Raw genomic sequence first — 72,089 nt, 5'->3', positions numbered from 1 at the left:
GAAAGGGGTGTAGTCAGGCCTAGATCTGAGTGCCAGCTCTGACAGTGACCAGCCATGTGACCTTGGGCCAAGTATACCTTACCAAGCTTCACTGGCCTAACCTGTAAAATGGGAATAATATAATTTACATACCTCAGAAGTAACATGAAGATTAAATTAAATAAAGCCTCTGAAGCATTTGACACAGTAAGTTCTTAATACAATTTAGATATTTTTGTTATCCCGTAAAATTGCTTTGGTCTATTTAGATAAACATAAAATTAGACCTTTGTTCCACATTCTTTGCCAAAATATATTAACATCAATCTCTACCAGGTTATATTTTTCTCCATGGTTTCTATTTCACTACCTCATCCCCACCAGGTATATATTAATAATATGGTAATACAAAGGGGGGTAAAAATGTGTACACATTTTAAGAAAACTGTATTAAAATTATGGTATTCAATATATACCGATAGCAAAATATGAATACAAGTTACATTTGACTTCTGCAATTACAAGAGGAGCTCAAAGTGGTTACCATCAGCGACCAGATACTTTTGATTATGGTGAACTACTGCTTGAGCAATGCTGACCAAACTGTCCACTTGTATACATTTTTTGGCACCTCTGGTATTGCAATGTTGCTATACTCTCATGAACAAATAATGCTTTGCTTTTAAAATATATTTCTGGAGCTGTAAACTTTTGTTGGAAGCTTGGCAGGGACTCAGGTCTCATGAATGAAGTCAGACAAGACTCTGTAATATCCACTCATTTACCTCCTTCAAAAATAGGTTAACAAGAGTTTCAGTGTCACCAAGCAAATTTCCCCTTAAACCAGAGAGGAAGGCTCACTGCTTTCAAGTGTTTCTATTTAACACATCGATGCTCTTTGATGGTTTAGCCTTAAATCATTTCAACTATAAGCAAAGATAAAATGATAGGTGAATATATAAACACTAAATGGGAACTAGCACTTTGCTATGAGTAGGGGCTCATTTCTGACGCTGAGGGACTCATGGTCCACAGGGGAGTTTATATGTGAGTAAACAGATAGCTCTCTTACAGAATGGGCATTGCTGAAATAAAAGCGCTGTATACAAAACAATGATGAAGAAAGACCCAGGAGAGTTAGAGTAGAGTTGGCATTTACTATGGGTCTTGATGGATGGGTTGATGGTTTCATGCAGTGAAAATGTCCAAGGTCACTACAGACGGAGGGCCATCCTGCAAGCAAAACAATGTGAGATAGGCTGGTGCAATGGCAGTGGTGAGGGTCGATATTCAGCAAGATACACCTTTGTGGGATTGAGTTAACACTCAGAAGGCAGATGAGAAAGGAATACTAGGAAGGGAGTGGAGTCGGGAAAGAAGGTTTGGCTTCAAGTGGCCTAGAGCACCCATATATACTCATTTTGCTGCTCAGAACGTGAGTTCGGAGCTCAGGGGCTGTGTCTACTCCACAGATGATGGCCATGCCTCTTGTCTCTGCACATGTGCAGTCTAAGTCTTGTTTAACTGAAGAAATCAATGAAACAGATCAGATCAAGGACAAGAAATGGAAATGGAAAGAATACACTTTAATGTAAATGAAAACAGCATACCCCTCTAACTTCATGATCGAAATACTGTGAATTATCTAATTGAAAGTAATGTGATTTAAAATAAGGATGCATTAATATATGATTTATTCATTAGCAAATCTCTATTGAGCGCTGACTGTATTTTGGACACCTGGCTGGATGCTGGAGACAGAAGAGTGAATAAAAGATATAGTTCCTGCCTTCACAGAGCTTAGATAAGTTTCTGAAAGGTAAGGATAGGCTCCTTTGGGAATGTATTAGTTCTATATTGCTGCATAATACCACAAACTCAGCAGCTTAAAACAACCACCATTTATTAGGTCATAGTTCTTTAGGTCAGAAATCCAGACATAGCAGGACTAGGTTTTCTGCTCAGGCTCTCATAAGGCTAAATCAAGTCTTTGCTACGCTGCGTTCTCATCTGGAGTCAGGATTCTCTTCCAGGCTCAAGGGGTTGATTCAGTGCCTCACAGCTGGAGGGCAGAAGTCCTCATTTTTTTGCTGGCGGTAAACTGGGGCCACTGTCAGCCCACATTCCATGCCACTTAGACTCCTCCAACTTCAAAGCCAGCAGTGGATGATCTCTCATGCTGAGCATCTCACATGCTCCGAAGCTCTTTCTTCAGGAAAAGCCCAGTCCCTTTTAAGAGCTCTCCTGGTTAGGTTAGGTCCACTCCAGATAATCTGCCTTTCTTAAAGTGAAGTGTGCTGTAGAACAGATACTCATTCCAGAAGAGACTACATCATATTCCAAGGTCCTCAAGACTATATATGACATGTACAACAGGGTGAGAATCTTGGGGACATCTTAAAATTTACCTTCCGCAGAGAATAGTATAGCGACATAAGGTCTAACTTTAATTGGAGGGCAGGCTTAAAGGAGCATGATAGAGCTTAGCCAGGTGAAGGGTCGGTGATTCAGGCAGAGGCAGGGGCAGGAGGCACTGCCTTCACATTTGCAAATGAGGGAAGCAGAATTTGCCAAATCCTGCTCTCTGCCATGGCTGGCTAATACCTACACCTCTGGATAAAACTATCCCATCCCTTTACTGCTTAAGGCACCTGAAAACATCAAGGGAAGGCAGGGATTGAGAAAGCCCTGACGGAGGCTGTGAAGACTGGGGGGTCTCCTTCAAATCCCACAATGGATTTCCGATTTGGAATCTTGCTTGATCAGTAACAGTGGAAATCTTTTCCCTGGACCGATGTTTGGCCTGTGAGGAAAGGCCTGGCTGGGTTTCCTCAGCAGAGATAGTGTCCAAATGACAGAGATGACTCAGCATTACTCATTAGCTATCAGATCAGAAAAATTAAAGCCTCACAGTGCACCCAGGTCAGAAGTCCCCTTCCTAACATTGTCTGGGTCAGTCTGGTTTGAGACACACTGATTTTCAGAGCTATTAGTAAAATGCCGTTTCGTTTGGTGCTATATTTCATAGCTAGTAAAAGGTATACCTGGTTCTAACTAATGTCACCATTTTAAGGAATATAGTATGAGGGGGTAAGCAGAGATGGCAGACTCCTTTCCATTCTCTTTCCACGAGGCACAGACAATTAATTCACTTACATTTGACTACATTTTGTCAACTCTAAATTCACCTAGCCAAGAAAATGAGATGAGCACATGTGGCCCCTTTCCTTTGGTATTATTGGCTGAAAGCCGAAATATTTGACAAACCAGTACGTATCACTCACTGGGAGGCCTTTGGAAGCACTGCCTTGTGCTTTTACCTTCATGTGAAAGAAAAAAAAAAAAAGAGAAGCGTGAATAAAATTTCCTTGGACAATTCCAATAAACATAGGGGCAAAAATGCAGAACATAATTAAAGGGCCTGCAGTTGGGGTGTCTGTCCCTTCCTGTGGGAACTCACACATAACCTGACTCCTTAGTTACAAACTCAGCCCTCATAATCCCATTTGATCCTCTTAGCAACCTGTATAGAGACTGGAATCACTCTTATTTAAAGATGAGAAGACAGGGGCTCAGAGAGGTTGCCTAACATGCCCACAGTCACACGGGATTAAGGGCAGGCCTGGGATTGTCACTCTGTCCCTACTCAGTCCTCTGCTGTCTGACAGCTTCCCGTGCAATGAACAGATCTGTTGAGTCCTTACTGTGTGTCAGTTACCATTCCAGAGCTTTACATATATTGGCTCGTGTAATCCCTGCAATATCTCTTGAAATATTGATCTTATTATTCCCATTTTACTCATAAGGTAACTGAGTCACGAAAAGGATAAATAACTTATTTAAAGTCATACAGCTAATAAGTGGTGGAGCCAGGTCTTGAACATCGGGAGTCTAGCTCCAGAAGCTTCTGTGCCTTCAATGATTGTGCAGCGCTTTCATGGAACGTACCTTTGCCTTGATCATTCTGACGAGGTAGGTTAAAATCTGTTTCGGAGCTCGTAAAATCAGTGTGTTGCAAGACTTTCAGGGAATTTAGAAACCCCCTTCTCCAGCCCTGCCTACCCCAACCCCGTTTGCACTTCTTGGCGCCTCTTCATTCTCACGCTGGCTTTATCACTATGGTCATTTCTACCTTCCATTAAGAAGAAAACAAAGGCACATGCACAATCACTTTAATTCAGCACTTTACTCAGATAACCTCCCAACAGGTGATCTCTGAGTGTATTTCCAGAGTAGTTTAACAGCAGAGATGATGAGATTTTTAAAAACTGTGATAAAACCAGATCCTCTTCGAGCTGTTAATGTGTTTCAGAGGATTACAGTTATTATTTGATTATACTTATTTGAACACTGATTTAATTTTTAATTAGAATGCTCCTGTCTCTAATTGCTGAGGAAATCCACCTTTAAGTATTAAATGATGTTTGGGAACATTATTGATAATAAGCCAAATATGGTATCATAACAGCCTTTTATATTATGTAAATTTAAATGCTGTGTGTCATTAAATAGAATTAAAAAAAAAAAAAAACTTTCTTTAAAATTACATAAATTCTCTTAGACTTGAACAAAAGAGATAATATTTACTTTAATAAGCATCTGGGACGTTTATGAACAGTGTTTTACTCCTCTTGATGTGGCATACTGCTCTAGGCATTTCTTTCATATTCCTGAAGAAGTTTTTCTGAGGCACAGCAAGTGATTTTTTCCTTTGAATAACATATGAGCTTAGCTTTTTCCCTGAAAGTCTCATTTCTTAGTTCTCCTAATTTCTGTTATTTTTTTATCTTTTTCTTTCTTTTTTCAATTCTGTATACCCTGTTTAGATACTGCTTACTTTGCAGTTATTTTTATTCGGAGAGATAAAACTCGCAAGCATAAATCCCTCTGGAACTAGGTTGAAAGAAAGACCTTAAGGTTGGGAAGCTTTTATAGAAGTTACTTTGAATATTTTTGAGGCTGGCTAGTCTTCTGATCTGGTAACCTGGGGGAAAGGTTTAGCCAATGTATTTGGTGTCAAATGTCAGTTTTGGTTTCAATTCTGCTGCCAAGTATAAAACACTTCCTTTCATTTGAGCTCTACTTGAAGTCTATTTGCTGAAGTCCTAATACTGTGCATAGCTCATAATATGTGCTCAATTAATATCAGTTAAACAACACATAACAGTTTAAAAATTACTTTTTCTTTTCTTAAGTTATCTTCACATATTTAAAATTGTTAATCTGCATATCAAACTTGCCAAACATGAGATTTCTCAATGTCCAGTTAGGTATTTCATAACAGATGCTTATTTCGTGACCTTTTATTTCACGACATCAGAAGTGTAACTATTGTAGACTGGGAGATGGACATTACCAAGTGTCACACATATCCCTTACGTTTTCAGATAGTATTAGATTTCTGTATATCTGTATGCCTCTAGCAAGGGTGGTATGCAGATTTGTAGGTAAGGTTAATACAACTTTAGAGGCCCTCTTTATGAAAAATCATACAAAATGTTGAAAGTAATTACCGAGCCTTGGGAGAGATCTAGGTGGGGTGGCAGTGAGAAGCCCTAAAGCTTAAACTTCATACACTTTCTGGTCCGTGTGCTACTGGCCTTTCATTAACCTGAGCCCTGTGTTATTAGTTTAGCCTTAAATCCTTTATTCACTTGAGCACTGACTGGTGCACCAATTTTGCTAAGATTTAAAAATATATACACAGGGTGCCCCCCAAAATGTGTACACATTTTAAGAAATGAAAACTATTAAAATTGTAATACTCAATATATAGTCACATTCAACTTCTGCAATTACAAGAGGTGCTCAAAGTGGTTACCACCAGCATCCAGACATTTCTGATTTTGGCAAACTGCTGCTACATAGATAACGTCTCTTAAAATGTGTATATATATATATATTTTTGGCACCCTCTGTATATATATTTTCCACAGTGTGTTAGCTAATACTTAGCCTCCACCTTTAATATATTTTTACATTCTGTTTGTTTTTTAAACATCAATTTCCTCATTTAAGCTACTTCTAAAATGTAGATCTGCTGTTATTCTTGAAATATAAGCCCCGATACATTACATTATGTCTGACCTGAAGGTGAATGGAGGGAGAAGACTCATTTTTTGAAGGTCAATAGACTTCTAAAAGCCTCTGTGTTGTCTTTTAGAAAATTATTATTTCAGTGCAACTAATGGAGCCCATGGAGCCTGCGAGTGGACCCGAAGCCACTGTTTTAAGTGCCTTCACTTGGCACATTATGTCTTTATGGACATAGAGTTAATAGTTTATATGGAAGAAGTATTTTCTGGAGGAATTTGGCCTATGTTTATAACTTCAAATGTTTCCATGATTATTAAAGCCAGATGGTTTATCACAGTAAGGTAACTGGGGTCCTCTGTCTATAGTTCTCTGGTATAAGTCTCAAGTCCTTTTGGCTGGTTAATTATTACCCCTCTTAAACTTTCCCCTGCTCTTCTCTCCATCCATCAGATTTGATATTTGAAAGTACACGTCTGATTCTTTTCTGATTTTTGAGTACAATTTCTTTTGAGTGAGATCTCTACACAATAATGTAGGGCTACACCCCCTCTATGAGGTCCTCACATGGTCCTCAGCAATTGCACACATTTGTACCACTCTGGTGGAAATACATAGCTCACTCCCCACAAAGCCCTAGTTAGTTTTCCTATAAGAAATTACTTCAAAACTAAAAGGAGAATAGGAGGCAGAAATGAACATTTAAATTTAAACTCAGTGACATCTGTAACCATGAACATCAATATAGAGAGGTCAAGCAAATTCAAAAAAGATGAAACAGGCGTAGCAAGAACGCCCAGTGGAGTAGATGCTGTGATATGCTGCAGAGGTTCCCCTTCAGGACCAAAGGGCCTGCCCCAACTTCTGAGAAACTGCCCTCTACCATCAGTCCTCCATGGTCTGTTCTTGACCAGGGTTGGTTGCCTCACCCAACATATTACCCCTTCCTGGATTCTCTGGCATTCAGTGACTGGTAGAGGAGGAAGTATAAAGGTCTGGCTCCCATACTGCCATGTGGGGCATCTTTGATGCTTCTGAATTTCAGAGCTCTCTGCATGGTTGGTTGAGTCCTTGTTGTACCTTCACCATAACCTAACTTCTCCCTCTGCCTTCCCTGCATGTATTGATCATGAGTTCAAACTTCCTACACACTAATCTCAGGTTCACAGTCTTTAATCTGGGGAACAACACATGGTCCAAGTATGCAATATGAAAAACAAGAAAATGGCTGATCTCAACTGAGGGGTGTAACAGTCCCGACACCAAGAATGTCTTGGGAAGTTAATTCACTTTTTGTTTTTTTATACACTTTTTATTTTACTTCAGCATTTTAAAAGTCTATTTCTCTATTGCCTTTTCAAAGTTATTTTCTCTTGATCTCACTTCCTCCTTCTGCGTCTACTCTATTTTCTCATTCCTTCAGAGTCAAGCATCTTGAAATGATTTTTATGTGCTTCTAGCATTGCTTCTTATTTTGTACTGCAATCTTACTTTCACTCCTCCATTACTTTGGAACAACTTCTTGCAAAGTTAGCAAGGCCTGAAAAAATAGAGGATGTTTATCAGTCTGTATCTTCCTTTTATTTTGACTGAATTTGTCATGGTTGAATATGCCCAATCTTTTAAAATAAACTTTTATTTAGAACAATTTTAGATTCACAGTAAAGAGTACACAGTTCACACCAACTTTCCTGTTATTTTTCTACAGTAGTAGGACATATTTATTATAATTAATGGGCTAATACTGATGTAATATTATTAACTAAAGTCCATACTTTATTCATATTTTTTCAGTTGTTCTTAATGTCTTTTTCTGTTTGAGGATTGCACCCAGGATATAACATTTTATTTAGTCATCCTGACTCCTTAGACTCCTCTTGGCCATATCAGTTTCTTAGACTTTCCTTGGTTTTGAGGACTTTGACAATTTTGAAGACTTTAGTTCAGGTATTTTATAGAATGTGTATCAGTTGGGATTTCTCACAATTGGAGTGGGGTTATGGTTCTTTGGAAGGAAGATCCCAGAGGTAAAGTGCTATTTCATCCTATCACATCAACATACTATCAATCTGACTTATCAGTTCATGTTGATCATAATCACCTGGCTGGGACACTGTTTGTACGGTTTCTCTACTGTATATCAACTCAACTTTCTCCCTTCACATGTACATTTTGGAAGGAAGTCACCATATGCAGCTCACACCTAAAGAGTAGGAAGTTACGCTTTGCCTCGTTGAGGGTGGAGTTTCTACATAAATTAGTTGCAAATTTTTCTACTTTTTGCCACTTATTTAGGGTTTTTTCTACTTTTTGCCACTTATTTAACTATTAAATCATTTATTTATATCAATATGAACTCATGGATATTTGCTTTATACTTTGGGTTATAATCCCAAACTACTTTATTTATTTTCTTACTTTAATTTTTTCCAGCTTGGCCATCGGGACATCTTTCAGTTTCCTCCTGTATGCATTTTACATATTATCATCAATGTGCTTTGTTTTGTTCGCTTGTTTTTAGACAAGATCTGGGCCTTAGGTTGCTCTGAGCTTCTTTGTATAAAACACAATTCTCTTAGTTTCTGTGACAATATACAGAAACTCTTTTCTCCTGCCTTTCTGATTGCTTCCTTCTAAATCGTTTTTGAATCCTTAGTTTCCTCTTCCCATCTTTAATTACTAGTATTATATGTTTGATGGTTCTTCCCAAGATACTCTTCTGTTGTCAACCTGCATACACTTCTTGAATTATTTCTTTTTACCTTCTTCCAGTTGTTCCTTATTCCTCTTTAGTGCATTTTCCATAAAATGGCTAGAAAGGTAGTTTTACATTTCCCTTAAAATAAAGTTAAAAATCCTTAAGAGCACATAAGGTCTTCAGTTACCTGACACTAAGGACCTGTCCAAGAATTGTCTCTTACCATTTAACTTCTTGCACTTTTTATGTGAACAATGGTGAACTTCTTTCAGTTCCCTGTACAGAGTTGCTGAATTCTCTTTCATCTCAATACATTATGCTTTTTGACAAGTTCTTTGAACACTTTTCCCACCTCATCTCTTCCTGTTTGCTGGGAAAAATCTAAAATTTCCACCAGGAAGCTTTCCTTTTTACCCAGTGTTAATTATTAGGTTGGTGCAAAAGTAACTGCAATTACTTTTGCACTGACCTAATAGATACTCCAGAAATGTTTCCCAATGATACTCCCACTGTTATGGAGGCGAGTCTCTTGTATGAGACTATACGACCCAAGTTCCCTTATTGAACTGTGACCCCAGTTCCCCTGTTTCCTGACATTTCCTGGTGCCGTGGACACCGAGACATAGTTGTCAGTTGATAATAATTGAAACGTTGAATGAGAACAGATGAATAGGAAAGGCGATATAGCTAAAGGCTATCACATGACCAAAAACAGTCTGTTAGGCAACATGGGATTCAGGGAAATACAAACAATGTTTGCCTTTGAGAAGCTTACAAAGCAAGATCTACACAAAGAAACCCAAGTTCTTTTCCATCTGCACAGAACTCTGGGCTCCAATGAGCGGGGTTAGAGAGGACAGAGATCTCTATGGGTTATAGTAGGGAAGGGATTCAGGGGAGAGATGAGTCTTAACCTTTTTCTTCAAAGATGTCTTAGATTTGAATAGGTGAAGCAGAGTAAATGAAGGGAATGTGGACCAAGTTTTCATTGCACCAGTGAGCCTTAGCAAGAGGATGGGGCTGGTGGCAGGAAAGGGCCTGAGTCTGGGAAGCGTTTCAGTTTAACTATTTCTCTTAACCTCATGAAACTTGTTCTTGTCCCCTTAAGAAATGCCACAAAATCTCAATTTGAACATTACTTCCACATTTATAAATAATGCCTCTAATAACTTATTTTTCTTTATTTTCTTTCTTCATTAGTTGTGAAACTTAGAGCTATTGTCCTTTGGCATGGCTATTTATCTTTGACATCAAAAAAGCTGATATATGCAACCCAGACCTTCCTTTTAATGCTCTTTATTAAAATGCAACAGTAGATTTCTCTTGAATTGCGTTTTACAGATTGCTTATCCTTTACATTTAGGTGATAAAATATTTTGTGACAATAATAATTCAAATTTGTGTCTCTACAAAGTAAGAAGGTATGAGCAGATTTCATTTGAGTGTGTGTCCTTAAGCTGCTTTGACCTACTTCGGGAATTGTATTTTTCTTAGGAGCATTGATTGGTTACCTTAATTGTCTGTGATGGATTTGATTTCAGTTCTCCTGGGAGGGATGATTGCTTAGTCCACTTAAAATTATAAATCACAATATGGGATGCCTTGCTTTAGTCTTGAGGATAGCCAATAATTCAGGACTTTGTTGTGGAACATCAGTTAATGACATTGCCACATCTCAAAAGGCTGTGTAGTTAAGATCGTTCTTAGGATGTGTGTGTGTGTGTGTGTTTTGTTTTTTGGTTTTGTTTTTTTTGGTCTGGTTTAAAAGGCTGAAACATCATACTGATTTGAATGTATCTATTTTGGCAGCTTCATGATATTCATAAAAGTTAGGATTTTATACACCTGACATTTTGGCAGAGAAGAAAGTCAAGTCTGAGTATATTTATTCTTCTGTGAATGTTGATAAGAAGGAAAAAGGAATGTTCTAAGAGAAATCATAAGAATGACTGTTGTAAGTTATAAAGCTCTATATGTCTGGATCATTCTAGAGAATGTACTCTATTTCTGTTAATAATAAAATAAATTTTATTTCATGTTTTTATAATAAAGTGTTTCAGGACTTATTCAAAAATATATGTCCATTTACATTTTGCATTTATTTATATATTATATCTATTTACATATTATTTCTATCTAGATATCATACATGATTTTATATTGTAGAAATAATAATGACAATAGAACATATGGAACTATTAAAATGCAAAGAACAAGAATTAAAAATAATTGTTAATTTTGTCACTAAAACATAAACACAGATTATGTTGAAATGAGTTATTTTTAGTCTGTTTTCTACACTTACCTATGTATATATATTCTACCCATTTTTATCTCAAAACCCAGTACTTTGTTTATTTAGTTTTGTATCCTGCTTTGACTAGTTTTGGTTGAGCATATGTTCTACTGTACATATCTAGACCACCTACGAAACAAATGGGTAGAATAAAACTTTCAAGGATTTGAGAAATCACTGGGAATGTTGAAAGGAGATTTATACTTGTCATAGCAATTATTATATCATGTGTAAAATCAATAAGCATGGTGTATCTGAAAGAATGGGAGCACAAATGTGGAGAAGGAAAAAATCAACATCAGCAATGTCATAATTTAGTAGAAATAATGACACAACAAAGCAAATAATGTTCATTTAGCATAAAATGTTAAAAATTTCAAATTTCCTAGAGAAAAGGTAAGTGAATGTAAAGTTAGTAGGTTGGCCTAACACAGGGTAAAATAGGTGATTATGGGAATCACATAAGCTTTAGGCTAGTAAGATAGCTTGAAGCTGGGTTAAAGAAAAAACTGATAAAACCACTGGCCACTCTTGACTACAGGCTTCCAGGACAATCAAACTATAATGAACTGCAAAGTGTCTGGCACAGTTAAATATTTCTAAACAAGGACAGAAAATGAAAAAAAAAAAAAATGTTTACTATAGATGAGAAAAGCAAGTTGAAAGTTTATAGCATTGGGATATGGAACTTCAGACCTTATGTGCCTGTATTGTTCACAGACTCAGCACGTAGGAGTTAGGCACACGGAAGGTCCCCTTTACCAGGCTGGCTTCCGCATGGGAATGAAGAATGTGCTTATGTGGAAATGGAGGTCTTCCATTCCTGCAGGTCACCCAAACGCCAACCACCATCACCAAGAGGAGAGTCAGTAAGATCAGATTTGCTGTTTGTTTTCTTGAATTTGCTACACAGCAAATATTTTGTTTGCCTTTATAAATTTTAGAAAGTTATATATGTTATTTTGAATTTAAATTATAGTTGTATTTAAGTGAACAAATTAAATTATTTTTTGAACACTATCGAATGTAAGAATTCAATAGTATCTTTTGACTTCCCTCTGTTTAAACGAGGACGTTAGCACTCTTCTATTTCGTTAACCTCCTTTCTTGATTCCAGATATCTGTTCAGCTGGGCATTTCAGTATTAGATCAGTGTTCTTAAAAGATTAGTTTTCACATTGCATACATTGTCTTTTATGGGTATTCTTTAACATTTGCATTCACTTTTGAAAGCGCACCTTTATATTTTTTGGTTTCTTAACATGAACATCAACCAGAAAATTTGGGTGTGCTGTAGGGCTGAGAGAGCCAATTAGTGACCTGTGGGATAGTCTATGGAAAGAGTCTGTAACAAGGGACTGGAAGATACATCTCTGCTGGCAGTCTTCTAGAATTCCCCTAATAACTTTTATTCCTAACTGTAGAGAAATGACTAGAGTAGATGCTTTTAGTTCAGTATTTCAGCTTCCCTAATTGTGGTGTCAGAAAGTATCTTGGAAACAGAGAGATAAATGGGATACTAATGTGAAGAGAGGCTGATTTATTTTTGAATGTTCAGTGAATTGAGTTTGAACTAGTTTCTTATTTGCTACAAAAGTACAAAGTGGCAAGCTGATTTTCATGGGCAAATGCTTACCTCTATCTAAACTCAAGGAGCTTTAGCTGCCATGAGGAATATGGTGCCACCCTCATTACCCAGAATTTCCCTTTTGGTGTTTTGCTATGTAAGATAAATTTCTCAGGGCGAATTGGTATGCCCTTTGCCCTTCTATTAGGGTATATTTTTACATGTGACTGAATTTGAGGAAACTCCAGGGTGCCAGTTCTCAGGGAAGAGAGGAACAAAGAGAACTTTAATTAAAGGTGAAGGTCCTGGCTGTGATACTTTAACAGATCACAATTATTTTCTACCATGTCAATTATATTCCTCTGTTGTGGAAACCTCAATCACATAGTCTCACGCGTCTGTAAGAGGACTTCAGTTAGAACAATGCTTTGAGTCTTTTTCTTTATTTCTAACTCATCTTTTACCAAGGAAGTAGAATTGATTTATTTGATTGCTGAGACTGACAAAGGGAACTGACAGGCTTAATTTAAATATTTCTGGATTTTTCCTTTTGGAACTGTTGCCTTGAGAGACTGTGCCTTTTACTCTATTTTACTTCCCCTGCTTCTTTGTTGTAAACTAATATTTTGATGTCTCTCACTCCTGTGAATTTCTCAATTACTTAAGAACCCATAGTGAAAGGTGTGCAACTTATTTGGCCTCCATTAAACCTTAACATTCGTCTCAGAAACCTGGATCAGAGATGCAACAGTTGCCATTTGTAGAAAGATCAACCAAGTGAATTGTTTTCATCATCTTTGTTTTGTAAAGAACAAGTACTTACTGAGCTTACTTGAAATAAAGAGAAAATGGAATGAGATCTGGAAAGTCATTAAAGATGGAGAAAAGCCCTAAAAACTTGTGTCCCTCTCACTCCCCTCTTACTCTTCTTCATTTTTAGCTTCTATGTCCTCTATGCTCCTCTTTTCATTGAATAGCTTTATATGTTTACAGATAGTTTCTACTCAATTATAATTTACACTTGTGCATAGCAAAAGTAAATCTCAGCTAGTCTGATTGATTACATGCTTCTCTCCAGAGCTGTGATCCTTGGCCAACATTATGGAATGGTTTAATTAAAATTATATGATGTTCTGTGGTCATGTAGCCATGAAAAGGGTTTACCAGCTGGTCAGCATTGTTTAGTACTAATAATTGGATTTACGATTTGGATCAGGGGCATTTCAATAGTTAAGTGTGGTCAGATAGCTCATTCTAAGAGATTTCATCTGTGTGTTGACTTTCTTTGGGCTTCTTGGTGCTGAGGTACTTCACATACATACCAGTGATGATTTGGGACCCAGAGATAGAGTGAGTTCTGTGTGGCCCAATATAAATAAGGGAGGACAAAGCAGCTTATGTCTGAGCTCTGTCGGCCTCTCTCAATGTATATTCTTCATTCACTGTTGATCTGTATTTTTTGCCTGTAATAAAGCTGTTGGATGAATATAAGCCCTTCGAGTCCAGCAAGTCCTTTCAGCAATCAAACACTTAAGGTGATTAATGGGTCATTAACACAGCTTGCTATAGCACAAAACTCTCTTTCACAGCATCCTTCACGTTACCTCCTATTACTAATGGACCGAAGTTGTCTTGGTTCAGATTTACAAGAGAGCCCGATTGGCCCAAATCATTTCTTTTTTGTTGTATTACATAGATCATCTTTTTTCTTTCTTTTCTTTTCTTTTTTTTTTTTAATTGGACTGTGCATTGGCTGCCCTTGGGCTAAATCTAGTCTCTGGGCAATCTTTTGTCCCCAGTGATTCAAAGCCAGGCTATGCAAAGCATGACCTCCTAAGAAGCAAGAGTTAAAAACCAAGCAGTTTCACTCTACATAGACTTGTTACTCTGGAAGGGTTCTGAGGCTGAGCTACTCGATTCAAATACCCATCCACATAGAATCCTAATGTCAGCTGCCTACTTTCTTAGTCAGGACCTGGAGGCTGATTCTTCTCTGACTTCCCAGCATTGAGTCTGGTTCCTTGTTCAATAAATGCTTATGACATAAGTGAATATGTTCAGGTAGTACTGAGCAGAGGCTAGCTACAGGTTGGTCAAAGGGCCCATTGAGAAGGTTAGGTAGTCCAAGATGAGAGATAAAGGTTTGAGCTCATCAACAGGATATTAGTTGATTGGCTAATTCCAGCTCTGAGAATTTGAAAACAAGTCTGAGTGGACAGGACATAAGCCAAAGTGTCATCATGGATGAAGTCAAGAACTTCTTGTCTGAAAATTATTGAAGGCTTTGGAGGAAAGCCTGAATTGTTCACTGTCAGGTAACAAGGGAGTGGAAGTGGTGTGACCAGGGGGTTGTGGTTGCTTAGTCGCCAGGAAAGCCATATAGATGTCGAGACAAGCCACCAATATAAGAAAGAAAAAACAAAAGGTGAAAATAGCTAAACCATAAAAAAATCATGTACTGTGTGTCAAGTACTGTTCTCACAGCTCTCCTCATATTAACTCTTTCATTACATAAAACATCCACTTGGGATTGGTGTTTCTGCTTTCATATTCCTCATTTTTAAAAATCGGGAAACCAAGACAGAGAGCATAGGAAGCCTGTCCAAAGTCATGTAGCCGGTAAGTGGCAGAGTGAGGACTAGAACTAAACAAGTTTGGTATCAAGGCCTGTGCGCTTAACTGCTGTCCAGGATTCTCTCTTAATTAAAACTTCCGAGGTGAGTCCCACTAACACATGTTTTAATGAAAGAATGGCTCAAGACTTTTTGGTTTTAAAGGGGTCCTAATCTTTGTGTGGAGGTTTGGCAACAGAAACTTTTGAGACTGTAGCAGACCTGACTTTCACAGGCAACTTACCTGTTACAAAATCCAGCCATGCTATTCTGTTCAGTCACCTATTGTATTTTCAATCTGTCCTCTAAAATGTCATTAGACTCATGTTACCAAGGTAGAGAAAACATTATATAAATTGAATATTATTGATTTAATGTTTTCCTCTTGTAACTCATATGTTTGTTCCAGCTATTTTTTTCAACAACTCTGTCATAAGGTTTCACATTACCTTGAAGTGAGAATATTTTTTCAAGATCAGTCATGTGTTCTCATTAGTATCAGATTAGACTTATTTATTCCTTAATTTCCTCAATGACAGGGTTGATTTCAGGAGTAACTTGAACTCTTGAGCCCATTCTACTTCATTTAGCAGAAGCAAAGCTCTAAATAGCTTTCCTGTGAAGTTCAGTATTTTTACTAATAAGATAATGGCCTGCCTTAGTTTTCAATCCTGTGTTTCTCTTTTGATGGGATGACAACTTGAGATCAACTTTACTTGATCAGCACCATAAGAACTGCCAATTGTATAATTATTAAGACCTATACTATACTAGGCGTTCCCCCCAGTTCCCTGAATAATATTCTGAGGTAGGTTTTCTGAGGTAGGTTTTAATAGCTATCTTTTGTGAGTGATAAAATAGCCTTAGAGTGTAACCTACCCAAGGTCATACAAGGATTAAATGATGAAGCTGGGATGTGTTCTCAGGTCCTATGACTTCATATTTCATCATTTAAATTATGATATTAAACTGCTTTATCCCCGACTTATTTATTGATGCTGCTATAGCTTATAAAAACAAGATATAAAAAAATACTAAAAATATTGTTTTAGTCTGTAAAAGAGTTTCAGCAATAGATGGGGTTTATTATATAACTAGAAAGTTCTTGCTCCACTGCCCTTGGTACTGTGGGTTTAGCACTTGTGTTATAGTACAGTCATTATGTGAGGAAGCTTGCCAAAGCCATTTGCTGAAACTGCAGAGATACTATGGGTGTGAAACACCCAAATATTTACAATTTATTTTCTTCTTTTCCTTGGATAGAATGTTGTCATAAAACATCAAAATGCCTTTCTAAAGATAGAAAATAACCCCAAAGAGGGATAATTGAATGTATTATAGCCATAAACACCTCAAGTCTAATCCAGAAGATGAGTGATAAATAACATTGTCCTCTCCTTTGAGGTCTGAAAGAGTTAATTGCTTTTCAAACAGGGAACAGTTTACTCCTGTAGAGCAGAGCGATTAGATGACAGTGGATTTCAGAGGGTTTTATGCTTGAAATACTTGCACACAATGGAATTTTATCATCCTCTTACAAAATGTAGTTTCATTTTTTTCTCTTCTTTCTCTCCTTAAACATGAATGATAGGCTATTAACAGTTTTCTTTGGGGTGAAATATTTTTGACTTGCATTGCTGTGGAAACTTGATTTAATCAATGAAACGCCAAGCTAATAACCTCTCTCATTTCCTTGACATATAAAATAAGAAGAATAAATTCAAAAGAAGGGAGTATTATAGGAAAACGTTTCCAGACCTTTTTCAGTAATGTAGACATCTTTAATAATATGTAATACTATCTCCAATTGGTGGGGAGTGATCGAGCTCATGGCTGTGTACATAATGTTTTCTAGGTAGGTATTTTATGCAAACTGCCTCTCAAATATTCCCCCACCATTTGACTTATTTAATTACCCAGCTGGATTGTCATTTCTCTAGATTAATAATTTATTACTTTAGAATTTGAAATCAGGATCTTGAAGTGATATGTGCACTCACAAGCTCATTGTAGCATTAGTCACAATAGCCAAGATACCAAAACAACCTAAGTGACCATCTCACTGAGGGATGAATGGAGAAAGAAAATGTGATATATTCGAGTATAATGGGATATTATTCAGCCTTAAAAAAAGAAGGATATCTTGCCCTTTGTAACACTATGGATGAATCTGGAGGGCATTATGCTAAGTGAAATAAATCTGACACAAAAAGACAAATACCGTATGATCTCATGTACGTGTGGAATCTAAAGTAGTCAAACTCAAAAGCAGAAAGTATAATGGTGGTTGCCAGGGACTGGAGGGAAGGGAAATGAAAAGATGATGGTCAAAAGGGATAAAGTTTCAGTTATGTAAAACAAATAAGTTCTGGTGATCTACTGTACATCATACTGTCTATAGCTAACGATACTGTGTTATATACTTAAAATTTGTTAAGAAGGTATATTTTATGTTAATTCCTCTAAACACATACACAGAAACAAATGAGAATAATAATAAAGAGGATGGGAGAAAAGCTTTTGGGATGATGGGGATGTTTATGGCCTTAATGGTGGTGATGGTTTCATGGGTATATACATATTCTCAAACTTATTGAGTGATATCCATGAAATACATATGCTGTTTTCAAGTCAATCATACGTCAATAAAGCTATTTTAAAAAGTGATTACTTTTATAAAAACATATATTTCTTGGAGAGTTTATGGAATATCTTAATCCTGAAAAGTGTGCAACTCAGTTATGAATTTATTTAGGGTTTGGTAGACAATACTTGAGGCTTCTCATAGCACACAGCATAAAACGAGTGCTCAATAAATATTTGCTGAAGAAATGAACGTGAGGGGGCTGATAGCCAGGCAGACAACCTGGAAAAAGGCAAAACAGAAGAAAGACCTGAGGGCTCTGCCTGGTTGAAATGTTGCCTGAGTCTAATTCTATTTCTTATAATCATTCTAAAGATGCAGCTCTCTTAGCATTTAAGACAAACAGATAGGATTAAACCCGGGCAACATTTCAATTAGAGAAATTCAGGCTCAATACAGGGAACTAAGGACACAGTCATAGATACGGAAAGTGTGACCCCAGACCTCCGAATTATAAATTAGAATATTTCCTTCTTTTGCACCAGAATAGTTAAAAAACAAAGACTTTATTCAAGACTAATAGCAGTCAAGACTATTTCAATATAAGAGAAAGATGTGACTCAACACTGCTGAAATAAAACGTGGGAGGATTTTTAAATGCTGGGATAAGCTAAATGGAGAAGTACTGGAGGACATTAACAAGGAGGTTGGTAGATATTAGTAGGTCATCTGTATTTGTTAATTGTCCCTCATCAAAACTCAGCTCCCACCCTCCCTCAGGAACTGGGAGATGGGGTCCCTGTTCTTCCTGATGATTATACGTCAAAGGAAAGGCTATCAGGGCCTTGAAAAAGACATTACTTGGATTATAGAAGATTTATATCTCAAAGAGGTAAGATAAAGCAATACAAGTTTTCTAAATTAAATGCTCTAAGAAAAGGAGGTCATAAGCCTATAGTCAGAATAGCCTGCCTAAAGTTTACTGGAGCTGTGAGGAACTTTAAGGCCATCTTGGTTTCTTTCCCTCCTTCTTTCTTGCCTACTTTCCTTTCTTTTTCTTTCTAATTGAAAAACTACTTTAAGTACCCATGATACAGGAAAATAACATTTTACTAACAAACCAGAGAGGAATGGGCACCATGTTGGGTCCTCAGACAGTGTTAGCTCTTGTATTTCTCTTATCCTACCATTACCTGGTAAGATATGTCTTTGCTTCCAGTAGACGTAGCCTTAGAGCCCCATGTTGTGCTCCTGCTGGACCTGTCACTGAATAAGGGTATCGACTCGCTATTACTAACCATAATAAATTTGTTTTACATATGGAAAAATATGAACTAATCTTTTCCCACCCTTCTTTACTCACCACCACCACTAGTCTTCAGCAATACACACCTACTCATTGCCATTCTCTCCCTCTCTCTTGAAATGTACAGTGTCTCTAAGTGAGTCTGGACAAATTCCCCTGCCTTTGTAGCCATAATCTTTATCTTTTCCTACCCAGGAAGTAGACAGAGCAGTTCTTTCCCTTGGTAATCACAGCTCATTCTTATACTGCTGCTGCTATTTGTAAGCAGTCCTCCCTGAAATAGTGAGCAAGTGTGAATGGCAAAAATTCAACAAGCCAAATAAAAGTGTATGTCTACGCATGTGTACCAGAAAGATTCCGGTGGGGGAAGGGAGAGAAAAAGGGGCGGGGAGAAAAAGGGAGAGAGGGGAAGAAAAAGAGAGGGAGAGAGAGAGAGAGAGATTAAGAGAGAGAGAGAGAGAGAGAGAAAGAGAGAGAGCTGGGGTGGGAGAGGGAGAGGGAGAGTAGAGGCAGCAGGCTTGGGTTTCTTTTATGCATATGTAAAGGTAAATTAGAAATAGGACAAAAACACACATCAGTAACTTTCTCTTGGTCTTTGGAAGTAGAGATCAAGCCACAGGGTATTTTTTCTGGTTCTTTTCCCCATCACATACTGCTAAAACCTTCAAAATTCTTCCCCAGTCCTCTCAGAGAGAACTTGACTTTGTTGCCTTAACTGTCTTGTCTTGGATCCTACTGGTGTCAGATCTGTGTGCACTGGGCATCCCAGTGTGGCCTCCACCCCTCTTCTCCCAGAAGCTGGGTTCCATCCTGGCTGGAGCTGAGGCGCTTCAGCCACCAACCAGCCTGTCAAAGCTGAGAACTACAGGTTTCTCTTCTGAAGACTGAATCCCTAGTGTCAGTGCCAGTGTTCTAGTGTATATTATACTTTCTCAAGTTTATTTCCTTTGAACACACTCCACGTCATTTCACTCTTTTTGGAGTTGTAGCTTCTTCCTCTACAGAACTAGATCCTAGCCAATGGGGCTGGACCAGAGCACAGATCCAAGCCACACATCCCATGCTGTCATCAGAACTGCCTCTGTCCTCAGGCAACTCCTACGGAGCTTTTCCCCGAGGATGACTTTTTTATTAAGAGTCTTCTGCATCCTTCGTGCAGATATATTCCTAGCCCAGATTCCAGCAACAATCCTTCAGTTATTACCAGCATGGATTTGGTTAACACTCAAGATGAGAGTCCAAGTATAAACATACACTGACTTTTTCTTCTGTAGCCAAGTTAACAGAGATAGGGCTCTACAGTTCCCAGTTCTCAGGTTGATGCAAAAAACACATAAAACAATTCTTGCTAATGATGAGATTCACAATGGGACAGGAAGGGAGCAGGCCCACGTGCTTAAATTTTGCTGTTTCTGGTGTGTGCTTTTTCTTTCAGGAGCGCAGGGAGCAGAAGGAAGGTTGAGAATACCTGTTCTAATGAGTCTGTGCCTGAAACTTTAGAATCTCTCAAAGTAACTTCACTAGATATTACAGCTTGTTCTAAGAGTACAGACAGTAAATTCTTCCCAGTAGAAAAAAGCTTGAGCATTGGCAAAATTATAATCAAATGCTAATAGTGAAATGGCAATAAATGATATCCACTTTCCTGGAAATTTATTTTTGAAAGAAGTACACAGAAGATGAAAAGTGCATTTATGTTTGTGTTGCTGACAGAGAGTTCTGAGTTGTGTTTCTTTTATATTTAAATAAATCATGATCTCCTTCCCTGTATGCTGGTATAAATATGTCTCAGGATTCTTTCTGCAAGAGATGTTGCATTAGTTTGCTATTGTTGCTGAAAAAAATTACCATAAACTTAGTGGCTTAAAAGAACAGAAATGTATTATTTTAGAGTATTGGAGTTCAGACGTCTGAAATGGATCAGCAGGGTTCCTTCTGGAGGCATTAGGGGAAAATCCATTTCCTTACTTCTTCCAGCTTCTGGAGGATGCTGGAGTTCTTTGGCTCATGGCCCCCATCACTGATTCAGTCTTCACATCTTCCCTGAGTCTGTCTCTCCTGCCTCCCTCTTATAAAGGTCCTTATGATTGCAGTGGGCCCACCAGATAATTCAGGATAATCTGATTTTAAGATTCTTACCTTAATCACTTCTGCAAAGTCCCTTTGCCATGAAAAATAATATTTCCACAGGTTCTGGGGATTAGGATCTGAACATTTTTCATAAAGAACTGGAGCTTTATGTCAGCCTACAACAGACCTACCTTTCACGTGAAGCTAGAATCAACCACAGGTGGAATTTATGGGGTAATGTAACTGAGAAATCCAAAGGCGGGTGTATCTTGAGCAGGAATTCAAAATATTTCACAGGTACAGTTTCTGCATCCTTTTGGTTCTGTCTCCTATTTCACTGCTTTTAGACTCAGTGTCACAGGGAAGCATGAGAACAGCAGCAGCTCCAGACCTCCTATCCTCCAACGTTCAAGTCAATGAGTAAACCGAGTCTTCTTCCCAGATTCCCAACCAAGTCTCATACTATTTCTTTGTCTCTGATTGCATCCTGTGCCCCTCTCTGAAACAGCTATTGTGTCCATATGAATGCTTTGCCTTCCTTGTCCTCAGTTGCTTCATCTTTAAAAGGAGGATAATATTCAGGGTTGGCTCCCAATGTACGATGAGAGAGTGTGGCATTAAATAGCAAATAAGAAACTCCATGACAGATCAAGAGAGAGACTGCTAAAGAAAGAAAACACATTTTTGCATGCTTCTGGGAACAAAGGGTCTGCATTTCCATTTTGCTCTGGGCCCCTCAAATTATGTAGCCAGCTCTGATAGTATTTATAGGGTCTTTGTGAAGATTGAATGAGGTAATAGAAATAAAACATTGAGAACAGTGTTTGGCACTTGGTAAGCACTCGGTAAATACTAACTACTATAATAATTATTATTATTACCATAAAACATCCACAGCTTTTTAAAAGCAAACATCTGATTGGAATTTTTCTCAGACCTCAATTGTCAGCATTAATTAGGTTGGTTTGTTTTCCTCGGGTCACTTTAAATAAAGGAACTCATTATAAATCTGAGAGAAGGGTTTGGTTGCAGAAGAAATTTCATTTTTTCTTCACTCTCCGACCGTCAGGCCAGCTGTTTTAGTTCAGGATACCAAAGGGAAGCTACTTAATGAAGTTGCTTATGGTTTAATGATTTGTATGGCATAAATTATTTGTCTTAATGTCATTCCTGGGGCATTCCAAATTGTTTCAGAGAATAAGCAGAAAAAAGAAAAAACTGCAGTGTGCTTCCATATTTCCACAACACCTGGTGAGAAATAATCTACTTCCTCAATTGTAGTTTCATCATTTATTTCATTTTGAAACCCTTCACAGCAAGGCTTTTCAGTGCTTATTTACTTACTGCATATATGCTAAAGATCCCAATAATTGCACATCCAGCACACAATTGATTTTACTCCAAATCCTCATTACACCTCTCAAAGTTCTAGTAATGAAAAACTTGGAATGAGCTTTAATGAACTCTAGGGAGTCAAGCTTTCTCAGGGAAATAAATTAACCATTTATGGAAACATTTTGAATGGAACGATACACAAATACAGTATGCTTATGAAAAGAATTGGAGGTCAGATGAGATGAGTGCTTTACAGGGACATGGTGAAGTAAACAATTAAGCTTTAACATGACAAAATAAAATTGATTTTCTGTTTAGGACATAAATCACCAGTTTTCCTTGTATCTGTTGAGGTCTAGGATTTGTCATGCTTGAACCAAAACATAAATTAGTCAGTTTTCTTCTCCATTCATTTGGAGAAGGTCATTGACTAGGTGACCAGTGGAATATCACACTTGCAGTATTTCACATTATACTTGTAATTATGCTATGATTATTTTTAAAGATAATTTTTTTCAATTAGTATATTGATTATATTGTGTGTTCTTACTGTCTTATTTTGCACATGTTGTTGATTTAAAATTGCTCTTCAGGTTTTGCTCAAGTATGCTTTATTCCTGGCTAGGTTCTGAGGTTTTTTCCCCAGCAAAAACAAATGTCATGTATTCATCCACTGTGTAAACATAGCACTGAAGATTATAGGTCAAAAAGTGCTTCCTTGAAAACATAAACAGATCTTTGTATAACACTGGACAGAGCTTTATATAATATATGCCTGACATATCCTATTGAATTAGAACTCATTATTTTCCTAAATGCCTCTAATTTTTTTGCACAGTTTTTCGTATTCTCTGATAGGTAATGTGCTCTAGCTCTCACAAAATAAAAGCATTCAAACTCTCTTATTTTATCCTTTAGAAAATAAGTTACTAAGTACCATTAATACTTCAAAAAGAAGTCTAAGCGCCTCAGAGAGATGTTCTTGCGTCCTTTTTTTTTCTTAATACTCATTGTAGTATCCGAAAAACCCTGTTTTCAAAGCAAAAGTGTCTTTTTTGTTGTTTCTTTTAACAGTACAACAGAGTAATTAAGGTCACATAATTTTGGATCCAGGCAGAGTTGATTCATATTCTGATTATAGTAGCTGTGAAAGAGGGCAAGTTATTGAATCTCTGTCTCAGTCTCTTTCTCTGTCAAGTGCAAATAATCATAATAATTGCATTTTCGTGTGTGTGTGTGTGTGTGTGTGTGTGTGTGTGTGTGTGTGTTTCTCCAAGACTGGACGGAAGAAGTGGAAATGTTCTCACTGGTGCTTGGAAAGCCCCTGCTGAACATGTTTTCTGGTTTAATCACCAGTTCTCCCTGTCAATCGTCTTACGTTTCTTGTCCAGATTACGTGGACAGGAAATGCTCCTGGGACCTTTCGCCTTCTACCTTTGTACAGAAGAGAGGGTTTTTGATCGCATGTTTGGGCATTAGGTAACGGGCTGCACGGGTTACGTGCTCTCTGTTAATGAGCAGATGATATGCTCAGTGTGTCTCTTTGCTAAGAGTAAATATGGCTATTTGTAGTTTCCTATCCTTTCTCAGTTTCTCCAATAGGGCCAGACTACCAAAGGTTTGCCCAGGAAGGAGGGGCGTTTAGGAGATCCTCAGTGCTAAAACTAAGGAAGTTCCCAGCATCAGTGTTTCCTTCACTATCCTTGGTTCTCGATGGGAATTTGATAATCTTTTTTTTCCTTTAGCTATTGGCTAGTGCAAACCTGTTTCTCCTGTTTGTCAACTTCTAAGAAACCATTTGAGATTACTTTAGAATGGAAAAGCATTTGATGATGCTGTGTGAAACTTGTCCACCTTCCTTTCATTCTTCTCTCACATGTGTGGCATATAAGCTGTTCTCAATTGTATTTTACACATCTCGCATTACATTCTTCTAGCCTCATGACAGTTCCCTTTGGAATACAAACATGGAAAATAATATATTTCCCTTCCAACTTCAAATGGGTTGTATCAATCATGTTCTTTCTAAAATAATTTCTGACAATCTTTTCTTCTACCTTGATTTAGCTTCTTGCTGTACCTACCGATGAAACCAAATATATTTTCATGGCTCTCTGTCTCAAATTCACTGTGATTTTTATGAATTCTGTTTTCATTTCCTCCCCTTTCCTAATTGGTATTGCCCTTAGAAAGTGTATAACTTCCAGTCCTTTCTTTTTTTCACATGGAGACTTCTCCTCCTCCTCCTCCTCCTCCTCCTCCTCCTCCTCCTCCTCCTTCTTCTCTTCCTCCTCTTCCTCCTCCTGCTCCTCCTCCTCCTCTTCTTTCTCCTCTCCTCCTCTTCCTCCTCTCAATAATTGTTTTCTGCTTCCTTAGGTTATTTATTTTTATTCCTATCTCTTGCTCTTTTATCACTGGTAACTCCACTGTTGAATTCCTTTCTCCTTTGTTTTTATCTTCTCTTAACATTTCTTAACATCTCAAGGACCAGGTAGTGGCAGATATAAATAAGTTGACTGTAGGTAGCCAGATTTGTCTTCCTTTCCACTTGTAAAAAGTGCTTTGGTTTATTTTTAATTGTAAAGCACATAGGACCACTGTAAAAATTTCAGGAAATATAAAAGTACATGAAGAAAATAAATAGTAGTCCATCTATCAGAATAACAATCTATTAGAGACCACAATAGGTCCTCATATAATGTCATTTCATTCAATGTTAGTTTGTTATAATGTTGATGAGATGCCATAGGAATTTAACTCTTCGTTTTTATCAATTAGCCTGTGGTAAAATGGGTTTCCTTATATGATGTTTGCTTAAAGTCACAGCCTATTGATGACATTGTGGAGGAGGAGAAAATTTTCCTTCTTTCCCCTGTTAGTTCTTCTGGCTGGCCTAAGAATTAAATCCACATGACACAGATTAACAAGAGGAAATAACCAAATTTAATTATGTGTGGTCATACAGGGGGTTCCATAAGATTATGGGACCTGAGGACAAATTAGGCACTTGAGGCTTACTTATATGCTAAATTGAGCTAAGGAGAAAGTGGAGATGAGGTTTGGACTTCAAAGGGCAGAAAGGCAATTCACATGGAGATGGAAAGCAAATGTTTGGTAAATAAAGGTTTTCTGGGCCCTCTTTAATAATGGGACACAAAGAGGACTTTGATCAAAGGGCCTTGCTGGGTTCCTCCCTATCACAATTGGTTCTATTAAACTGTAGTTATCTGTGAAAATAGCTCCTTTCCTGGAGCAGATCCTCTATCCAAATTCTCTTAGGCAATTAGGGGGAAGGTCAAAAGTTCTTCCTGAGGCTTTTTTCTTTTTTTTAATAAGCAGCAGAAAATATCAATAGCCTCAAAAAGGCATATTTTATGTTGGCAAACTCTGCTCCCCTTCTACGCTAAGTGAAGACTTATTGTACTAAATAACTCTGAGACTGGCAAGTCATAAGCACTTAATGAATTTTTATTTTTAATATTGTTGCTACTAAACAATAAAAGTAAGATTAGATTCTAGCAAACTTTTATAACATAGTTTTAAATGTTTTAAGTGAACAAAGGATAGTAGATAATTTGCTATGTTATTTATTTTCATGATGCATCTTTTGCTAATAATGATCAGATAGTCTAATCCAAGGCTCACGGTTTTTATAGAAAGAAAGCCCTGTATTATTATTTTACATGTTCAGTACATTTGGGCTTTTTCAGTAATAATGACTTTGCCTGATTATTCAAACTAATGTCTGGCTGTTATTATGCTAATGCCAAAAATTTGCAAGAACTCTGGCCAGTTAGAGTAATTATTATTATTTTTAACTTCAAGAACTTTTTTCAAATAAGGGCAATATAAATTTATCCTTCATGTGGCAATGTCTCTTCTCTAAGCAAAATTCCAACTTCAATGGCTGACATTTTCAGAGTCCAACTGTCAAGGTTCTTTCCTTATGCCTTAGAAATGAACTTACTATTTTTTTTTATTATTTTTTTTTGTAAGAAGCCAGATAGTAAATATTTTCAGCTTTGTGGTCCACACATTCTCTGTCCCAACTGCTTAACTCTGCTGCTGTAGTTTGAAAGTAGCTATAGACAATGCCTAAACAATATATTTGGTTGTGTTCTTATAAAACTTTATTTTAGAAAGGCAGAAGGTGGGCCAGATTTCTTCTGCAAGCACCTGCCTAGAGAATCCTAGTGCCATCATGATTTTGTTCAATTATAGGTACTATTTATATTTATTGAGCACTTTTCATATACCAGGTATTATGTCAGGGTGCTTTGCTATGTTATAAACTTGAACCTCCATGGCAACTTTATTAAGTAGATATTATCAGTGTACTTTTATAATTAAGGAATGGAAGCGCTGAAGCCTTAGGAAATTAACTTGCTGCAAATTACATATTAAGTGGCAAGGCTGGCCTTCTAACCAGTCTTCTAACCCAAGTCTGTTTCCCTCCGAAGCCTAGACCTTGTTCTATGTTCCTAATAAATGCTTGAGGGCCTCATTACTAAGGTGACTGCTCACTGAATCTGTGACCACCTCTAAGGGAATATGAATGCTTCAACAATTTAACACTTAAAATAAAGGATTGATGTTCTCACTAACATATAATTTTATTATAGCAGTAGCACCAAGTGAAAGAGTGGGGTTTCTTTCTTGTTCTCTTAGAAATAAATGTACTATGGAAGCTGAGACCTAGATTGACAGTCTAGTCTATCTCCCCATATAGCACAAACTATCTCTGAATAATGAGAATAATGAATAAATGTTCTTTTTAAAATTATTTTGTGGGTTTTCCAAATATCAAACTTAAGATATTATCAAAAAAGCTAGGATGAGACAGAATTTGTAGCACACCTGGATCCAATTAAAGAATAGCTAAAGTACTCATCGATTAAAGATAACTAAATTTAGTTCACATGAAATTAGTCTCAGGAAACTCTTGATGTTCTTGAGGTGAGGAAAGGCAGTGAGAAGAATATTTTGATCTCTGGCTCCTTGTGTTGAAGAGTTATTCTGATCTCTGGCTCCATCACATACTAGCAGCCTGGACAAGGGTGACTTTCTTAGCTGGCCTGAGTCTCAACAGCCTTAGGTATGAAATAGGTTAATAATAACTACCTTACAGGATTTTGATAAAAATCAAATGCAAAAAGTGTTATGTTAATAGAGATACTATGCAAATGTTTATGTAATCCAGATGTCCCTAATCTTCCAGCTTGCTAGAATCACCTTGTCTTGTAAAATTTAAATAAAATGGCCCAAACCCAGTCTCACATAAAAAGGGCCACTTTTATCTTAGTGTTGCAAGGGTTTATTTGTTGTTGCTGTTGTTTTGATATGCTTATGTTGCTTTTCGTTACTTTTTGCACTCTGTTATTTCCCCCTTGTGCTTTTTTATTGTTTTAGAATTGACCATCCCATACCTCTTGCTGCTGTTTCCATTTCTTTGCTCCATATGAAGCTAGATGGAAACAGCTGAGTTGCGTGCATAAAGCTTCACTGAAGAGAAAGTGACCTGGGGTGCATCTCTCACTCCACCTCGCTCTCCCATCTGCCAGATGTGAAACTCCCCCAGTTCCATTCCTGACATTTTTCTAGGCAGAGCAATTCAGCTCACTGATGCTGTCTCCTTCCAAACTATGCCCAGTGCTGACTTCAATTTCTGCATTCAAAACAGCTAAATTTTTTTTTTTTTCTCTCAACTACGAGATACCTTTCTTAGAGAGGAATTTTCATTCTCTTATCAGGCAAAAGTGACTGTAGTCACAACTGTGTCTCCCCTCTGTGATTCTGTATTAATGCACCTTTAGGAGACTACTATATTTTTATTTATTTATTTTTGTTTGTTTGTTTTGCTGTGGCTTTTGTTTAGCAACAATTGAGGTTACATGGAGGCTACCATAAAATTTCTGTTAGCTAGAAATTTTAGAAATTTACTAACTGGCGCTTTCAAATGTTACTGGATTTATGCATTCCATTTTTAAAACTTTTTGCTATTGACGTTTAACACACATAATGGTCAACAAAAGGAAAAATATACAATTATTTGAGTTATACTGAACACCCATGTGAACATCACACAAGTCAGGAAACAGACATCAATCCAGCAACCTTACCCATAACTTCTCTCAGTCACACCACACTGCATTCACGCTGAAGACAACCACTGTCTAAACTTCCAACACTACAGCTTTACCTGTTTTGCAGTTTTCTGTAAATCGAACCGTGCAGTAGGGTTTCTTTTGTATCTGATTTCTTTTCCTTACCATTATGTTCATGACATTCATTCATATTTTTGTATGTAGCTTTAATTCATGAATTTTAATCACTATATATAATTTTTATTACATGAATACACCACTATTTCTCTCTGGTCTGTGGATGCCTATTTAAGTTGTTTTCATTATTTTGGTCATTATGAATAATGTTATTTTGAACCGCTTATCTATTATTCATATATATTTCAGAGTGGATAGTCTCAATCTTGTGTCATATGTTTGCACAACTGTAGTAAATACTGACACGCTTTTTCTTGGTCACTTCCCCAAGGTTATCTCCTCTATAAAGATCTAAGTTTTGGTGTTATTCTGCCTTTGTGATTTGGGCTTTATAGCTCTGATGTTCAATACCAGTGTTGAATTCTGTGTTCTCTTGCTATGAATTGACAGCTCAGAATGGCACAGCTTAGTTGAGGCAACATTTCATTAAACTGTGATATCCAAAACAACTTGCTTTGCTAGAAGGGTACATTTACCTTGTGTGAAAGATGCTGTCATTTTACTTTCTAAAGCTTACTTCATGGGAAATGGAGAACCATTGTCCTCTTTTGTGAATTTGAAAATTTCATCTTATTGTATCTCCTCAAATTATAGAAAATGTGCAAAATAGCACTCAGACCTTGTACTGAATCTTGCTTTCTTGTAGCTAATAAGGCAAAATCCATCCCCTGCATGGTGCATGCAATTGTGAAGAAAGTAGTTAGGGGAAGGCAACACACTGCTGTAGTCATAACCAAGGCATGTGATTTAGAGAATCTATATTAGAGGGAACCACAGGGAGTCAATTGCCATCTATCTGCCTTATACACATTTTAATTGTACCACTAACTTTGGCAGGGAGATGTCATCTAACCCTCTGCTAAGACACATTGTTTGTAAAATTTAAATTGTTCTCCTAGGAGGAGGTACATGCATAGTGAGATGCAAACAAATACACAAGCCCTATTTATTTAAAAGTAACTACTGAAATAAGATGATTTTTATAGTAGCCAACACTTTTAAAAATAAAATCCAGGCTATTTAAAAAACAAACAAACAAAGAAATCACATAGAGTAAAGCAAATCTTTATAGAATTTCTATATGAAAATTACCTTCCTGTCTTCTGCTTAACCTTTTTTTCTTGGAACCTTATACAATTTAAATTTCAACCTGGAAACTCTTTAAAAAAAAAATGTTTCAACGTTGAAAAATGCTTAGATGACATGGGGAAGGTATTAGCTTATACAGTTTAGTCAGAGTAGGACCCACTCTAGAGGTAATATTCATGGAAAGACTTAAAGAAAGCAGGGGGAATAACCACCAGGCTATCTGTGCATAATGAGCTGAAGACAGAAGGAATGGAAAATGGAAAGAGGCATAAGAAAAACTGTTCTTAGTCTATTCCAGAAATAGCAAGGAGGACAGTGCAACTGGGCAGAGAGAGCAAGAAAGTGTATGGCCGGATATGACATCAGGAAATTAGTGGGTTTGTCACACCTTTAGAGTACAATCGTAATTTCACTGGGAAATTTTAAACACAGCAATGTATCATCTAACTTATGTTGACAATGATCACTCTGGCTGTGTGTAAAGAATGGATTGAAGGGAGCAAGTAGTGGGTTGAGGGGGAGTGGCAAGAGGAGGTCTTTCTCACAGTCCAGACAAAACCTGATAGTGGCTTTGACTGGATTGGTGTAATCTAAAGTAGAGCCCACTGAAAGAGCAAGTGGAAAAATGGAGATGCTATTTGCAGATGGAATAGCAAATATTATGTCATCTTTATGGTTGATAAATGTAGCTTGGCTAGACACATTGTGTAGTGAGAGCAAAACATGTAGGCGTCCTAACTCTACACTGACCAGTCTAGGAAATAGGACAACCTCTCAGAGGAAAGTTTGAATCTTGGTAGAAAATCACTTACCTGGGTCACTGCCTCTCAGGCTCAGGGAGAGGGAGAAAAAGAACACGATTGGATCCCAAACCCATTCATTACACTTTGAAAAATAATTTATCAAGTGAGGCCAGGTATGCATTTGATTTTTTTTTTTTTTTTTAATGTTTTCCTTTAGAAGTCAAGCTTATGGAAGAGGTAGTCAATTGTAACATAAAATGAAAGCGGGGACATTTCCTCTCACTATTATATTAAGTAATTTACTTTTTTTTTTTTTCCCCTGACTCCTGCACCTTTATGCTCTGCTGGCTTAGTTCTTTGGGTCCCTAAGAGAGGAAGGAAACTTTTCATTATAGGACAAAGCAATGATTCAGTTTAACTGGAAGATGGAGATTGCCTCCTGAGTTTTCTGAGTTTCTTATTCTACCTGATGAACAAGTGACAAAGAAGTTGAGAATGATGAGTGGCATAATTCAATGAGCCTGAATGGGCAACAGTAATAATGCCACACAATGAAGTCAGGAAGTAGTACATCGTTAGCCAAGGGGCTGTCCTAGGGAGACTTTCTGGTTCAGTCTTGTCCAGCGATCAATGGGAATGGAAAATTACTGCAAATTCAGACAGGACCACAAAGGGCAAAGACCCCTCAGGAATGAAGATTGGAGTCACTTCGTGTGGTGGAAGCAGTTTGTTATCTCCCTAAAATCATGTTCTCCTTTGTCCTGGATGAATGGTTGTGCAGCTAGAGTCATTATTTCTCAACTACCATTCATACCCATGGAATGGCTGTGAAAGTGATGCATTCACTTCTATATTCTTTGCTTAAGAGGAAATACTGTGCCTGAATTCCTCCCTTTTTCCCCCTTTGTCTGCCAAAAATGGCAGTGGCTGGAGCATTTTGGAAGCCACATGTTACCAGATGCTCAACTACAACAAACGCTCTGTACTATTCATAAAAGAGAGATAAATGTTTAATACCTTTCAGTCCCAAAGATGTTGTTCAGTTTTTTTTACAGAAGCCTAACTTTACCTTTACTAATACAACTCTTTAGGGAAAGAGCCCTGGCAAGCTTAAGGCAGAGGGAATGTGGACAGGTAGTGGAAGAGGCAAATTATAATGCCAACAACTAGAATCTTCCAGAAAGAAATATCCATATTTCATTCTTTCTGTATTATATACCTATTTAAACATGTTAGCTAATAATCCTGTTTTCCTCTCATTTCCCCAGCTCTGTCACATAGCATTGTTGGTGCCATAGATTTCAAAGTTTGCAAAGTGGGACAGAAAGTTAAGATAAGAGGGGACAGCAGAAAGAGACATAGTTATCATCCAGAGATTCAGACTTAAATTGGAATACAATAGCTGATACAATTTAACTTTTTCTCCTTTCACAAAGTAAATTATTCCCTTTCTTTTTTCTGTGAGATAGCTAAATAATACTAGAAATGATTAATTTGTATTTTTTGTAGTAGATGTTTTTATTCATTTTTGAAAGCATGGATGAAGGGTGTAGGTTGTTGTTGGGCATCCAGGGGGCGAATCCTAATGGAATTTTGTGTCACACTTTCTGGCTATCACATATTTTGAACATCCTTCCTATGTTTAGAAAATGTATACACTTTTGGGTTCAAATCCTTCCAATAAAATCCAGAAAACTCCCAAATTTTGCCTCCTGGAATGGGCTGTCTCAGGTATAAGCTTGAGAGCAAACCTCTGGTTCTGTCAATCAGATATACTTGTGCAAGACTACACATTAGTCGTGAGCAACTCCAAGAAGGATTTTATTTTATTTTTTGCAAGAGGAAGATATATTTGGCTTTTGGTAGAAGCAGTGATTTCCTGCATTCCAGGGTTCCTACTTTAGAAGTGGTTTCAATGAGGCAGTTGCCTGTGGTTTCCAATGCTTAGTGAAATAGCAGAAATGTCATTTATTTCTATCAGGACAATTTTAAAGCATGATTTGGGGGCCATCAATGCTATGAGATTGGAAACCAACATAAATTTTTGTCTCTGATTAAGCAGTATTTAGCCCAGACACATTTCCCGGCCCTGTGTTAAGCAATGTGGGACCAGGCATTCCTTCCTGTCCTTTTGTGAATCAGTACTGAGAACTAGCAAAAATAACATTGCTACTTGCTCCAAGAAATAGTTGCTGAAAGGTGAGATGAAATCAACTAAACCAGTGCACTCGGTAAGACTAACATGTTACTCCTCAAGAACCTCTTCAAGACTCTTATTGCCTCACAGTACCCACCAATTGAAAACTATTTTGTCATCAGCCATGCCTAAACTTAAGCAATTCCAGTCACTGAAACACCTGCATTGAAATCATTCAACCCAGGCTCTAAATACATGATGGATATCTGCCTCTTAATTTCCCCTTATGAGATACTGTTAAGAAAAAAAAAAAGTAATTAAAGTTTATTGGGGTGACAATTGTTAGTAAAGTTACATAGATTTCAGGTGTACAATTCTGTATTACATCATCTATATATCACATTGTGTGTTCACCACCCAGAGTCACTTCTCTTTCTGTCACCATATATTGGATCCTGTTTACACTCATCTACCACCCCCTTTCCCCCTTCCCCTCTGGTAACCACTAAGCTATTGTCTGTATTTATGAGTTTTTAAGGTTATTTTTTCCCTTACTGCTGTTGATCTGATGAATTTAGCATTTCATGATCAACAATTTTTTTTTTCTGGTGGTCTTTTTGGGAGGTGAGAGTTGACAGCTAGAAGCCTACTCTTACACTTGGTTCTCTAGACCTTCCAACTATTATGCCAATTTCTCAAATGTCTCTATTTTCTGCTTAATCAGTTACTTCTGTTTATGAGCTTGGAATGCAGATTTCTACCTGTTGCACTCACAACCTAATGTCTTTTAAATCTCATGGAATCCTGTATGATGGATAGCTAAACAAAGTAGTCTTCCAACTGTATACTTCAAAGGTAAGGTATGCCATTTAAAGTATAATATTTGTGGTAGTGGGCTTTTAAAATTAGCAGTTGTCAGCTAGATAGAGAATTGATGCAGATAATTTCAAGTTACCTAAATAGCAAAAAAAGCAAAGCAAAAGAAATAAGCAAGTAAACAAATAAAACCAAAGGAGAACACTTTCAGAACAGCAGTACATTTCCATTCCCTTTATCTCCCCACCTCCTCTTCACAACTGCAATTTAAAACTGATGCAAATGCTCCCAGACATATTTCAGTTCTAATTTTGGGCAAAATAGGGGGGCTTCTGTGGGAGATAGTCAGCAGGAAGCAAATATACATCCTGGGAAAAACTTCAGTAATAACTAGCGCCTATCTGGCTATTACCCCCTGACAGGCCTGCAGGACCTGCCAGAAGATCTAAGAGCCCTGGGTAAACCTCACACCCTTTTTAATACTATTTATCTCTGAGAACAGGGAGGCCCTGGTCAGGAGTTAAGGACGTGTTAAGATGAGCTGAAACTGGTCAACACAAAGATGACCGTCTAAATGACCTTCAAAAGATTTTAAAGCTCTTTATAATATTATCTCCATGCTAAATAACACACCTACCAGGACCATGACTGTTGACAATCACTCTGACAATGGCCATAATGATAATCAAACAAAAAGAAAGCACGGCCACCCTGTTCCCTGGAAAATCCATGAATATTCCTCCTATCGTGTTTCCCCGAAAATAAGACCTAGCCAGACCATCAGCTCTAGTGCATCTTTTAGAGCAAAAATTAATGTAAGACCCCGTCTTATGTTATAGTAAAATAAGACCCGGTATTATATTATATGTATTATATTACATTACATTACATTACATTACATTACATTACATTACATTACATTACATTACATTATATAAGACCTGGTCTGATAGTAGAGTAAAACAAGCCCAGATCTTATATTAATTTTTGCTCCAAAGACGCATTAGATCTGATGGTCCAGCTAGGTCTTATTTTCGAGGAAACACAGTAGCTATTTACCTAATCCTCCTCTTCATTTCTACTATCCTATTTAGGTCACCTCTCAACTGCTAAGGGACAAGAAGTTGATCTGAGAGCTGCGCTTCCACTTCTCCATTCTCTGGCCATAGAATAAAAGCTTGTGCTGATAATGTTCAGTTTCAGTCTTGTGATTGACTTCACCGCACCAAACAAGGAAAGAACCCCACTTGGGGTCCTCAAAAAGGGGACTTTTGCCCCTTGGTAACATGGCTATTGCACTTACCTTCAGTTGCCAATTACTTTACTTGGTTAGACAAACTGTTTCAGCAGGTTGAAAAGGAGGGCATTTGAGATAGCTGATGGGAAAAGAGAACAGTTTGGTTATTAACATCAGTTTGCCTCTCCTAATATGGACAAAGAATGAATCTAGGAAGAGTCATGAGGCTGTTTTCCATATAACTCACACAGTGTTTGACAGAACCTGTCTGAACCCTCCACTTTAAGGATGTAAGGGTGACTGAATGGAGAAAAGCCTCAAGAAATATGAAAAGATTCTGTTGCTTGAAAGATAAGGACTAGACTGAAAAGTCAGAGCAGTTGAGATGCTCTTTTATCAATTTAACTTGAAGCTTGGGAAAACCTTTCATCTGTACAACTAGTTCTTTCCTCAGCTCAGGAATGTTTTGCTCTATTTTATCTTTGTTATTTATTAATTCTGGTCTTTTCTTCAGGATCGCATACTACTTAATATGTTAGCTCTTTGGTCTCTCTCCTTCATGATTGTGATTTGTTCTTTCATGGTTTTCATCTCTATATCCTGGGAAAAATTCTTCAATAGCTCTGAATATTATAAAATCTCTATGGTGGCTCAATTATACACTTCACTGATCAAAACATTAACTTTAATTCTTTGATTATCCTTTGACTTACCCCGTAATCCTAACCTTATTGATCTCTATTTTGTTTCCTGTCATAGTTGTCCTATTACATTAGCACTCCAGATGCCCAAGAGAAGTGAGTTTTGGGGAAGGAAAAGCCATGGTAATCTCAACAAAGAAAATCCTGTGTTCACCATTTCTTTTCTGAGATTGGAGAAGCTGTCTAACTAGATTATGGATAGTCTATGACTATTAGTTCATGTCCCCAGGAAAGACTCCAGGATGGAATTAGACGTGTAAGATATTTATTAGGGGAAGCATCTGTGAAGGAAAAATGGAACAATGTTGGAGAAGTTGGAGAAAAACCTTCAAACCACAATCTTAATGCAGGTCTGATCCTACTGTAGGAGAGACAGAAGTAAGAAGGATTGGCTGGTAGTCTCAGACTTCAGTACAGTTCTAAGGAAGTTTTTGCCAGGTCAATCAGAAGTTCTCAAGCCAAAGTTGCCAGCAGAAAAGTCCCATGTCTTACAAAAATGGACCTGCATTTGTATCCCTATATAGTGCTTAGTAGTTGGCTGTGGATAGTTCATGGCTGTGAATGTAATGCTGGATTCAGAAAAGCAGCTGCTGGGGCCTTCAGTCAATTATGCTCACACACAGGAGAGCGGAGCAGCACATTTCCATGGCTGCCACAGATACTTTGTCCAAGCTCCTTCTCTGTGTTGTGCCAGTGACAAGATGTCACCCTCCTGCTGGCTTTCTGCCTGGTATAGTTGTCAGGGCAATCTAGGCAGTTCCACTCCTTTCAAATTCTGCTTACTCTCCCTAGCAAATGGAGGCCCCAAAGGACTCTCTGTGTAACTTGAGGCTGCTTTTTCTCCTCACTTTCAGAATGCTGCAACTTTCTGTGACAGTCTGTCATGATTTTCTCCAAGAAGGAAGATTAGAATAAATGCTAGGAGTTTCTGATTTCAAGTAAAGACATGGGTCCAAATCTTAACTCTGCTGTGTACCAACCCTTGTGACCTTGGTCCAGTTATTTTACCTCTCTAACTTTCATGATCCCTGTGTCTAAAATGGCTCCCACAACTTCTTAGAACTGTGAGGATTAAATTAAATAATGAATGTATTAGCAGTTTGTACAAAGTATTAAATAAGTGTTACCTATCATTACTTTCTTATGCTGCTACTTTTCTCAGGATATTGGGTCCCAAACTGCTCTTTGGTTCTTTCTTTTCATATTTTCACATGTAAGGTAACTATGACATGTGCCATCTTCTAGAAGTTTCCTAATGTCATTTATATTCAACAACAGAACAGGGGACTTGGACTTGGGAGTGTCAGGTAACAAAGTCCATACTTTTAAAGAATATTCTCTTTACCACCTTATCATTTTTGTTATGTGTATAGTATTGTTTCCAGTCTACTGCCTGCACCCCTACCCCTCCTCCTCTCACATTTATGTTCCACATCAGTGGAGAACTAGAGAGAGGATATTGATATTCCTGACCTCATCTTATCTGCGAATGCCTAACAGTTTTTAGAAACAGACTATCTATATCTCAAATAACCATTTCTATGTTTCCATACTCAGTTTGGGGGAATTCTTGAGATCCAGATTCAAAATCCAGAGCAATCTAGCCATTTTCAGTTGCATGTTGTGCAATATATTTCCAGAACTCTAGTTTGCTAAAACATCTAGGATTGTGCAGGTTTAACATGAATAACATCCTGGATCACCAATTTCCTCAAGTAAAAAAAATATGTAGATCATTATTTCTCAAGGAGGTGCTGTTGACATTTTGGACAGTGTAATTCATTTTGTGTGACTGCAGAATGTTGCAAAATATTTTACATCCTTGACTCCTACTCACTAAAAGCAAGCTATGCCCTCTCCACACCCCCTCCCCAAGTTATGATCTTCATATTTGGGTGGGTGAGTTCTGACTTCTAGTTAGTGCCACTGGGCAGGTTAAGCAATCCTTGAAGTTAGGGGGAGGTCTTAAGTGGTGTTGGCAGAGTTTAGAAGATAGTCTTACATCATTAATAGGAGCAGAGCTACATATTTCCTGGGTATCCAATACATTTTGAAGGAGGTTATTTGTTAGAAGGGGATAGAAAGAAAGTAGTATTGTCAAATATTAAGAGTCTGATTTATTGGTAAGACTCAATAATGCCTCCCTGCCAAGGAGGCATGAGGTGAAACCTGGGCAGAAGGGGAAAATTCTAGGGTCTGTTACAAAAACTATAATTGTTATGTTATTTTAGTAGTGTGCAAACCACAATCTGAGTCTGTTAAACTCATAATCACATTCAACTCCTCGCTAGTTAAGATATGAGTAAGTTCCAGGTGCTTATGGTGGTGTTTGGAATCTAAATATTTCATTTTAGAGGACCAGTATCATACCAGAAAACTTTTAAATTCCCTGAACTTTTGAAACTTTTAAATTCAGGTGCTGTTTAAAAGACAAGGATCTATAATAAATGTTTGAAATTAAGTTAGGAGATTCATGCATTTTAAATTCTTCCTTGTTCACTCTCTTTGTCTGAGTGTCTGTTTTGGAGAATTGTCCTTGGAGAAAGGAAAAAGAAATCCTTTATTAAAACTGAAAAACTTTCATGTTTATCATTCATATTTACTTGGAGACCAAATATGAAAAGTTTTAATGTTGAAGAACTTTCTACCAAGTTTTTATGAGCAAGTAAAACAGGGATATGAAATTGAGTTGTAACCTTAACTATAAAGTTGACTATTGCAAATGTTATTATACTGGGATTCTGGTATATCAGTGGTTTTATTTCCACATCCTGTGCTTTATATTAAAACCTACTTTTTCTCCTTGTGCTTATCTCTTAATAGTAAATAGTTTCAGAATATCCTCGCTGTTAATGACAAAAGTTTATAGAGAAATCTTCCTTTCTCAGGATGATTTGGTAAAATTAGTTTCATTATCTTGTTTGCTCATTTAAAAAAATGTTGGAATGCTTGATGATGATGGTAGGTATCAGCTTCAAATCTTTCCTTCTTAGTTCCTTGGCAGAATTTCAATTGTATATGCTTCTTATTTGAGAAATGGCTCACTTCCTGGCAAATTTAAATCACCATTAAATGCTATTCCTTTGATGAAGGCCACCTGGAAATCATACTTGTTTCATGCTTAATGGCTGCATTGCTGTTGCTGCTGGTTAGAGAGGAAGGGGCTGATGCTATGAGGCTGTTCCTTAAAATCCTGTGCTAAGGATATCACTGTCTTTTGCTCATTTCTTTCATTTCTCTTTTTTCTTTGATTTTATTCAAATGCAGATGCTTTTGGCTTTCTAAATATTATGGTAATTTTCATTATAGTATGAGAATCTTGGATTTAAACTAAATTATGTAAACAACATGTAAAACAACACTTGTCCAAAATATCAGCTTCTACTGAAAAAGATTATGACATTTCTCTGTTGGATTTTTACTTTAGGGCATAGTGTTTTCTAGTTAGTAATGATGTTATATGAAGAAGAACAATGGTTACTATAGGTTTGTTGAATTAAAACACTAGATGGATTAGAAAAATTATCACTTTTCTTTAAATAAAGTAATTATAAAGTTAAGTTTTTTGAAAACTGGCATGCCTTTGGCATGGGAATATTTTCAGTGTTGTGGAATGAGAAAAAAATATTTAAATATGTATTTAAACAAAATCAGTGCGAACATAATCTAAAGTTGATTCTTCTGTGGTCTAATTATATTTAAACATACTCAACAGGAAAAATAAAAGTTGATACCTTTATGAATATTTCAGAAAAGAACCACTATGCCAGTGTAATGTTGCAAGCTATAGTGATTGCAATTACAAAATATTACTGTATGCTACAAGTTAAGTGACAAATAAAAAGAGCTTAGAATTTTTCATCAAGTGCAAAATTTTAACCAACTTAGTATAAATTAGAAAGACGAAAAGTTAGAGCTCTTTGTGCAGAACTAACTTGAATCCCAATTTTAAGGCTCGTTTTTAGAACTGGGAAATTAATGACCTTTTGATAAGAACCAGAGCTTGTTAAATAATCCTTTTGGAAATTCATTACACAATCTTGGAATTTCTTCACATCAGCCATAGTACAAGAAGGTGAGCAACACTAGAAAGAAACTCAATATTCAGTTGTGTTTGGTGAAAACTAAGGACTCACAGAGGGGCATCAATAAGTACATATGTTTTATGTTCAAGTTCAAATTATGCTTTTTTCCAATATTTATTTAAAATAATATTTGAACTTAATATTTAACCTTACCATCTGGTGGTTCAAGCTAGTGGTAGCCACAACCAAATTTTCTTCTCAAAATCCCGTTTTAAAATAGAATTTATTTCTGGTCAAGATGGTGGAGTAGCTAAACACTGTGCTTACCTCCTCTCATCAAAATTGCATGATCACATCAAAATTACAACTCAAAACAACCATCACTGAGAATTGCCTGAAATCTACCTGAACTGAAGCCTCATCACTAAAGACATACAGAAGAAGCTACCTTGAGATTGGTAGGAGAAGCAGAGGCACAGAATGGGCTGGTCCCACACCCACAAGTGGCAGAGGATGGATGAAAAAGGGGAAAGGATTAAGAAGTACAAAGTAGCCATTCCAAAATAGTCATGGGGATATAAAGTATAGCATGAGGAATATAGTCAATAATATTGTAATAATTTTGTATGGTGTCAGATGGGTACTAGACTTATTGAGGCCATCACTTCGTAAACTATATAAATGTCTAATCACTATGTTGTACACCTGAAACTAATATAATACTATACATCAACTGCAATTAAAAAATTATATATATATATAATAAATCACATAATTTAAATAATGCAGAATAATAATAGTTCACATTTATCTTGTATCTACTATGTGCCAGGAAATATTTTAAGCATTTAATGAGTATGCCTATTACCTCTATGAGATAGATATTACTAGTATCCCAATTTTGATACATTTTAAAAATCATGTACAAATGAGAAAACCAAGGTATGAAAGTCAAGTAACTTTCTTGATGTCACACCGGAGTAAATGACATAAGGTCTCTCCAAAGAAAGAAAATAAACCCACATCCATGCTGAAATTAAATGGCAGACCATCAGTAGACAAGATATTTGATAAGAAGACAAAAGGTGAATACAATTTTAGCATCAGAGAAAGCAAAATGAAGGAAACTGTGGCTCAGAAGATTCACAGGGACCACAGTGGCAGAGATGGAAATTGTGTCTCCAAGACTTTCTAAGCTTTACATTAATAGGTATTTGAAAGTTTTAGATTTTGTTGTGCATTCCCCTCAACCATTTTCACAGAAAGAGTGATTGTTGTAAATAATTTTTAATCCCAGGTTAAAATCAGGCACAGTGATATTTAAGAAATTTAATGATATGTTTATGAAGGGCTAGGACTTTAGGTTTGGACATCAACACAATAGAACATATCTCTTATCATTTTTGGGCAACCTACATAATTCTACCCAATGGTAAATAAAGACCTGTAAATAAAGTACATATGAACATGCCCAATCAGTATATTTGGAAACATCCATATGACATACCTAACCAGCATACATATATACAAGCTCCCATATGACATTCCCAACACGGAACATATAATATATCCAAATGGTGTACCATATGACTTGTTCCATGAGTCTGCATAGAGCCCTACTGTACAAGAAGCCTAAGCACTGTATGGAGAACTCTATTGCATGGTATACTCAACTAATGTGCATAGAAAACTGCATATGACCTACCCAGCACACATACATAAAACCCCCCATGTCACATGCCCAACTGGTGGACATAGAAATTAAGATCGGTACACGCGATCTTAAAAAGACTGTTGGAACTCACTCTTACATAGGAAAAGAGGAATCCTTCAAGAAATCAATCAGTCTAGTCCTTCATTCACTGATACCCAATGAGCTGTCTCTACTCAAGTAAAAGGAATACCAGAACAGAGAAGTCCTGAGATAAGTAAGCACAATGCAGACCCTGGAGAAATGAGTAAGTCACACATTGTAAGATATTTTTAAAAAAGTCTACTTAATATCTTTAGAGATATAAAAGAAGATATGGTATTTTAAAAAAAAATGGACTGCTAGAGGAAAGGGGACAATATTAGAACAAGAGAAAATTCTTAGAAATTAAAAATATGTGATTATCAAAGGAAGAATAATCAGCAGAACACTAACTAAAGTCAATAAAAATTCAAAAATCTGCCAGAAAGAAAAAAAAGCAACATATTCACTTCAGCAACACTAGAATCATAACAGAATTCAATGTCTTCGAAGTTTTTCAAGAAAATAATTTTGAACTAGCATTATATATCTAGTCTAAGTAAAAATATGAAGACAAAATAAAGATATTTCTGCATAAAAGATCTCAAAAATTCATTTTCTGTGCATTTTTTTCCACTGCAAAAATAATTGTGGCTATACCTTAGGTACATTAAAACAGAATTCAGGAAGGAAGAACAAAAGTATATAAGTATAAGATGAGGGCAATAAAAATAAAGCTTAGAAGAAAAGATGTGCAGTAGGCTTAGATAGCAATTAGTGGAAATACAAAGTGAAATTGTATTCACTTGAACAAATTATATGGTTAAAATCGGATGAACTTAGTGATAAGATAAAGGCAAAGGTTGTTTTTTTGTTGTTGTTGTTGTTGTTTCTTTGTTTGTTTTAAGTAGGAAAAAACAAAAAAGGCATTGTAACTTCAGGAAAACCCAAAAGCTGAGTAATAGGCAATCAAAATTCTGAAATAAACAAACAAAAAATTAAATTTTATAAACCTCACTGTATAAACCCCATGGTAGAGCTAACAGAAATTGGGAAGTAAAGGGAAAAGTGAAATGAGGTAGAGAAATGTGCAGCTACTAATTCTCTCATTTTTTTTTTTTTTTTTTATGGTGAGGAGAGAAGATATACTTTCTAAAGCTGATGATTCACTAAGAAAAGTTGGATTATATCACTTAATATCCTAAAGACAGAAGGTGATATAAACATGATATAACTTGCCAAGACTGATCAAGCACAGGGAGGAGAACTATCAATAATGTTTAGGTTTTCGTATTTCAAAATAAAAAGTCATTAGATTTTATTTTTTATTTTCAATTTAAATTTTAAATTTATTTTTAATTGAAGTATAGCAGGTATGCAATTTTATATTGGTTATATTAATTTCGTATACAATATAGTGATTCAAAATTTTTATACCTTACAATGTGATCACCCCACTAATTCCAGTAATCATCTGTCACTATGCAGACTTATCACAATATTATTGCCTATATTCCCCTTTATCTTTTCACTCATTCCCCACCCCTCCCTTCTGAAGATTTTATTAGGTATATATATTATTGGGAGAGAAACAGTTGAAGATGTTTACCTCCAGGGAATCAAAATTAGAGAGAAGAACCGAAGAATTTTGTACTTTTCTCTTTGGTTTGGACATACATATATTTATCATATGCTTTGATTTCTTACTGTAAAAGTCAGGGTCCTGTCATGAAGTGAAGGCATTTTCAAACAGAATAATCTATGAAGCATAGAAGTGTTCTACCTTGGTTTAGTAACAATAGGCAGCCATTATACCTCTCAAATCTGAAGGAGAATGAGAGGAAGTGGTCACCAGAACTGGAAAGATTAGCTCTCTAGATAAAGCAGCCAGGCAGGAGTGTAGCCTGTGGGAGGGAAAGGTAGTCAATCCTTGGTGATGTAGAAGAGAAGAAAACTCCAGGGGAATAAATACCTTGACTCCATTCTCCTTTCGTTATCGATATCTTACAGGTTCCTTCCATTGGCTAACTGATCAGAAACCAGAGGTCAAGGGAGCCTGTTGATGCACTCCATGGGAGCAGAGTAGAACAAGATGTAAGAGGGTGGAATATATCTAGAGGGGAGAGTGAAGATACCCAGCACATTTACCCTAATAAAATGTGAATAGTGTCATTAAAATGTATCATATTTGTACAGAAAAAAAATAGTTTTGGAGATAGTCCATGTATTATACCAGTGGTATTTTTTCTTGCTGTAGCTTAATTATCTGGCAACTTGAGGATTTGAGTGAAAGCCCTTTTTTTGAGCTTATGGAAGAATGAGCAAGTGATACTAAAGGGTGTGTTGCTTTAAGCCAAGAAGGAGCTTAATCCTTTGGGGAAATTGGAAAATGTGTAAGGTATATGTATTAGAATCACTGCAAGGATGAAGGAGATAGGTTACTTAGCTCCCTGAGAGCTACTGGTTGTGGTCTGCCCCTGAAAGCAAAGGGCGTTTCCTAAGATGCAGAAAAAGGAAAAAGAAAAAAGAAAAAAATAATCTCCAGACAGTGAGATGTAGGCCCTGGCCTCTGGAAGTTGGCCAGAGAACACAAAATCTGAAGACATTGGTGGTGTCTACAGCTTCTGACTAATGTGCCACAAGTACACAAACAGCTGTTATAGAGCTCAACAGGTACTGCCTGGGATTTAAAATCTGTTTTTGAGGATATGGGTGTGGAAGGAAGTCTTTAAAAATTCCATCTGATTGTACTGACAGCAAGTATCATTAAGTCTGTTATTATTTCAGTCAATTGGGGGGGGACTTTTGTAATTATTTGATTCACATTTCTTTTTAATATTTTCGACACTCTATAATTTTAAAATAAACACACTCCAATGCATTATTTGCTATTATTTTGACACACTGGAATTATACAATGGAGCAGGGTGAACTTGGTTTTATGAAAACCTCAGAATAAGTTTTCTTGCATCTTTTTGTAACCTGAATTAAAAATGTGCCCTTGATAAGGAAATGTGTGGCTCCTCTGTTTTTTTATATGTTTGTTTGTATTAAACGGAGGCCAATGAATGCCTAGTTATGTAAAATTATGCAATTGAATATGGCACTCTAGTAGGGCTTCTCCATGCCCTCAGCACAATCCAAGTTAGAGTTTAGGAGCATCTTTGCCACTCATGCTCTAACCTCTGTGTAGATAAATGTGTGACATGTTTCATCAGGCCATCAGTGCTCTTTTTGCATGTTTATATGTTTGTGATTTTCCAGATGAGGTGAAAATCATTATTCAATTATTTAGCAAATGCTTATTAAGTGCTTACTATGGGGAAGGAAGTGGTCTAGTGTTTGGGAGACCTCAGTGAATAAAACAAATGAAGGTCTCTGACCTACTGCTTACATTCAGGCAGTGAGAGTGAGCAAATAAATCATAAATACATTCTGTCCATAGGTAATATATGCTACAGAAAACTGAAAAAGTAGAGTGCAGTAAGGGGGATTGGAAATGCTGGCATCAGGGCTTAGAAAGCAGTATTGAAATGGTCAGAGCAGACCTCATTGAAAAGGGGAAAGTAAACTAAGACATGAAGGAGATGAGTAAGTTAGCCTTGTGATCGTACGAGAGGAAACCATTTTAGGCAGAGCTAGTAAATAGTGCAAAGACTGAAAGACAGGCATGGAACTTTAAAAAAGGCAAATCTAGTCAAAAGGATCATTCTAGTTCTATTAAGAAGGGAATGTGGGAAGGCAAGGGTAGGAGCAGGAAACCAGTTAAGAAGTGATTGCAATAATCCAGAACAGAGATTTTGAGAATTTGGGTTAAGTTAAAATAAATACTGATTGCTAAGGAAAAAAAAAAAAAAAATTCTGAAAGAAAACTTGTCCATGGGTCAACTGAGTTGATCAGGTCTATCTAATATGAAGGAAGCATATGGCATCAGCTTATTTTCAGCTAATGTTGACTGAATTGGCTGGGTTTTGTAAAATAAAAACAGAGATCTCAATGGCTCTCCAACATCCAAGACAAGAAAGTATGATGATGGCTGTTTTTCATTAGAGTTCCTTTTTTTAAGGTGATAAAAACTGCCTAATTAATAGTTTGACTTAAGGACGGGATTTTGCAAATTGAAACTCTTCATTTTGAAACAAATTAATTGAGTATACAAAACAGATCTGCTCTTATCTAGTCTTGTTGCTGAGAAACAAACTCTGCAATCATGCATGGGAATCTTTCTACTAGCAGTTTGCTGAGCTTTCTTTTTTGCTTCATTTTTTACTTTTGAGTCTGTTCCTTTTTGTCACTGCTTTGATGTAGGCATGCACAACTTGCTAGTGTGTAATGTGAGAAGGCAAAATAGGCCTTTAATTGCTACAAAATAATATTCTGACTTCACGTGATTCCCTCGGCAGTGGGAAGGGTACTTTGTACTCTACAACGGAAAATAAACTTTATCAGCTTCCATGAGATTTTTATAAAAATTTACTAAGTGTTAATTCATAAAGAAATCATCTAAAAAGAAGAAATGGTATAAGCCATGCTCTCTGATCCAAATTCAAATTCTGAAAGTAAGGAGAAAAACTTCCACTAAATGAAAACCTTCCCAAATAGTTTTTTAATCAGAACATTTAGAAAATGATGGTAATGTTCATAATAGTTTCGAAAACTTAAAGACTGTGGCCAAGCTGTATGTAGAGGAAAGTTTCTAAGTATAAAGTTTTCCTACTAAAAGAAAGTGGATGCAAATAAATTATAATATTGATTCAAGAGATTATATTAAAAGATAAAGCCTATGTAAAACAAGGGGGAAAAAAAAACAGAAGAAAAAAAGAAATTAGTCCTACAAACTAAGAAAAGAAAAATTGAAAAAGAGTACTGAATCCTAAAGTAAATTGTTTGAACAGACAAATGAACCACATATGCCACCAAATACTCTAACTAAATTTTAAATAAATGTGTATTGTGGGGTGAAAAATACACAGAAAACCACGATATTAGAAAGGAATTATAACAACAAATAATGATGAAGTAAATAACCATATAGACATGCATTTCATAATTAGGCTAACATTTTTCAAAATCTGTATGACATAGATGTTTTCTAATTTTTAGGAAAACCCTGAAGCAGCCAAAAATTATGAAAGTAATTAAGAAAGCTGCCAAATAACTAATCTCCTGCTCCCCAAAGTGCCAGGCCAACATATTTCATGGAGAAATAATTCATATTCCATTGAAAATAGAACACAAATACAGAAAAAAAGAACTTGCCTAAATTTTTCTACTGGAGATAGCATAATACTTAAATTCAAACCCAACAAAAATAATAAAACTACATTGGTATCATCTGTGCCTAGAGCTGGATAATCCATCAAAATATAAAATGTTTAGCAATAAACTTAATTGATGAGCCCAACCTCAATACTTTACTGAAACCACGACATTTTACTGAGAGATAGAAAATAAGAATTGTGTACACGGAGAGACGATTGTTTCTATGGGATTTGCTCACTGTAGAAAAGATGTTAGTTCTTCTTAAGTAAGTTATATTTTGTTATAAAAAGTAGAGTGGTTTTAGGGAATTTACTGAAAATTACTATAAGAATACTTAATGAATACATGAGAATTGTCAGAAAATATTTGAAAAAGAATAAAAATGGTAGAGATATGCTATAAAACCACAGTAAATGAACAGATATGCTATTGGTGCCAAAGCAAATAGGTGGATCAGTGAATCTGAATTGAAAATAAAAATACAGAAAAAAATAAAATTCACATTTGTATAAACTTTACTATACAAAGTTGATGGCATTTAAAATTAGTGTTTAAAGAATGAATTATTCAATACATGGTGACAAGATTGTCATCTTGGTATTTTGGGGGGAAAACACCATTAAATCTTATTCTTTCTACTGCCTTCAAATATATTTGAAATTTAATATATATTTAAATATATAATAAAAACAAACATATTAGAATAGTTAGATGAATAACTAAAGATCCTTAGCTTCTAATATGTAAAGGGAAAGAGTAAAGGGTTTTTCAAGATTAATATAAAAATTTGCACATGGGGAACAGATGTAATGTACAAAGTAAAACAAGACATATCACAATCCTGGAAAAAGTATTTGCTCCATGTTTGATAATCAGAGAACTTATATTTTATCCTAATAGTTGTAATAATTTCTCTCTTAATCCCTCACACATCCTTGGAGAATTTCCTAACCAGTATACCGTACAGCTCTAGTGTGTCATGATGGATTTATAGGTGGCCTGATATACTGGTCACCCAAGGCACTGGGCAGGGTGCGGAGTAGCTAGTGGTAAAGGTCTCGTATTTTACCTCAGTATTCCATAAGCATGGTGATTTTTATGCATGGCATGATGTGAAAAAGATTGGGGAACACTGTAGGATTAGCAAAAACTGTTCACAGACTGGGATGTATAGCTTTAAGAAATATGTCTCAAATAAAAAACAAACAAACAAACAAACAAACAAATAAATAAAAAAGATATCCTGTGTTCATAGATTGGAAGAATTAACATTGTTAAAATGTCCATATTACCCAAGGTGATCTATAGATTCTATGCAATTCTTATCAAAATTCCAATGGTATTTTTCACATAAATAGAAAAACAAAATACTGAAATTCCTGTGGAATCAAAAATAAATAAATAGGTAAAAATAAACATAAAAAGTGAATAGCCAAAGCAATCTTTAGCAAAGAGAGCAAAGTTGGAAACATAACACTACCTGATTTCAAAATATACTATAAATCTATAGTAATGAAAAAATGCATGATATTGGCAAAAACAAAACAAACAACAACAAAAACAAACAAATAAACAAAAACAGGCAGATAGACCAATGCAGCAGAATAGCAAGCTCAGAAATAAATCTATGCATTTATGGTCAACTAAACTATGACAGAGTTGCCAAGAACATACAATACGGAAAGGACAGTCTCTTTACTAAATGGTCCTGGGAAAACTTTACCCACATGCAGTAGAATAAAATTGGACCCTTATCTCACTCTATATACAAAAATCAACTCAAAATGGATTAAAGACGTAAGGTAAGACTTGAAAGCATAAAACTCCAGGAAGAACACATAGGTTAAAAAAAGAAACAACAACAACAAACAGGACACAGCCCGCAACTTCGGCTGTGGAAACTCGGCCTGCATCCACAGCTGCAGAGATGCAGGGGATCCCGGAACAGAACAGAAAACACAAAAGCCAGGAGGTGGGCTCTTTCCCTGCGTCCCACAGCTGATCTCACCCACCGAGGGGGCAGCATATCCAGCATTTGAGGCAATAACCTCAGCTGAGACCTCCAGTTGGGCCCTAGCCCGGACAAAGGAGGCAAACTCCATACCTGGGCCCCTCCCCCCGCTCTTCCAATCCTACCCCGCCCTTCTAGAGATTTAAACTGGCCCCTGAACTGAGGAGTAGTGTCAGATTACAGAGGAGCCCTAGTGCTCAGGCTCTGGGAAGACTGATGTGCAGCTCTGACCCAGGGAAGAGGCTGGGAAGAGTGTGATTTTTGCTGGGCTAGGAGAGAAAAACTCCTCCACCCCCAGCCCCCACCCTTTCTGGCCTGCCTAGGACAGGGCAATTGCAACTGCAGAGACACTCCCAGGGATCAGCAGTAAGTGGCAGATGCAGCTCCAGGCTTTCAGCAGCTCAGAAATCTCCCGCCCGCCACACACACACACACACACACACACACACACACACACACACACGGAAGAAGTGCCCTAAGACTCAGGAGAACTGGACACAGGACTGGTGGTGCTACTCTCGGTGCGCATATGTGCAGGCAAGGGCAGAAACTGCACTGACTTTGTAGAAACTACCATCCAGACACCTCAGACCCACGCATCTAAATCTGCAGTCCCAACGTCACTCTGGGCACCAGGTGACTGACCGGCTCTGCCTGCACAATACACAGAGGACTCCTTGGTACAGCAGAGGACAACCTGGAGATTACTTGGTGGGCTTAAGCCAAGACTGGCACTGCTTTTTTTGTTGTTTTTCTGTTTTGTTTTGTCTTTATATCTTTGATACCTTTGCTTGTGTTGAGTGTGGGTTGTCGGTTGTTTTTACATGTGAATGTATTTGATTTTTTCTTTGTTGTTGTTGTTGTTGTGCTTGGTGATTTGCTTTGTTCTGAAATTGCCCTACACCAGGGCCCAGCTTAAGAGGCACAAGATTCAAAACACCTAGAGGCCAACTCCAGACCAAACCAGAGTACTACTGGGTTTGACCTACAAGTGACACACCCAGAGGGAATTCTCTACAGGCACAAGAGCCCACAGAGGCCAAACCACATTTAAATGGTCAACCCTCACGCAGCAGAACACCCTGTGGTGGGCAGAGCCAATTCTCACAACTAGTCAGCCTAGGAGTTAACCCCACCTACTCACAAGCAAAAAGCAATTAAAGATCTTCTTTAACAGAACAATATACACAACACAAGAGTCACCTTTGGAGCACACGCAGAGGAGAAGAATGAAGTAGTGCGAGTCAAATATAAAGGACACATACTACATAAGATAGCCCAGCAAGAACTAAGAACTCTAGGGAATCTACCTAATACAGCAAAGCAAACACAGAGAGTCAGCCAGAATGGGGAAACAAAGACACATGTCCCAAATAAAACAACAGAAGAAACCACCAGAAATGGAACCAAATGAAACAGAGGTAACCAACCTATCAGAGACAGAGTTCAGAACACTGATGATAAGAATGTTTAAGGAGCTTAGTGAAGACATAAAGAAGGATAGAGAAATCATAAAGAACAATCAGTTAGAACTAAAGAACACAATTACTGAAATAAAGACCTCACTTGAAGGAATTAACAGCAGGTTAGATGAAGCAGAGGATCAAATCAGAGACTTAGAAGACAAGTTAGCAGAGATCACCCAAACAGAACAACAGAAAAAAAAAAAGAATAAAAAACAATGAAGATGGTTTAAGAGACCTCTGGGAAAATATCAAGCGCAACAACATGCACATCATAGGAATACCAGAAGGTGAAGAGAGGAAGCAAGAGATTGAGGACATATTTGAAGTAATAATGTCTGAAAACATCCCTAACCTGATGAAGGAAACCAACATACAAGCCCAGGAAGTGCAGAGAGTTCCAACCAGGATAAACCCAAACAGGTCCACACCAAGACACATTATAGTTAAAATGGCAAAGGTTAAAGATAAAGAGAGAATCCTAAAAGCAGCAAGAGAAAGACAGAGGGTTACATACAAGGGAACTCCAATAAGACAATCAAATGACTTTTCTACAGAAACATTGAAGGCCAGGAGGGAGTGGCAGGAGATACTCAAAGTGATGGAAAACAAAGGCCTACAACCTAGATTGCTTATCTAGGAAGGCTATCATTTAAAGTTGATGGAGAGATAAAGAGCTTCCCAGAAAAGAATAAGCTAAAGGAATTTATTACCACCAAGCCAGCATTGCAAGAAATACTAAAAGGACTTCTGTAAATAGAAGAAAGATGAAAACAATCTAACTACAAATTTAAAAATGGCAAAGACTATGTACCTATCAATATTCACTTTAAATGTAAATGGATTAAATGCTCCAATCAAGAGACATAGGGTGGCTGTGTGGATAAGAAAGCAAGACCCTTGTATATGCTGTATACAAGAGAGTCACCTCAGATCAAAAGACATACACAGGCTGAAAGTGAAGGGTTGGAGTAAAATATTTCATGCAAATGGAAATGAGAAAAAAGCTGGAGTTGCAATCTTGTATCTGACAAATAGACTTTAAAATGAAGAACATATTAAAAGACAAAGATGGGCACTATATAATAATAAAGAGATCAATCTAACAAGAGGACATAACCCTAATAAACATCTATGCACCCAACGTAGGAGCACCTAGATACATAAAACAGATATTGACTGACATAAAGACAGAGATCAACAGTAACACTATAATAGTAGGGGACTTCAACACACCTCTGACAACAAGGGACAGGTCTTCCAGACAGAAAAGCAACATGGAAACAACAGCCTTAAATGACACATTGGACCACCTGGATTTAATCGATATTTTCAGAGCATTTCACCCCAAAGCTGCAGAATACACATTCTTCTTAAGTGCACATGGAACATTTTCCAAGATAGACCATATGTTACGCCACAAAACAAGTCTTGATAAATTTAAGAAAATTGAAATCATACCAGTTGTCTTCTCTGACCACAGTGCTATGAAATAAAAAATGAACTACAGGAAAAAAACTGGAAGACACACCAATTCATGGAGGCTGAATAACTTGTTACTAAATAATGAATGGGTCAACCAGGAGATCAAGGAAGAAATCAAAAGATTATCTCGACACAAATGAAAATGAAAACACGACGACCCAAAAATCTATGGGATGCTGTGAAAGCAGTCCTAAGAGGGAAATTCATAGCATTGCAGGCCTACCTAAAGAAACAAGAAAAATCACTAATCAACAGTTTGGCCTACCTAAAGAAACAAGAAAAATCACTAATCAACAGTTTCTCTTCACACTTAAGGGATCTGGAAAAAGAACAGCAAAATAAGCCCAAAGGGAGTACAAGGCAGGAGATAATATGGATCAGAGCGGAAATAAATGAAATAGAAACCAGAAAAACAATACAAAAGATCAATGAATCCAAGAGTTGGTTCTTAGAGAAGATAAAAAAAATCAACAAACCTTTAGCCAGACTCATTAAAAAAAAGAGAGGACCCAAATTAATAAAATCAGAAATGAAAGAGACATACAAACACCGCAGAAATACAAACAATTTTAAGAAATTACTACGAGCAACTGTATGCCAACAAATTTGACAATCTGGAAGAAATGGACAATTTTCTAGAGGCATACAACCTTCCAAGACTAACTCAAGAAGAAACAGAAAACCTGAATAGACTGATTACCACCAGAGAAATTGAATCAGTAATCAACAATCTCCCAACAAACAAAAGGCCAGAACCAGATGGCTTTACAGGTGAATTTTACAAAACGTTCAAAAAAGAATTATCACCTATTCTCCTCAAGCTCTTCCAAAAAATCCAGAAGGAGGGAAGTCTCCCAAACACTTTTTACAAAGCCACTGTCACCCTGATCCCAATATCAGACAAAGACACCATAAAAAAAGAAAACTACAGTCTGATATCTCTAATGAACATAGATGCAAAAATGCTCAACAAAATATTAGTGAACAGAATTCAGCAATACATTAAAAGATCATACTCCATGATCAAGTGGGATTCATCCCTGGTATGCAAGGATGGTTCAACATCCGCAAATCAATTAATGTGATACACGACATTAACAAAATGAAAAATAAAAATCACATAATCATATCAATAGATGCAGAAAAAGCATTTGATAAAATCCAGCAGCCATTTATGATAAAAACCCTTAAGAAAGTGGGAATAGAGGGATCATATCTCAACATAATAAAGGCCATATATGATAGACCCACAGCTAACATCATACTCAATGGGGAAAAGCTAAAACCATTCCCCTTAAGATCAGGAACAAGGCAAGGTTGCCCACTTTCTCCACTTCTATTCAACATAGTGCTGGAAGTTCTAGCCACAGCAATCAGACAAGAAAAAGAAATAAAAGGCATCCAAATCGGTAAGGAGGAAGTAAAATTGTCATTATATGCAGATGACATGATAGTATATATAGAGAACCCTAAAGACTCCACCAAGAAACTACTAGAGCTGATAGATGAATTTAGTAAAGTAACCGGATACAAAATTAATATTCAGAAATCAGTTGCATTTGTATATACCAATAATGAAACATCAGGAGAAATTAAAAAAACAATCCCATTTACAATTGCTTCAAAGACTATAAAATTCCTGGGAATAAATTTAACCAAAGAAGTAAAAGATCTGTACTCAGTAAATTATAAGACACTGAAGAAAGAAATGAAAGAAGATACAAGTAGATGGAAACACATACCATGTTCATGGATAGGAAGAAATAATATAGTTAAAATGTCCATACTGCCTAAGGCAATATATTTATTCAATGCAATTCCTATCAAACTACCAATGATGTTTTTCACAGAAATAGAACATATAATCCTAAAATTTGTATGGGACCATAAAACATCCTGGATAGCCTCAGCAATCTTGAGAAATAAGAACATAGTGGGAGGTTTAACAATACCTGACATGAAATTATACTACAAGGCTACAGTAATCAAAACAGCATGCATGGTACTGGCATAAAAACAGACACATAGATCAATGGAACAGAATAGAGTCCAGAAATAAATCCATGCCTATATGGCCATTTAATCTACAACAATGGAAGCAAGAATGTACAGTGGGGTAAAGACAGTCTATTCAATAAATGGTGCTGGGGAACCTGGGCAGACATATGCAAAAAAATGAAGCTGGACCACCTTCTTACACCATATACAAAAATAAATTCAAAATGGCTTAAAGACTTAAATGTAAGATCTGAAACCATAAAATTCCTAGAAGAAAATATAGGAAGAAACTTCACAGGCATTACCCGGAGTAAGATTTTTACTGATATATCCCCTCGCGCGAGGGAAGTAAGAGAAAAAATAAACATGTGGGATTACATCAAACTAAAAAGTTTTTTCACAGCAAAGGAAACCATCAATAAAACAAAAAGGGATCCTACTGAATGGGAAAAGATATTTGCCAGTGACATATCTGATAAGGGGTTAATATCACAAATTTATAAAAAACTCACTCAACTCAACTCCAAAAAAACAAACAACCCAATTAAAAAATGGGCAGAGGACATGAAGAGACATTTTTCTAAAAAGGACATACAGATGGCAAACAGACATGTGAAAAAATGTTCAACCTCACTAACCATCAGAGAAATGAAAGTAAAAACCACAATGAGATACCACCTCACCCCAGTCAAAATGGCTATCATCAATAAATCAACAAACAAGTGCTGGCGCGGATGTGGAGAAAAGGGAACGCTTGTGCACTGTTGGTGGGACTGCAGATTGGTGCAGCCACTGTGGAAAACAGTATGGAGGTATCTCAAAAATCTGAAAATGGAACTACCTTATGATCCAGCAGTCCCACTCCTAGGTATCTATCCAGAGAAATCCAAAACTAATTAAAAAACTTTATGCATTCCTGTGTTTATTGCAGCACTATACACGATAGCCAAGACATGGAAACAACCTAAATGCCCATCGGTAGATGACCGGATTGAGAAACTGTGTTACATTTACACAATGGAGTATTATGCGGCCATAAAGAAGAAAGAAATCTTACCATTTGCAACAACATGGACGGACCTAGAGAACATTATGTTAAGTGAAATAAGTCAGACAGAGAAACACAAATACCATATGCTCTCACTTATATGCGGAATCTAAAGAAAAGAATAAGTGAATGAACTAATCAGAAACAGTTTTGGAGACATAGAGGAAAAACTGAGGGTTGCTAGATGGGGGGGTGGGGATAAGGGGAAGGTGAGGGGATTAGAAAACAGTCAGTAACCACAAGATGGCCACGGGGTTTTGAAAATTAATTTTGGGAATGTAGTCAATAATGTTGTAAAGATTTTGTAGGGTATCCGATAGACACTTGTCTCATTAAGGAGACCGCCTCAGGGATGATGTAGAGGACTGATCACTGCATTGTACACCTGAAGCTGAAGATGAACAATAATGGATATCAACTACATGTTTATATATATACGTATATATACATATATACATATATATATATATATATATATATATATATACACACACATATATATGTGTGTGTGCGTGTGTGTATGTATATGTGTATACTTACAAGAAGCGGAGTACAGCATTAGGAATAGAGACAGTGGAAATGTAATGGCTCTGTGAGATATCATAGGGATAGTGGAATGGGGTAGGGGGGTTCACACAGTGTGAGGGATATAAATGATAAACGTCTAAGTATTACTTTGTCTTGTGCACCTGAAACCAAAAAAAAAAAAAAAAAAAGAAAGAAAAAAAAAGAAAAATCATAAATACTAGCTAGTGATTATAAAAGTCAATGTTATTTATTTTGTGATTATAAAGGCCATTGTTATTCATTAAAATAGTAATTTTAATATTTTAAAAAAAGAAAAAAAAAAACTCCTTCACATTTATCACGGCAAATATTTTTAAAATATGACCCCAAAAATACAGGCAACAAAAACAAATATAGACAAATGAAGTTGCATCAAACAAAAAACCTACAAAGTAAAGGAAATAATCAACAGATGAAAGAGACAACCTATGGAATGGAAGAAAATATTTGCAAGCCATGCAACTCATAAGAGGTTAATGTCTAAAATGTATAAGGAACTCAACTCAATAAAGAAAATAAATGAGCTGAATAATAAAAAAAAATAACAAAGCACTTGAAGAAACATTTCTCAAAATGTATACAAATAACCAACATACAAATGAAAAGATGCTCAATGTTAGTACTCATCAAGGAAATGCTAATCTAAACCACAGTAAGATATCACTAAATGCCTGTAAAGATAGCTGTTAGCAAAAAGGCAAAGGACAACAAGTGTTGGTAAGGATGTGAAGAAAGGAAACATTTGTATGCTGTTGGTGGGAATGTAAGCTGGTACGGCCATTAAGGAAAAGAATATGGAGGATCCTCCAAAAAAAAATAAAAAAAAAATAGAAGTACCATTTGTTCTAGCAATTCCACTTCTGGATATATATCCAAAGAAAACGAAATCATTATCTTAAATGGTATCTGCACTCTCATGTTCCTTTTAGCATTATTCATGATGTCCAAGATATGGAATCAAAGTAAGTGCTGTTCAATGGCTGAATGAATAAAGACAATGTGATGTATTTATTAAACCAGACCACGACTTGTTTGCCAATAAAATTTTCTTGGAACACTGCTATATCTATTTGTTTCTTATTATCTTCAGCTGTTTTTGTGCTACAATGGCAGAGTTAAGTCATTGAGACAGAGATTGCATGGACTGCAAAGCCTAAAATATTTATTACTACTTGACCCTTTACAGAAAGTATTTGCCAGCCTCTGATATAAACCAAAATGTTGTGACTATCTACGGTGATGATATTTCAGATAATGAACCTATTGTCCTTTTTGTATATGTATAAGACAGTTACACATGTGGATAATTTCCTTGGGTAATTACTTTTAAAATGGAGAAAATTAACTAGCTAAGTTCAATACATTTAACATTGAAAATACTGAGATAAAATTTAATTTTAATATTGGAAATGTCTTGGAGTTGTACAACTAAATATGTCATGTAAACAGTGATAACAAAAACTTTGTAGTTCCAGCTGCATGTATTTAATACAAGTAGTATTTACAAAGAATTTATGGGGATACTGAGCCTTTGAAGAGCAGAAAATACATCAGCTCAGGTGTATTTAAATATTTTTGTTTTCAGGTTGTCCTACTTGGATTGTCCTGATGGTTTTGTTGGGCAGAGGCCTCTGAAATAAAGATGTGTTTGAGATACTATCTACAGAAGCTCTCTTTTTGAAGAGATTAGGATCCTACCCAGAAAAGAAAGATGTGATATGGCAACTTGAGGAATTTTATATTATAACACTGCCTGGAAGGGAAAAAACAGAGACTGGCCAAAAATAGCATCTGGTTGGTTTGGACTAGATAATACTTGTTAGTTACATCAATTGCTCTTGTTCCAAATCCTTTCTAAGTGGTCTTATAGTCTTTCCTTAGATTCCGAAGGGAAGCTCTCAGATGGGAAGATGGACTGACAAGACTAATATTCCATATGGTTATTATAGTTCCTGTTATGAGCCACGGTAATCAAAGTCTGGCAATCTCACATGAGTTTTGACATTGTTAATTCATTTTTCTCAGGCTATTGAGTTCCCAGAATTGAGAAGGGGGTGAATCAATTCTTGGATTCAAAGTTAATCTCAAACTTAAGTCTCTTCTGATCATTAAGATGCAGTCAGTGCAGAGTGGTGACAATCTGTTTTCACTCCAGGATGTAAAATTAAGGTCACTTAGAGTTAAACTCATTAGTTCAACGCCTAATGGTGGAAGTTTCCAGCATCCCTCAGAAAACACTAGCATGCCAATTCTCTTTTACTACAATCAGTAATTTTAATTCATATAAATAAAAGGTGTAGCTACATAAAGGAGTGAGAAGTATGGAAACATGGGATTTGAAGAAAAAAAATATAGTCTTTGTATGCTGAGTTGTACTGAGGGAGAGATGCTGACTTTTCTGGATAAGAGCAATACCAGCATTGTTGGCCTGTGTTGGAAAACATTTTATTTCTAAGTGAAATGTTGAGGCACAGTGTCTGGCATAGGATATTGGAAATGATTGTAAGGCTCCTTTCAGATTCACTGAGAAAGCATGTCCTTATTGATTAGTGATACTGCCAGGGTTTGGGGAGAGGTGGTACATAACCATGTATTTTTTGCCAACTTTACATGGAGGTAAAATTTGCAGTGGGTCAAGGAAAATTTTCATGGTCTGGGATATATGTATCTCTTATGACTAGCCTTTTGTTTTTGTTTGTTTTCTTAACTCCAGAAGTAATAGTGTGATGACTAATTTTGGCTTTTCAAACACCACGTTACTTGGAAAATTATATTCCAGACAGGGGATGTTTGGATTCTGTTTTCCAAAACAGATTATACATCCTCACACCCCACCCCCAAACTTCAGGAATGGTTGTAATCAAGGTGTATTCACTGCTCTCTTGCAATCCCAATTTAATTCTTGCAATCCCAATTTAGTTGAGTGGTAAAGCATTTGTTTTTTAATCCTACTCTTCAGTCCCTGCGTGAACTACTTGCAGGTGTGGGTGTGCTTGTTTCTGGGTGAGGAAGGGGATGCTAGGGGCTAGAAGACCGTTGTCCCCTCCCATTTACCAGGAGTCATGGTTTCCCTACCTCTTCCTACTGTTTGTGTAATCTCTTCTTTTTTCCTCTTTCCTAGTCTGAATCTTGTTCAGTTTCTGATCACTGAAAAACTTCTGCAAGACCCTATTTGAGACTTTGTAACACTCTGACCAGGGGCTGCTGAAGGGGGACAGAGTTCGCCACCCCCAAATATACCTCTTTGGAATACTATTTTAAACTCTTATTTTTAAGAAACATGAGACTCAGAAAGAGACTTTGGACCTCCTCCCCTAACTGTCTAAAAGAATTTAGTTAGAGGATCTGCTCCAGGAAGAGAGCTATCATTATAGATAAATATGGTTTAATGTGAACTAGCTTTGGCAGACGGGGAGGAACCTAACAAGGCTCTTTGATAAAAGTCCTCTCTGTGTCCCATTGATAAAGAAGGCCCAGCAAATATTTGTTTACCAAACATTTACTTTTCCCCATCTCCATGCAAATGGCCTTTTTCCCCTGGGAAGTCCTGAACCTCTACCACTTTTTCTCCTTAGCTCAAGATGACATGTAAGCCTTAACTGCCCAGTCTGTCCTTGGCCCCATGTTCTTATGGAACCCTCCTGTGCACATACATAATAAAATTTGGTTATTTTGTCCTGTTACTCTGTCTTTTGTCATTTTAATTATTTGACCAGCCAGAGGAAATAAGAGGGCAAATGGACTTCCTTAAGCCCTACAATCTTTGTTAATACCTAGAGGTAAATTCTTTTTATCAGTGTAGGTTGGAGAGGAAAAGGCCATTAGGGTGCAAGAGAGAATTTGATAAATCCAGAAGGGCTAGGAGAATTCTGTAAACACATTTAGCAATAAAACACCATTAAACTAGCATTTTCCAAAATATGCACTGAGGCACCCAGCTCCCATAGAAAATACCACAGACAACACAGAATGAAACATAACAGTACTTGCCATATGTCAAATAGCACAGGAACTACACAATTGAAATAGTTATGAATTTCAATATTAGATTGTGCTATATTCCTTTCGATGGCATCGTGTCTTTCTGAAGGTGTTTTGTTTATTTATGTGTTTGTTTGTTTTTGTGACTACAGCAATAAAAATCAAGCCCTCTGAGAAAATCAATGTGGAGTGGGAAATGAGGGTGGTGGTATCCAATATGATTCCAAGATTTGAGAAGATATGCAGCGCCCAGTAGGCGCACATACCCTGTCACTAAACAATTATGGTTATCTAAAAATGAAACGAAATGTTATGTTTCTTTCAATGTATATGTATTGGTTTTTCTTTCAATTTTGTATGTAATGTTTTTTTCAAACAGCTATTAAGTTGGTAAGACATGGATACTCATGAAGGTGTTTGGACCTAATTTCTTAATACATAGAACTCTTTTTGTCCTACGGTTTCCGGAAAGCAATTGTTAAGATACTAAAGGAACTGTGAAACAAGGAAGATGGGGGATATCTGTGTCACACTATCACCCACATTTATAGTATTATTTTTTGTATGGACTTGTCTAGGTCAGTCTCTTTCCCTGGGTTTTAGCAGGCCAACTCTGTGCAAAGGTAAGTCTCTGGAGCATGGCAAGCTTGGTAGTGTCACTTAGAGTTCACAGTGTCCTGCTGCCCCTGGTAATACTATGTAGGCATGGTAGCAGATCCTTTTAGAAGAAACCTGCCATGACCTACAGCACGCAGTCTAGCACACACTCAATAAATACTTTTTGGAAGATATTTATTTATAAGTGATTCTTAAATGAAATGTAAGGTCCCTAGGGAAAAAAAAGATTTAGGATATGTGTTGTCAGTACATTTTTCGTTACAATAATGAGTCTTTATCTTTCTTGTATTTTCTCCTTGTCACTCCACTAATTTGAAAGAGGAAAGGGACATTGTTCCCTCTCCATCTTTGTCTTTCCCTTTCTTTTGTTCCGTTGGGATTGAGATATGCCCATGCCTGTGGCTAAGGCCAGCTTAGGTGCCAGAAGAGTTTTACTGACTCTCATGGAACACAGAACTGCATAGGATTTTAGAAACTGCTTTGGTTCCTCCCTTCATTTTTATGAAGAGACCTCACAAAGTTGAGTGGTGTGCTCACGGCCACTTGGATTCCTACTTTTGGAGCTAGAACAAATACATAGGGGTAATTCTGATTTCTAGTCTCATACTCATTCAGTTACACTGCCGTCGGTTTCTCAGTGAAATGTAAGCTCATTTCAGCCTTTTAAAAATTCTTGCAGTTGATCAGCCATAATTTCTTTCCTTCAATTTGAAGCAGCTTATTGCTTCATGTTTGAGAGGAAGCCACTCTTTCATCCTGAAGATGGTTCTTTTGTAATAGCAGGCTAACTAACTTTTCTTTTTGGGTTTAAGAAATGCTTAGGAAAGAGGGGTACTGTGCTCTATAAATATAAATGGTTATATTCTACTGAAAAAGCTATAGCATATCACATCTGATATTTTCCGTGACTTTGCATATAGATAGGATGAATTAGAAAATGCACTTTTTTTGAACTCTACAGCTGTTCATAAAATTGTCACAGAAATTTGCATTTAAAATATACATATAGGGAATTTGCACACATTTATGGAGCTCTCTGGAATCCTTAAGAGGTAGAATTTAATACCTGCTGGCAAATACTTCCCAGTTATATGCTAGGGAGAGAATGAAAAACTGATAGATGTGAGCCTTGTTTAATTTGGGCCTCATGAGCTTTAATAATGGAGTGGGCAGAACCTTGAATTTGATGGATGGTATTTCTATTTAAAAAATGGGATAAAAATTATACTTTTTTCTGACAGTATAACAGAGCTAATAAAGTATCACTGGATTAAGTCTATTTTTACAATATCAAACTAAAATATATAATAATCAAAGTTTAAATAAATGGTCGACATTTATTTAAATAGAATTTAAACAGAATAAAATAGAATTGTTCAAAAAAGAATTATTTAAATAAAATACCTACATTTAAATTAGCTTTTGTAGGCAATGAATTTTTACACAAGTAAAACTTACTAAAACGACTGCATTATTCTAAGTTGTGTTTAATTCTAAATGGTTAATTTTTGCTAATACATTTATTTTTTATACTACTAAAGTAGTGCATCTTTATGGTGGAGGATTTTGAAAATACAAAAAATCCTAACATGATAAATTCATGCTCTTGAAATTCCACCATCTGGAGATAATTTCCATTAACATTTTGTGTATCTTTTTCAGATAAGTGTTTCAGTGAGAACATAAACTTCTACCACTTCTGTTGTTAAAGATTAGAGTGTATTATATTGAATCAGTAAGTCATGGTTAAATGTTTTCCTCTTTTTTTGGGCATTTAGGAAGATTCCAATTTTTTTTTGCTAGAATTAACAACATTTTGATAAAACATGTCTAGACTTGTTCATTTGCACACCTTTCTCATTATTTGCTTAGGATACATTCCCCAAAGTGTATATTTTAGATTAAAACGTTTGTACATTACTAAGTCTTAGAATAAACATTTCTGTATTACCTTCTAAAAAAGCTATATCAAATGTACCAGACACGTTGTCTTCCTCTACATGACCTAAATTCTGAATTCCTACTCACACATTTTGCCAAAGTGATAAGAAGAAAAAATCATAATGTTTACTTTGTGTTTTAAATGACTTATGAAGCTTTCCATTTTTCCTTTGTTAATAAAATATTTTAATGACATAGAGATTACTATGACAATATCCATGAGCTGCGAATATAAAAATGTTAATGACTTTTTTATTTTGGTTACAGTTATACAATCGTGTGTGTGCATATGTATGAAATAAAATTTTACATATAATGTTGACGTTCCCCTCCTAAAACCCATTTCTCTAGTTTCATCTCCAGAAGCAACCATATATCATAAGCTCGTTGTATATCACTAGAGTCCGTGCTTTTAGTTTCAGATGTTCCCCACCACACGCATTTAGATTTTAAATAATGAACATGTATTTAGACATGTCTAAATTTTTCTTTTTTCTTTTGTAGCAATGCTTTTTGTATCCATTACCCTTATTTGTTTTATTAAGTTGGAGTTCATCCTTATAAAACTCTTTTAGAGAGGAGTAACTAAGTTTAAAAATGGAGTTTAGTCTCAAGGCTGAATGAGGATGACTTGGAGAGTTCAGGGTTGTTTACATTTTGTTTCACCCTTAAGCAACAAACAGGCACTGCAAAGAACACAAATGAGGTAAGAACCTAGGCTGCCGTGCACAGCAGCCCGTTTTCTTCTTTATGTCTCATACAGGTCTTCCCCAGATTCAGTGGTCTTGATAGATAATGTGGAGTGAAATGTGCTTCAAGCAGAAAAAGCATGGAACTGTGGGTTCCTTGGTTTTTTCTAATACTAAAAATCATCAGCACCCCAAATAATTTTACTACTGTTTTGGGACAATATCCATCCTCTCATACTGCTCACTAAGGGAATCCCAATTCTATTTGGATTGACAATATTCCAAGTTACAGACATGGACTTGTCAGTCTCCTTTCATGTTATGAGAGTCACCGCTTCAGCTAATGAGGGAAAAAATGATAGTTGCTTGGAGGAAAACTGGGGAAACTCTCTATATTCAGGGGCTTAATTCAGTTTAGTCCTTGACTTTTGACAGGCATCTTGAGAGCATAAGAAGGACAGGGGTCACCACCTAAGGATAGCATATTGGGAAGCTAGAAGTGTTTCCAGATTGCTTTTGTGTAAGAGAAGATGCCTTGGGAGGGAAGCAGTTAGCAGGAGAAAAAGGAGAGAAGAAAAGGAGGAGACAAGAAAGGAGAGAGAGAGAGAGAGAGAGAGAGAGAGAGAGAGAGAGAGAGAGAGACTAATTTGTTTAAGGCTCTATTTGGAGATGTCTGTTACTAGGGATGAAGCACAACTTCTAAGTGAGACAGTCATATATAATAATACCACAACTCACAGAATAGTCACGTCACCCAGAATGAATGTCTGCTATTTTGGGCCCTTAGAACTTTTTCTTTGCTAGCCCTGCTGGAGGCATTTTACACTTGTCTGCATTTGTGCTGCACAGTCCAGGTGTTTTACCTGAATTATTTGGGCTGCTGATGATTTGTTTCCTGTAGATTGTTCCAGTCCTAGCCAAGCACAGAATGTTCTGTGGTGGAATGTTTGTGTGACCAGAGGTCCAAATACATCTTTATTTGGACTCATTACTTGAACAATTGCTTAAATAAGTATAGAATAATCCAAGTTTCAAAATCACTTTATGTATACTAGTAAAGATATTACTCCATTCAATATTTTCTTGCAACCTGTATTGTTTATGTAAAGTACGATTCTAGTCTGATTTTGTGGCTGTGAAAGCTCTTTGACATTTTTTTCACTATCTTCTTTTGAAATTTGTTGTGGTATTTCTAGGTGAAAAAATATATATATATAAAAGATATATATCTTGTTTTTTAGGACACTAAGTGGCTGTTTCCATAGGAAATATCATGAATTTATTTACCTTTGAGAAATTTTCTTTCACGATTTTTTTCTGTATTTCCTTGCCTCTCATTTTTGTTTGCTCTGTTGGAACTTCTGAAGCTCTCCTCAGTGTCCCCTAACTTTGATTTCCCCCATGCCTTTTTCCTATTTCACACCATTCTGGGAGAATTCCTCAGTCCCATCTTCCAGTTCTCTAATTTGTTCTCATATGTACACATTCAGCTATTTAGTCCAACTTTTGAGTTTGTTTCAATAATACTTCAATAATCACACATTTTCATTGCCAAGATCTCTAATTTGTACTTTCTAAAATGATTTCTTTTTGTGCTATGGATATGCTGTTCTCTCATGTAATTCTGTGTACTTTTTTAAAATTATACTTATTTCCAAGTCTCTTTTTGCTGGCTCTCATAGCTGTCTTCTCAGCTGCTATTGTTATTGATTTTCAATCTAGGTGTCATTCTTCTAGATGACTTGTTTAAAATATTTGGCATTTCTTGATTATATTTAGGGTTCCTGGGTAGCCTAGTGTGATTCCGTTATTTGTTTAGAGCAGTCTGCCTCGAGTAAGGAGGGAAAGGATATGCTGCTCACAGCTGTGATTGTGGGGCTTCCCACTTGCACTAGTTTTCTACTGCTGTGTAACAAATTACCACAAAGCAAGTGGCCTGAAAAAATACCCACTTAATATCTCATAGGCTGTAGGTCAGAAATCCAGGTGGGTTTGGTCGGGTTTTCTGCTCAGGGTCTCAAGTCTGAAATCAAAGACATCTGGGTTGGGCTCTTATCTGTAGGCTCAGGGGAAGGCTCTGCTTCAAGTTCCTTCAGGTTGCTGCAGAATACACTTCTCTGTGTCTATGGGTCTGAGGTTTGTTTCCTTGCTATCACTATACGGGCTGCAGGCTGCTGGAATGCCTTCTCATATGCCCCCCTTCATCTTCAAACCAAGAAAGGTGTGTGTAGTCTCGCTCACTTTTAGTTCTCTCTAGCTTGCCCTTATTCTGCCAACTAGGGAATGGTTTCAGATTTTTTAAAGTCTGGTATGATTATACAGGGTCCTCTCTGGATAATCTGGAATAATTGGGGTAATGTCCCTCTTTTAAGGTCAACTCTGCTATGCCACATGACACAGTCATGGGAGTGATGCTTAATCGTACTCACAGGTTCTGGTGATTAGGGTGTGGGATATTGGGCAGGTGTTTATAATTTCTAGCAACAGGGACACAACCCTATTTCCATCCCAAGCACCCATACTTTTTATTGCTACCAGGAGCAGATACTTCTGCTTCCTGCCCTTTGAAACAAGTAGAAGAGGGGAGGTGGATCCTCACCTAGCTGCATTAATATAATCAAAACTTAGAGCTAGATTTTAGATTGCTTTAAGAATCACCCCAGCTTTCCATTACATCTAAGCTTGGTGAACTCTAGAGGACTCTTCTACATTTGTTGTTGCCCCTTTCCATGCAAGTTTTGGACTTCAGTTTTTCTTCTTTCAACTTCATCCCATATGTTTTCTCTCTCTAAGAAAGTCATCATAAATTTTGGCCCACTGAGGGGATTCTCATCCCCAGCATTCAACACAACGTCTCTTTTCAAGTCTTCCTATGGCAGATGAGTACTTCTCTATCATGGATTTAATTGACTTCTCACAAGCATTTGACAGTTCGTCATCTCTCCTTCTTGGAATGTTGTTACCTCTCAGCTTTCATCTTCCTGGTCATCTTTCTTCATCTCCTTTGCAGTCTCCACCTTTACTCAAACTTTAAATGTTGGGGGTGCTGTCTCCATTCTGGATTACCCTTTTGTCTCATTTTCATTCTCTCCTTACTAACCAGTTTCTATTGCTATAAACACCTGATAACTTAGATATTTTAATATCTACTCCATACCTCCCCCTTGTGTTTGCGATCCATAATTCAGTTCTCTATTTCTTAGGTATCACAAAACTAATATGCTCAAAAGTGAATCCTTGATTCTTCAACTCCATGCTTCTATACAATAATTCCCATCTCACTAGTGGCATCACCAACTACCTCAATGCTCAAAAAGAAGACGTGCTACATCTTTACCCCCTTGCTTGGTACATCTGAAATATCAGGTAGTGTTAATTTCTCATCAAATTATAAACTGTGCCCATTCATATCTCTCAGCTAGACTAGTGAGGAAGTCTCATCTGGTACCCTTACCTCCACTCTTGCTCCACTGTTGTGCATTCCCCATGCTGTACCCAGAATAATACTAACATTTGTAGTGTATAAACTCAGCCATCCACTCAACCATCTAATGGCTTCCTGTTGCATTAGGATTAAAATTTTAATTTTTTCCCAAGGTTGAGTAAAACGTCCATCATCTGATTCCTGTTTAACTCTCCAATTTCAGTTTTCTACTCTCTACTATAGTATAGCCACATCGTCTTTTTTAGCTTTTGCTCATGCTGTTTCTATTCCTGGAAAGGCTGTTCTTTGGCTGTTCACCTGTGTGATTCATAATCACCCTTCAGGTCCCACTTAAATTTAATTTCTCCAGAGAGGCCATTTCTTTCTCCCTGTCTCATGTTCTCTTTCATATCCTGTCCCTTCTCATAGTCTTATTTACCCGATTGTCCCCTTTTTATGAATTATTGGTTAGTATATATTTTAACCACCAAGCTCTAAACTTTATGGGGCAGAGGTCATTACTGTCTTGCTCATCACTGTATCTCCAATGTCTAACCCAGTACCTCTGTAGAGTGTCTTTTCACCGAGTGATTAAGTAGGTGATCTAACGACTGAGCCATGAATGATGGAAGTACCTATTAAAACAGTATTGTTGTCAGTTCCCATTGGCATTTCCATCAGTTTTTTCTTTGGTTTATGTCAAACATATGCAATTTCATGTGTGAATTTACTTTTTGTGCTGTTCTTTTTGTTAATACTTTCATGATCCTTACTTTCCCAAATATGCATTTTGTTTGAACTCAACTTTATTTGAAAATTATATTTCTAACTTTACTTGCATTTAGTATTTCTCTGATAATCTTTGTCTCTTGCTTCTTAGTGTATTAAGCAGATAGCATATAGTTTAATTCCATGCTTCCATCAAAAATGTAGTTATTGACATTTAGGAAAGGAGCTTAGCCTATTTGCATTTGTTGTCATTCATGCTGTGCTTTGCTCCTTGCAACATCTTGTTTTCTATCTTTGCTCTTTTTCCTCCTAATGATTTGCAAGTGGGATCTACTGGGTGCTGAAGAAATCCTTTGGATTTTTTCTTTACCTCTTATTCCAACCTTGGCACCCTGTCTAAGGGTGAGGAATAATGGTCGTTTTGATATAGTTAGGGAAAAGTGATTGGAGCTTTCTGTATAGGTGACGGTCAGTGCAAAACAGCACATACTCGTAAGAGCAGAGACAGTGTCTCCTTTCCGTTCTCCAAGTGTCTCCAGTACCTATCATCAGTCTCTGCTACAGGTTGGGCCCCCATAAGTCACTGTGGACTGAATGAATGGATAGAATTGGTCCATTTGTCTTTTCCTGTACCTGGAAGTATAGCCTAGAAGTATAGGCATCTCAGCCCTAAGCACTGGGGGCCAGTATCCTGCTACTGGTCATCTTTTCCCTGGTAAGTTTCACAAGGGAGACAAATACATGAGGAAAAATAAAGAAGCAAATTAATATTGTATTACTAAGTAGAATATTAGCCCCAGACTTCAGCGCCTATCTTTAATATATTATGTGCAACTGAGTGACCCTCTGTGCTGCTACCTTATCTCTTTCCCCCAACCCTGGAAAATGCACTGAATCACACCTCAGGCTTTCTCACTTTGAAGAGCAATGAGCTGAATAAATGCACATCCATCGAAGTAAAATAAAAATTCCAGAAAGTCCTTGTTTTTTTTCATTATAATTTTATAATTATAAAAACTGAGCTGTCCCAGGTTTTAACAACAATACTTACATCTACTTTAAATTTTGTGATTTTTCTTTTTTCTTTTTAATTTTCATTCCTACATATTTTTCATTACTTTTTCATTTTCTAGACAATGTCTGCTCTATCTGTAAGATGAGAAATGGAGAGAAGTAGAGGAGAGGGAACAAATGACATTCTTCAAGCTGCTACCTTTTCTTGGAAGTGTTGCTGAGTATATTCTAGGCTGACATTAACTTGATGTTCCCCTTATCTATCTTCCTGAAATGATTGATTCACAATCTCATGAACCAGACTCGGTCTGGTGGTGAGGCTGACTCTGTTAGAATCCTTGAATTAAAAAGCAACACAACAACAGTGAGCAACCTATACTACTAGGGCTCTTCTTTCAAACTTTTTTTTTTTAAATTAAGCCATACTTTTCAGTTCACTAGATGAAACAGACTTATAACATGGTCTGCATGAATGCAACACTAGTCATCTAAGTCAAGTGATAAAAACACTGGGCAGAAAACATACACTGGGGGAAAAATAAAATTATCATGAAGGTCTTTACCAAAACTGTTATATTCCCCACTCATTTCTGGAAGTCAACAGGAACATGTAGTTCTTTATGTTCATGTCAAATGTCGTATCAGAGCATCCTAATGCAAAAAAAAAAAAAAAAAAGAAAAAAGAAAAAAAGAAAAGAGAAAACAGAAAGAAAAAGGACAGAAACAAAAAATATTCCATGTTCTCCTCCTCCTCCCCAAACCATACAAAGAAGAAGGAAGGTTTTATTCGCAGAAGGACTTCCTAGAGGTGTCATAAAGTGTAAATATCCCTCCTCAAGGAGCATATTCAGTCTCAGTTTGAACATCTATCTCCTTGAATCTTCAATTTGCATAACTGTGAAGCAGGAGTGCCTTTAATTTTAAACCTGTTTAACAAATCCCTTCACAATTTACTTCAGAAATAAAACGACATGGCTTAGAAGATAAAACATACAAATTGTTGAAAGTGTATCAATTCTTTAAATCCAAAATCTGAGCGAACGTAAAACACATTTGAGTAAATATGTATATAAAGTAGATTTAACATCTTAGTTTTCAGATGCTGTCTAAATTATCTACTGGTGACCTAGAAATAATGAGACAAATGTGTGAAGGGATTTTAGGATTACTTATTTGAAGGACAGAAAGGTCTCTGGTAATCTATTACACAGGATGTTGACTGCTGCACCATGGAGAGAGCCAGACTTCAGGCATAAAGAGTTGCCTTTCTGAGGTTAGTGTGCAGATAACTCACCAAAAGAGATTTATTGAAAAAGTAATGAGCAAAGATCAATGCGTTACCAGTTAATTTATAAATCAGTCCCTACAGATGCTGAGCGCGCAAGAGGCCTAGCTTCATTCATAAGATTATAATGCTTGCGGTTACCGGAAAGAGATTTAAAACCATTTTTCATCCATTCATTTTTGTTTATCATGGAGAGAAAAGATTTAGATGTTCAATCGAGATTGAGAGGAAAAGCACTTCAGGAAAATTCAGTGACGTGCCGACAGTTTGATGACGTGTTTTCCGCCCCTGAAGCAGTAGGATTAATGCTGCCTGGCACCAGTGGCCAAATTTAATCACTGCAGCGACACAGGAGCGCTTCAGTGGTTTATCACCCACATTGTGCTTTACGGGAAAAGGGCTTTTCTTCTTGACAACTGTATAGTTAGTGGTCTGTCAACACATTCTTCATATTAACTTTCATTATACGCTTTTAGGTATGACCATTTTACCTTCACCTCCACCGCTATTATACGACTGTGACAAGGTGACTGGTGATAAAATGGAAGAATTCTAGACTGTATTAATATTTTCTTGATTCCCCACTGGGGGTCCTTGGCAATAACACACCATTTGCCCTAAAGAGAAAGGATGGTCCTGCTCCTCACTGTGCTGTGAAGGAACTAATCTGAGGACACTAATGAGGCATGCCTTTGGAATTCCTTTTCTCTCCATGTTCTTAGAAGAAAAGGCTTAAGGTCAAGGGTGTAGAAGCCAGAAGAGGTCCAGTGCATGGGGTGAGCTTTCCCTGGCCTCTGAGGGGTAGGCTTAGAATGGTCAGTAGCACAAGCTTTTTGTTACTCCCCCAATGTCACAGCTTTACCTGCAGTAGTGCAGAGCTCTCCATGGATTGGTGGGAAGACCCAGCCATGGTTTTAAAGTCCTTTAGTGGGCATAAGAGCATCAAGTTCTAATGCTCTGGGCTCCGGCCAAGCAGAGTTCTAGGGCATCCGCAGCAGTCAACCTTGGCTTTGGCTGGATCCACAAGAAGAGTGATCCCTGAGAATCATTTGCAGAGGAGACAGCAATGTGGTAGCAAAATAAAAACGCTAGAGGCCTTTTCAGAGGAAGTGCAGCTGTGTTTATTTGCTTATTGGAAGACATTTAGAATTTAAGGCTCTTAAGGCTAACTAACATCAAGGAAGCATTGGCATTTACTAGTGCATACTTATTGAACATATAATTTGGAATTCAAAAGTGAATAAGGTACAGCCCTTATCCTTCAATTTACTGTGTCACAGGGGAGATGGACATATAAACAGATCATTTCCATTTGAATGCATGCTATAATAGATATAATGGAGGTAAAAGCAAGGAATTAGACAATTAAGTCCTGTGAGCATACATTTTCTCATCATTACAGTAGGAATCGCAATAGCTCCAAACTATGGCTGTGATGATGAAATGAAGCAATGAATGCAAAGTGCTGAGTACAATGCTTGAAACCTGAGTTTTCTCATCTGCAAAATAGTCGCACTTCATGAAGTTTGAATGAAGACTGAGTGAAGCAATGTGTGCCAAGCATTTGGCACACCACTTGGCACATGGGAAGCACTCAAAATTGTGAGCTATTGATACTGATACTGCCATTGTGATTTTCATGGTGCAAAGACAGGGCAGCTCATTCAGTGTGTGGCACATGTGTGGGGTATCTGGGAGGCTGTCAAAGCAGGTCTTCCCAGTAAATGTAGTACGTGAGGTGAGTCACGAAGAATAAAAAGCTGTGTGACAAGTGAAAATGATGGGGGGAGAGGGCCTCGTAATGTATTCAATCCTCCCATGCAACTTCACCTCGTAGGATTTACACAATTCTTATCTCTGAACTGTTGAACCCCAGGGTGAGTCACTACAGCAGGCCTTTGGAATTATTCCTGCAGCTTTGCTGCTGTGACAACTGTGTGTAATTGTGCGCACATAACATAGAGTGAGGAAACTAGAATTTTTTATACCATTAAGTGAGAGTTATTAAAAACAGAAAAAGAAAAAGAGAGCAAGAGTGTGCTTTAGTTAGGGATTTGGGTTGCAAAGTACAGAAACTCAATCAAGTTAGTTCAAGAAGAGAGGAATTTACCGTGATGAGGCATAGGTACCAGTAATGAAGACTCCATCGCAAATTCAGAACGGAAGGAAAGGTCTGCATTTTAAAAGTGGCTTGTGTTTCGTGTAGATTAGCCAGAGCGAGATTGAAGATTGCATAGGTTTTTCACATTCTGTTCTACCTGTCTTATATATTTCCTGCAAATAGTCCAAGATTCTGTCATGTTATCTCTTTTTTTAATTAAAAGTTTATTTGATACTTTTAATTTTGTTTTTTTATGAGTTACAAAGTGATCACCCCAATAAGTCTAGTAGCCATCTGACACCATACATGGTTATTACAATATTATTGACTATATTCCCTATGCTGTACTTTATATCCCTGTGACTATTTTTATAACTGCTGTGCTATCTCTTGCTATTATTTCTTTTGCTGGTGATGTTTTGTACTTTCTTATTATTATGTATATCTGGTGGTATGTTTGTGATGTATTGGGAGAGGATGAATTTGCAGGCTATTAGTCATTTGCCAAATTTAAACCTACTTTCTAGGGCTTTTAAAACTAGTTGTTGCTTATTTTATTGGCAATATTACATGTGAGCTTATTTATGATTAGACTTGCAACTCCAATGTAGCTGTGGCACAGGTGACCTTGATCGATTTTGTCTAATAGGGAGTAGGCGTATGAGTAGTTAGCTTTCCCGTGTCAGAAACTCAACCATGGAGGGGTGATGGCAACCGTGTTTTTCACTGTTATGAGCAAAAACTAGGGCTGAAACATAGACTAGAATTGAGAAGACTCATAGCAACATATACAGAGGATGCCAGCAAAATGCACAAGTGGACACTTTGGTCAACGTTGCTCAAGCAGTAGTTTGCCATAATCAGAAGTGTCTGGACAAAGATGGTAACCACTTTGAGCACCTCTTGTAACTGCAGAAGTCAAACGTGACTTGTATTCATCTTTTGTTATTGGTATATATTGAGTATTACAATTTTAATGCAGTTTTCCTTTCTTAAAATGTGTATACATTTTGTTGGCACCCTCTGTACATGCATACTGTGGGGCATGTGTCCATTTACTCCAGAACTGGCAAGGGACCGTCAGCTGCACAACACTGACCTCAAAGGGAAAAAAAAACGGGGATGGGGGGCATTGGTTTGTATCAATAGTGATGAGCTTTTTGAGCAATTGGGGAGATGACTGTCTCTCTGTTCTCAGCGTGAGTGGTCTTAGGAGGGATTCTCCAAGGCC

The sequence above is a fragment of the Rhinolophus sinicus genome, linkage group LG05, assembly GCF_036562045.2.
Source record: "Rhinolophus sinicus isolate RSC01 linkage group LG05, ASM3656204v1, whole genome shotgun sequence".
Lineage (NCBI taxonomy): Eukaryota > Metazoa > Chordata > Mammalia > Chiroptera > Rhinolophidae > Rhinolophus > Rhinolophus sinicus.
Note: the sequence above shows the minus strand (reverse complement) of the source record.